Below are 60,000 nucleotides of genomic sequence, written 5' to 3'. Positions count from 1 at the left end.
AAGCAGAGTCGTTCTGACTGTTCAGACAAAGAACGTGCTATCTCTTGTTCCAGTGGCTTCCATCTTTTTGAAGGAAAAGAAATATTATGGTTCTTGTTGAAACACGACAAGTAAAACCCACAAAAAACGAACAGGAGACAGAAACAAAACTGCAAAGAGTTGCGAAGCTGAATTATAAACAGCAATCAGGTGAAAAACAACGTACCTTTTCTCGACTGAAGGATACAGCACTGAAACTGTTCCACGTCTGTGGGGATCTGCTATGAAGGGAGAGAGAGAGAGAGAGAGTTGTGTTTGATTGGCTCACATGGGCTGCGGCGTCACGACAGTATTAATATTCATGATTTGCAATGAGCTCGTGGGGATTTATATGCGCTTGTTCTGCCTGCACCTGTTTAGTGAAACAGTTCGATTATAAATAACGGGGCTTCGAGGATCTGATCTTCCTGTGCTTTTGACAAAAAGGATACAGCGCTTGCGCGAGAGATTCTGCTTCTGGAAAGAAGGAAACAGTTAATTAATAATTGATGTATATAATTGACGCGGATATTATGTTAATCAAAAAGCTTCTACACCAATAGATGATGAAAGCCAGTTTTCACTTCATCCCTCACCCCCTTCCCTGTTCATTATGTTTATCCTACCTCCCATCACACACACACACACACACACACACACACGTAAACACATGTATATATTAATCCAATCTCATTGTGAGAAAACAGACTTCAGAACTGAACAGATCTGATTAAAACAACTATGGCTGTGTGTATGTAAACGTCGGTGGCACCACTGATTAAAAAAAGTTAATATTGCCTTTATCGTTAATTTTCATCGGTTAATACTTCAATTTTCTTCATATCTTCAGACAGAACTGAAAAAAAACAACTGTGCATGGAAAAGAAAGGCGAAAGAAAAGGTGTTCAGTTTCACTTCCTTGCAGTTCTTAATAAAGAGAAGCACAGATGAGTGCAGCCAAATGCCGATCATGATCACAGATTTGCGCACAGCCATCAGTTTCTCACACACACATACGAGACACTCATACAGGTACACAGACCCAAACACGGACTGGGCATAAACACACACACACACACACACACACACACACACACGAGCGCAGCGCACACGCGCGTGTGCATACACACTGACACACACACACACACATGCGCGCGCGCACACACCGGCCGGCACACACACACACACACACACACACACACACACCAATCAGTCCAGTCGTCTGTCCAGTCATTGAATATAATTACTAGTGACTCGGAGGCTGGCGGTAGTCCATGTTTCAAAACCTTACTTAACTGATTCTCATCAGCTGAGCACGGATGTTGCTCAACAGTCCTTCACATTGATTCTGAGCACGGCTGTTATTCAACAGTCCTTCCTGAGCGCACTGATCCAGAGCAAATCTGAAACTGCACAGCCAGGCCAGTCAGAGAGAGAGAGAGAGAGAGAGCAATGTGATGTGTCTTTCAGACGTGCACTGTGACGTTTTAGATCACCGAACTATCAGTTCAACATGCACAACGACAGCCACGTCCACACAATAACGGCAAACGATCACACACACGTGGAGTCACTCCCACCGGCACATGCATTACTAGTAGCCGCGTGCGGCTAATAATGCACATCTGCACACATTCACGCATGCGAGTCAGTGCCGGAGAGCAACTAGTTACGCGCGTCAGTATGTATTGCCGTAAGTACGCGACTAGAAAGTTATGCACATGCATGTCTGAGCTGAATATCATGGAACACGTTCAGACAAATACCTACACCATAAACCTCACCGACGATTTCTCTGACAGGCTGTTTATTGTTCATATGCCTGCCGGAAGACGCTTAGTGCTACACAAACACTGGGCCACTGACGCGATCACACTCGCACGCATGCCTTAGCACACATACATACATAAGGAGACACAGACACATGCGCACGTCAGTGTGTGCATGCACGCGCGCGTGCGTGTGTGTGTATGTGTGTGTGTGTCACTGAGTGTGTGTTGACATTCATCAGTGCACACACGCACGGCACGCTCAGACAATGACACACACACACTCACACACACTAATACACACACACACACACACACACACACACACACACACACACACACACACACACACACACACACACACACACACACACACACACACACACACACACACACACACACACACACACACACACACACACACACACACACACACACACACGCAGAGAGATACAGACAGACAGAGACAGACAGACAGAGAGGGAGAGAGAGAGAGAGAGAGAGAGGGGGGGGGGTCTACAAAATTAGTTTTGTAACTCTGAGACTGACGGAAGCACCAGTTTCCGGCTGTGGTCAGCCGTGTGTCTGCTGCACGGACGCTCGCTAAAGCCTCAGTCGTGTAATAGTCCATGTAAAAATACCCTTCACATCGGCCCACACGTATTCATATTGTACATAATGTACGCGCACAACCACACAAAATTTAATACACACACACACACACTCACATGCGCACACGCAGCACACACACACACACACACACACACACACACACACACACACACACACACACACACACACACACACACACACACCGTCACACACACACACACACACACACACACACACACACACCGTCACACACACACACACACACACACACACACACACACACACACACAGACGGAAATTCCCTTTCAGTTTCAGTTTCTCAAGGAGGCGTCACAGCATTCGGACAAATCCATACACGCTGCACCAGATCTCCTTGGCACATTGCCTGACCATGCTGCAAGATAACCCCACGTGCTCAGTCAGGCCTTGAGTGCATGCATATATATTAGTGTACATATGCATTTATATATTTATGTACCTATCAGAGTGGATTTCTTCTGACATAATTTGTCCAGAGCACAACATTCCGTTCTTTGCCTTGCGTTCATTTTCAGTGCGCCAATTGCGTGCTGCGGCGTACTGCGGGACCTGGGGTTCATCGTCTCGTCTCATCCGAATGACTAAACTGACGCTCAGTTTGACTCTCAGTTTTCAGTCCTGAGACTTGGGAGAAAGGGCGCAGTGAGCGGGGTTCGAACCCAGACCCTCACGGACTCTCTGTAGTATTGGCAGCTGAGCGTCTCAGCTTGAGTTAACCTTCCTCCTCCTCCTGCTGCTGCTCAGAGAGAGAGACAGAGACAGAGACAGAGAGACAGAGAGAGAACAATGAACAAATGTTTTATTGAGGGTAAACTGGATAAGCTGGAAGCTTCTTTACACCATGCCCTCCCTCACACACAAACACACACACCCCCACAAAAGATGAAAAAGGAAAGAACAAAAAATCGGTACGGACACTCGGTGTACACAGTAACAACAACAACAACAACAACAACTACAACAACAACAAGAGTTAATCACGAAACAAAAAAAATAGCATGAATTATAACTCACACACACACACACACACACACACACACACACACACACACACACACACACACACACACACACACACACACACACACACACACACACACACACACGCACGCACGCACGCACCAGCTTACGCACGCATGCATACATTGACGGGCTGATACACACTAGAGAGAGAGAGTTAGAGAACACTGAACACTGAAATGTTTAATGTCATTAGCTGTAAAGCTCTAGTGACACGGTAGGTACAAATCAGAACAAAAATGGTGCAAAACAAATAAAATGGAACAGAAAGGAAAAACATAACCAAAGTAAACTAAACTAAGGGATAAGCGGCACTTTGGACCCATAGTAGACGTTTTACGAATATGTACTGCCTTGGATACATATTTTGCTAGTGAGAGTATCATATCTTCTTTTTTTTTGTCATCAGTGTGCCGAACAAATCTTTTCTCTGCACTGGAGCTGTATTGAAAAGGGTACAGTTTTTTTTTTGCGTAATTTAATGAGAGAGAGAGAGAGAGAGAGAGAGAGAGAGAGAGAGAGAGAGAGAGAGAGAGAAAGTGTTTTTGTGTGTGTGTGTGTGTGTGTGTGTGTGTGTGTGTGTATTTCCAGTCCAGGAAAGGAGAGACTCCTTCAAATGCATTGCGGGGCTGACCTACCCTAATCTAACCAACTCAGTGGCAAAAACCAAACAAATCAAACTGGACTGTGAGGCTGTGCTTGGTGTTGGAGACGAAAGGGCGAGGTTATACTGACCAGGCACATTGACCGTAGGCCTTGTGGTAACAGAAAGGCCTCTGCTGACCAGTCCATATAATTATATTTGTAAATCTCTGTGTGTGTGTGTGTGTGTGTGTGTGTGTGTGTGTGTGTGTGTGTGTGTGTGTGTGTGTGTGTGTGTGTGTGTATGCGTGTGTGTGTGTGTGTGTGTGTGTGTATGTGTGTATGACTTGCCAAAGGGGATGATGATAGGTCCGTCCCTGCCAATGCCGATATATCTGATGAGTCCACTAGCAGGAGACGAAATCGCCGTCATAGCAGGCATACAATACTCTCTCTTTCTCTCTGTCTGTCTGTCTGTCTCTCTCTCTCTCAGACAGGATTCAAATGGCTCCCACGTACACTTTGAAGGATTTCCATTTCACATTACCATTCCAGCACAAGGTCTGACCAACAAGTTGGGGCACTTCTGTGCTTGGGGTGAGTCCTGTCAATGTCGTCAGTGTCGGCGGATTCGTGGGGGGCTGTTGTTTGAGGGACGTGGTGGCGGTCTCCACTCTGGGAGGGACGCTCACTCAGTCTGGCTCCGCGACTAAGCCATTATTGTCGTTAGTAGGGGGCTTAGTAGGTGGTGTCCTAAGTACGTAAAATCAGAACAGGTACCACTGAAAACCACCGAAGTGACTCAGCAGCAGTGCAGGGTCTCCTCTGGTGTGTGGCCTCCTGGCGACCTAACATCGATGGTTCCCTGTGGACTTCCGACGCTGGTACTGCGACGGACGAACCCGGGTGTGGCCGTGTATGGGGGAATCTAAATGAGCGGTGTGGGAGTAATGCCACTGAAACGGTGCAGATGATGGGACAGCAAAAAAAAAAAAAAAAAAAAAAAAGTTGGGGCAATGCGTGGGTCAGGCATCTGCTGACCCCCCACCCCCACCCCCTGCCCTCTCTCCTCTCCACCTCTCCCCTTTTGTGTGTGTGTGTGTGGAGGGGGGGGGGTTGTTTTCTTTTTTGTTGTTGTTGTTTTTTGCCCATGGCTGGCTCCTAGTCCTACCCAGGGTTGAGCATGCTTTGGGCTCGAATTGGAAAACAGGGACCACACAGTACAGGGTCATCCACTGCACTTCAAGGATATGTCTTTGGGAGTGTTGCTCATATTTTCTGACCAACACTGCATACATCACTATGTCTCTATCAGGCCTTAACTTCCAATCTGATGGTCCTAGTAGTGTATTCGATTCCCGGTCACGGCATCTGCATGGTGGGTTAAGGGTGGAGATTTTTTCCGATCTTCCGGTAGCCTCGACGGACGTCAACAAGACTGATGTACAGACCATGGAGTGTATGAACCCTCTCTGTGTGCATTCACATGCAGAAGATCAAATTCGCGCGTTAAAAATCCCGTAATCCATGTTAGCTTCCGGTGGGACTGATTTGGAAACAAGATCATACATCCCTCGCCCCCCCCCCAATTTTTTTTTTTTTTTTTCTCAAGGCCTGACTAAGCGCGTTGGGTTACGCTGCTGGTCAGGCATCTGCTTGGCAGATGTGGTGTAGCGTATATGGATTTGACCGAACGCAGTGACGCCTCCTTGAGCTACTGATAGTGATACTACCCAGCATGCGCCCCACCGAAAATGGAGTACTGGTGCCTATACATGACAGTGTCGTAAAAACAGTAGCCTAATAATGCACGCAAAAGCCCGTTTGTACATGAAGTGAATGTGGGGAGTAGCAGCCCCTGTATGCATAACAGAGAAGACGAAGACGAAGAAGAATGTCTCTCAAGGATATTATCGTGCCACGATGCTTGTTTGAGATATTACCTGACGCTGGTTTGGGGTGGGAGAATAAGAACAACACTAAATCAAAACAATGACCGCTTCATTGCGTTGTCCCTCAGATCTAGTGAAACGTCCGTGGATGATTTCCGGTCACCACACACACACACATATATATATATATATTTTTTTTTTTTCTCCATGGCCCATCAAAGTGGATTTTTCTATTGAAAATAATTGTGAGCGACCATTCTACATGTTACCGTGAGTTCGTTTACGTGCATTAAGCGTGTGCTGCACTGGGTACCTCATCAATCGTCCCATTCATCCAGGTGACCTTGAAGGTCTAGTGAGGGGTGTGTGACTCGACGTTGCTGTTGCCATTGAACTAGCAAAGGACAGACTAGTACATTAAGCGCTGTTTATATCCTGAATCCAGGAGTGATAGAAGTTTATTTAGGTTCGTATAACTTATTATCTGTATTGTGAACAATAACATTTTACTCATTTATCAACTAATGTATCATTGACATTGTCATTGCATGATTACGAGTGTATTGTTATTCAAAGTGTTCGAGTTTTCTGAGTTTGATCCCTGGTACACCAGGTGGGTTGACGGTGGAGATTCCTCCGATCCTACATGTCAACATATATATAAATATGCAGACCTGCTAGTGCCTGAACCCCCTCCATGTGTATATGCATGCAGAAAATCAAATACACTGGTTAAAGATCCTGAAATCCATGTCAGCATTTGGTGGGGTATGGAAACAAAAACATCCAGTGTGCACACCTCTGAAAACGGAGTAAGGCTGCCTACATGGTGGGGTAATAAAGAAACAGTCAAACACGTGAAAAAATTACATGTCTTTGTGAGTGTTTCAGTCTAATATCATCTTAGATGAACAGACTATAAATGAATAAACAATCTTTTTGAGTGTGTGTGTGCATGACTGAAACCTGACTGAATGACACAGGAAACCAATGATAAGCACCTAAAAGCAGCTTTCATCCAGATTTTCCCATGTAGCCAGCCTGTTGAGCAAATGACTCCATTTTAGTAAAGCACTTACAGATTGGTCTCTGACCAAGGACAGGCGCTATACAAGACTCATACCATATCCTATCATAAAATTTTGGATTATATCTTGCTGAAACATCTGTCACTGTTTTATTTCCTTGTTGTACATACAAACACATCACACAGAGAAATTGACTTGAGAGAGAGAGAGAGAGAGAGAGAGAGAGAGAGAGGGAGGGAGAGAGAGAGGGAGAGAGAGAGAGAGAGTTCACATAAGTTGCTTTGTTGTTACTGGAGGGAACAGAGAAAAAACAGTAAATCAGACAGAGGGACAGAGAAAGACTAAGTAAGTGAGAGACCGATAATGAATTAAAGATAGAGACAGGAAAATAGACAAAGGAAGAGAGACAGAGGGGTGTAGGGGGGTGGGGGTGGGTGTGTGTGTGCAAGTGTGTGTGGGATGGGGGGTGGGAGGTGGGAGTGAAATATAAAACAAGGATACAAGTCACTGGATCAAAACCACTGCTTTTATTCATTCATTCAAGTTCCATCAGCATGCTTTTTTCTTTTTTTCTTTTATTTTATATCATTTCATTTTTTATGCTGCACTTTATCAACACACTGTTCCATACTATCACTAACCTGAGAAGACAGATATTCAATTTATCTTGATTTCTTGTCCCTTCACCTGACACATCGCTGAACACAGTTGATAATTCATAGATCATAGAATGATACCAAGATAAAATAGCATAAATAGCATTAGCAAGGCCAGATTATTACAATGATAGAAGATTGTCATACACAGTTTTCAAACATATATTTATTTCTAAGCAGCAGTCGCAGAAACGCTGCACACACACCATGGAATCAGCTCAGTGTTTAAAAAAAGGTAAAAAAACACAAAAAAAAAAACACAAGCAAACAAACAACATGAACTAATGCTGTGTCGGAAAACAATACTGAAGTCAAATACAGGCACTTTCCAACTGTAATCTTTTGTGTTCTTTTTATTCCCTATTAATACCATTCAAATCATGAACACCACCATAATATTATCTACTGTACCTCAAAGCTGCTTTTCGTTCTATGAAATATCAAGCCAGCATTAACAAGAGAGTTTTTGCTCTTTTCTTTAGATTTTGCCCTGTATTATCATCATCCAAATTCCAAACCAGTATTATTACTAAAGCCAAAATATGTCTACTGATTCTGAAAACTGCATTCACAGGTTTTTAATCACAAAAATTTAACTGGCGGGATAAGAGAGCTAATTAACATGAGTTACCTAAGCTATCCCTTCAGTTGAAAAATGCAAAAATCAAGACAGAACCATTTCCCGTTCTATTAGGTTTGCTGTCATTTCTCTACAAGAAATGATCCTCCTCCTGTTTTTCTCACATGTTTATCGCTTTCTCTCCATACTGCCTAAAGATACGAAAATATATCTCCCTTCCCTTTTCAGAGTATTCATCCATTCAGCCTAGAAGACACAAACCAGAATAATCATAATTATCATAATTTCTCTTTTATCCAGACATTTAAAAAAAAATCTTTTTTTGCATTGACAGAATATCTGTGAAAAGTGGTTGAATCAATGGTTGTTTTGTTTTTTTTTTTTTTTTTTTTTTAAAAAAAAATCAAACCTATGTATCTATCTGTCTGTATATATTTCTAACAGTTCTTGGGGACAAGTTTTTTGTTTGTTGTTGTTTGCTTAATTAGGCTTACTTTTATGGCTGATGTCAACATGGAACAGAAACTGGCTTTGTGCATCCAACGTAATTCATAAAACATAATAATGAGTAAATAAAATTTTTAAAATGATATTAATGCTCACGAACAACACTTTTTCTGAAAGCATATTACTAGCAAAGAAAACCAAAACAAATGCACACTGTTTACATGAAAAAACGCAATCAACTTGTAGTTGTACCAGTTGTAGTTTTGAAAATGCATCAAGATTAGATATAACTTAAGACCTGCTGCCACTAGTGCCAGTACCCAAGTGTGGCAAACAACTCTTTTCCAAGGGGAAACAGGAATAAAGCTGTGACATGTATGGTTCTAACAAGACCATCCACACACACACAGAGTACATACAGTGACATACACACACAGTGACACCCACACAGAGGCCCAAAAACCACAAAACGGTCAAGTATCAATACATGAATAATAAACAAAATACAAAATAAATGCAAAATATAAATGATGATCGTGGCTTCAACTGTAAAAATAGACAGAAGCAGTATGAAAATTGCTTGATACCACAGCCATACAATTTTCGCCAAGTGACAAAAGTAAAAGTATAATTCAAAACTTAAGAGAGTTATACACATGCATACTAACAAACCAAAGCCAATAATACCATTACTACCACTATTACTGCAACCACACACTAATGTTACTATAAACTTAGCATTCCAATATCCATAAAGGCAATCAAAATTACTGAAAAACTTTTCTTTTCTTTTTTTTAAAGAAAGAAATGAATACCTCAAATAGAAACAAATCTTGAAAAACACAGCACACAAGTGTTATAAATAAATTCATGTTGGCAATTCCTGTCTTCTGCCTGACACATAGCTCTCTGCCTCCCATAATGCTTACATTTATACATGTAATGATGTATACATAACACACATTTTGTAGCATTTCGAAGGAAGATTACACTGCCACAGAGCAGCATTCTCAATCATCTTTTCCCCATTCTTTTCTTTTTTTTTGTTTTTAATTAAATGTCTGCCTGATTAATCATTTTCTTATCATGATGAATTTTGTTGCAGAATAATTGCTGGGACAATTTCTCTTTTTTTTTTTCTTCTTGCAAAAAGTTATCTGTACCAAGATGATGCAGTGCTGTACACATGACTTTGGTTTATCAATGCATCTGAATCAAAATACTAGTATCAGTTGTAGTAGTAGTAGTAGTACCAGCGATAATATCCTGAACCATCTCCCATGGAGTTACAGGAGGAGGGAAGAAGAAAAAAAACTATCTGAAATATGTGTTTGCCATAAATCTGAGCCTCCCACTTCTTATGTGCATTTCCATTTCTATCCACTGAACCACTGTGGAGTTCACTGCAGCTTCTCTAAAATCTCTCAGTTATACAGCATGCTTTTTGCTGTATATGGTGCCTACAGCTGGTTTCTTTTTGTTTCTTGTGGCAAGCTTCTTTTTTTTTCTTTTTCTTAAAAAAAAATGTTCTGTTGCATTTTTACATTATTTTATCTACACTTAAACACCATTGCCAGCGCCTGGGTAAAAATCCCCAGTCTTATTCTTTCTTTTTTTAATCCCTTAAAGAAAGACTATCAATGGGTTTCCATACAAGACCTGTAAGAAATTATTGACTGGTGGACCTGCAATTATCTTCACTTATACTGGAGAGACAACAAAGATTTAAGAATGTCAGATTTGTAAGTCTTCTTCAGAGCTTCTGAAAACACAATAATACGCATTCCTGGTGCTTTAAATGTGGAAAGGATGCACAGAGTATTCACCAAGAATGAACACATAAGTGAAAATGGCATACAGGACCTTCGGTCTGATGCTGAGGTTGTCTGCTACAGAGTTGTTTCCCTTCACTAGTTTTTGGCCCAGAAACCAAGATGATTATGACTTGAAGATATTGATTACCCTTGTATGTGAGTAGCAATGTAGATTTTGATTAGAAATAGATTGTGTGGGATAAAAGTGACCCTCTGAAAATATCCCCTGGAATTATGGTAACAGACTTCCTGGAACTCCCCACAATTTTAACTACTTTCTGTTTCTTCTGACACTCCCATCAACTGGCACGAGTACGTTTCCATCTTAGATTTTAACTGGGAAAAGGTATGACTGTAATCATTCTTATCAAATTAACCCCCCAATCAATTTAAAGCCACGATGAGACTGGTTTAAAAAGATACATAATAATATGAAGAAACCAGCAGATTCAAGCAAAGGAATTGATTTCAAAAGAATAAGCTGAAAAAAGCTGCACTGACACTGTGTGAACTCACAATGAATTAATTCACATCCCATAGTGATCATAGAAGCATAAGTGTCCAGCTTAGCAAGGCAGTTAAAAAGTTGTGTACAAAGCACAATTGTTTCTCTCTTTCCCCAAAGAAAAACCAGGTGATCAAAAAATGTTTTGAAAACATAAATAATAAAGCAAGGAAAGGAAAAATAAGCCCAGAAAGGTTATAACAGTCTCAAAGAAAACTTAAAAATACACTATTCATATCATGGTTCATTTCACTCCCATTTCAGTGTTGGTTTTGCTTTAAATGTCTCCAACCTAATCCAGTTGTTAATATGATATTACTACCTGTGTGCGCTATATAAATGTTTTAGAATTATAATATACTATTCAATATTAGTTATATCATGTACTGGTGAAGAAAAAAAAATTGTTACTTAAATTAAAGCCTGTAAACTGCTGAGGCCTTAACATATTTCAACATAAAGAAGACATCACCAAATAAGAAAGCTGACACCACTTGAGACAAAAATCACAAGTTCCTTCAACATAAAAAATAAAATGTGTCACTTGATCACCGATACTGATACACGTGTTAAAGATGAAAACTGTGAAGAGTCCAGTTTTTATGGTCATCGGGTCAGTGAATTCATATTCTGTGTCTTGGTCTTGGCACAGGAAGGCGGGGTCCAATCCACTCCTTCCGACATTTGAATTAACTTGACCAACATCATGTACTTTGGTAATGTGAGGTAAATTTGAGTAATGTGTCTTCCCTAAAGACACACCATCATGCTACAGCTTTCAACACTGATCACTGATCATAGGTCAATGCCTTTTTCTGCCACAGCACCAAGTAAGTGTTATGTACAGCATATTACTGAATCCTTCAAAAACAGAGAAGACTACCGGTACATCACTAGACTATGTTGAATGCACCAACCATTTTCTTTCAATCATTCATCATCTCCAGATTACAAAAAATTGAAGATTACAAAATAAATAATACATGTCCAAACAAAAATATACACAAAAAGCATCACACTGGCAAACTGTTGCACAACAGGATGGACAGGTACTCGCCATCTATAGTAGAGTCCAATACAATTTCATGACATGGACATTTGGGCACATCAGTCTTTTATCATGGACTGCAAAAAGTACAAATGAAAGAACAGTATTTAAAAAAATTAAAAAAAAAAAAAAATCTGGAAACAGTAATTATCCACGGCTGGATCCTAGACAGCAAAAAGTACAAAAGGAAGAATACATGTAGTTGGAAAAAAAAACATAAAAATCTGGAAACAGTAATTGTCCAAGGCTGGGTTGCAGAAGTAATCTTGGCATAATAGATGTGGGTTTTGTTGTTTTTGTTTTTCTGCCCCAGAATAAGGAAGATTTTGTTTTCTATACACATAATTTCTGTGATGATGAAGGGGAATGACAATGCTGCTATGCCTATAGGGGTTCCTTTATGTTTGGGACTCCCTGACAAAGGCTGAATTCTCAAAATATAACCTCCCACACCAAGCAAGCCTGATAGAGACATGACGTATACAGTGTTGGTCAGAAAATATGAGCAACACTCCCAAAGACATATCCTTGAAGTGGATGACCCTGCACTGTGTGGTCCCTGTTTTCCAATTCGAACCCAAAGCATGCTCAACCCTGGGTAGGACTAGGAGCCAGCCATGGGCCAAAAACACCTTCCTCAGTTCAGACTTGAACTTGCAGCTGTCAGTATTCAATGTGTTAACCACTTCCGCCAATGCAGCTAGTAGCACTATGTCCGCTCATGTTAAGAAGTCTGTGTTAATTCCATAGACTTAGGAAAATTCTTCATGATATTTGTAAGCAAACTTAGCGCTATTAAGATTGCTTATGCAATACAGTCAAGGAAGGCAGAAAGGATATGGCAGACAGAGAAAACAAATGTAAATAATAAGATACAAAAAGAAAAAAATAAAGCAAAGAAAAAAAGCAATAAATCTATTAGAAAAAAATCAAAATTCTAGCACCAAGTCAACAAAAGACCAATACTAACTGGAAATCTCCCCTTCACTGCATCCATCACTGGGGGACCACTGAAAACACAACAAACAACAGGGGGAGAGAAGAAAAAATGGTGGCCTCCGTTTCAATGTCCCCTTTACTTCTGTGCTTGGGGTGAGTTCTGTCAAGGTCTTTGGTGTTGGCAGCTACATGGAGGACTGTTGCTGGAGGGACGTGGTGGCTGTCTCCACTCTGGTGGGGATGCTTACTCAGTCTGGCTCCGCGACTAAGCAATTATTGTTGTCAGCAGATGGCTTGCTTAGTAGGTGGTGGCCTACGTACATTTCATCAGAACACGCACTACTGAACACACCTAGCAGCACTGCAGGGTCTCCTCCGGTGTAGCCTCTTGGTGACCTGATATCAACTGTTCCCTGCAGACTGCCAATGCTAGGACTGTGACAGAAGAACCTGGTGTGGCTGTGAATGGGGGACTTGATGTGGGAGTAATGCCACTGATATTTGCAGATAATGGGACAGCAAAACAAAAAAACAAGGAGAGGAAAAACAAATTCACTATATGAGGATCACCTATCAGCAATTCACTGTGTCTGTGAATTATTGTGTTTCCAGAGTTATGTACAAAAACAAGTAGAAAAAAAAATGACTAGAAAAGTGAAAGGTCCAGAGCACAAATTATGAATCAGTATTATTGCAGGATTTGTGGAAGATGTGACATGATATTGATATATATATATATATATATATATATATATATATATATATATATATATATATATATATATATATATATATATATATATATGACACTGACAAAGTATGAACATGCCAGATTGCCTGTCATCACTCATTCTCCATACATAGGTTAGGAAGATAAACTATGGCCAGGGTAAACAAGAGTTGCAGAATCATAGAAGTTATCATGAGATAATTATTTCATTACACTGGAAAGAGGCAAACAAGTCTACCCATTGCATAGCACTAGTAGTCATTTTGATTTATTGCTAATTTCATTTTTGCTTGAACTACAGATTTTTTTTAATTGTTTTTCAACATTTCAACTGTTACTGTTATCAGTGTAGAAAAAAAAAAATAAATGGATACAAAGCTCTCATTATAAATTAGATGATCAAAGTGGACAACTTGGGGAAAAAAAAAGTAAAAAAGAATGTAAGGTCAGCAAAATTCACAAACATACTAAAGTACTAAAAGATGGTAAATTGATTTTTTTGTTCCCTTTTAAATGCAGATTTACGAACAGGGGCTCAATTCCATGAAACTCAGACTTTTACTAGTTTTAGGTAAGAAGTTTTAAGTTTGAATATTTTCAAAACGAGTCTGAAGGCAGCTCATAACTGATGACAGCAAGTTCTAGAAGTAGAACACTGCCATGTGAATTGTGATTCCAGTTCACAGCACAAGAATCCACACACACATTTATCAACTTGCCACACATTTTCATGTACACAATTCAAAGACAAACCTGAAAGAAAGACATGGGAAGGGCAGAGATAACAATGATGGAGGAGCACATGGGGAGGGGGTCAGGGGCGCATGGGGCTAGAGGGGGAACAACCGTTCACGTGTACATCATCTGAGCCATGGAAGACATCTCCTTGGGTATCATGAAGTAGTACTTGAAATATCCAATCATATCATTCACGCCTAGTTCTGTCTCATCCACCCGGGCCTCCTGGGAGCAGCTTCTCTCCAATGCCCGGTCCACCACGTGAGGGACAGCTGGGGGTGCGTCTCTCCTGACACCCTCAGTCTCCGCTGATGCCACAGGTGGATCTTTACCCACAGTGCACGACGCCCTGCTGCCCCTGCCACTGTCACGGAAGTTGTCAAAACTAGGCACATGTTCCCCACTGTCCTTGTTGGCAGCCTCACCATCCCCGGGCAGCAGAGAAGAAAAGTCTTGTAGATCCGCTGAAGCGGCTTCAGCGAACACTGTCTGAGGTTTTGCTGCAGCCGATTTATCACAAGCAGCTGATTCGGAAGCTTTGGATACGTTGGAAGGACTCAATTTGTTTGACACCCATGTTGGTTTATCCCACTTTTCACTCAACTTTGCACCTTTGAAGTTGAAACTGAAACGTGCGGATCGCATAAGCTGAGGGGGATTTTCAGAGTCTCTGACCTTGAGGTGACTTTCCTGCAATAAGGGTTTGTGATCTCGCACAGCATGCGCCAAATTGAACTTGTTTCGGCTGGTTCTGTCCTTACGCATGCCCAACTGATGAAATCGACACATTGAATTCCATTTCCGCCGACCTCTTTTGCGGAAAGCTTCTTCATCGCACAGGCAGATGCTTTTAAAGGACTCACTCCAGCTATCACAATCTCTGGTCTCGCCACTCTGGTCACGTTGACCTTGGTCCCCTGTAGCCGTGCAGTCTGACTTGTGCTTCAGGTTGGACTTACACTGGCTTTCCGTCTTCTTCACGCAACTCCTGAACACACACACACAATAATAATAATATGTGTTTATAATGCAATCGATTGCCCTAGCACAGGAGTCCAGAGCGCTAACAATTAATATCAAAATGGGCAAAAAAAAAGTCACAAAATTTAACCACAGGGCACTATAATCAAGACTTTAAATCCATGTTCTGTATCTGTCTGTGCCATGGAAATATAAATTACTTCATTTCATACAAGTTTGCCACAAGGTTTGTATCTGTCTGTGCCATGGAAATATAAATTACTTCATTCCATACAAGTTTGCCACAAGGTTCTGAACCCTATAAAAAAAAAATAAAAAAAGTATAGTGCAGTTCACTTTTAAGTTAAAAAAAAAAAGAAAAAAAAGACCACCTTCAATTAGTTCAACTCAGCTCAACTGATCACAAAATTATGATGTATATGGTGCTAGATCATATCATCACTGAGCTTGTTCATGTACATGTATGTTTCCACATGGGCAGATACAGGCCAGCCCATTTATGAATTCTGAATGGCATAGCCAGCGAGCCTGGAACTGTGCTGTACTGATTTTAGCTGCTGACAACATTTTGTGCTTTAGCTTGGACCATTCAACGTAGAAGTAAAGGCTTTACAAATTGTCTGGACAGATGAAAACCTGGACTCCTACGAGCAAAGATGCCATGGACAAAAGGACTGGTGCTATTGTATTACACCTAATAAACTAAAGACTTCAAACAGGGTTCCCACGAACCAAACCAAGGAAAATACCTACTGCTTTGTCCATTCCTTTTCCAGATCAGAATGAAATTTTCCTCACCAAACACAAAGCCAAACTGGATAAAAAATTATTTAAAAAAAATATTGTCTGCTAAAACCCTGATAGAGGCTGGCAGATATCCTGGTACTTCAATGTTAATTTTTTTTCTCCATTTTTCTTATATGGTTGCTTGTTTTTTAAATGCACTAACTAGATTAAGCTTTTTGTTGAAGGTACTGATCAAGAGTTTTATTACCAAACAGGGCAAAACATTTTTTCCAAGACTGTTCCAGCCCTGCAAATGGTTCTCTCATTTTTCCTAGACTTTTCCAGACTTCAATGACTTTGTACGGATCCTTTCCAATACCAATTCTGACAACACAGAGGCTTACCCTTCAGCATCCACTTTCAGTTTCTTGAATGCAGTACAGACTGCGAGATCTCTTGTTGGACTGGCAGGCTCTTCAGTTGTTCTTTTTTGATGACTTGGGGGCTTTTTAGGTTCGGAAGATGCCATAACAAACCTGCAAACCATATCATTAACTGATTAAGATTCAATAAATATGAAATCCTGATAAAGGCTTTAGTGGGCAGAATGTGAGAAACCAATTATTGTATTCCATTTCACAATTTTTTTCCTTCTTTGTCAATTGAAGTAGCTTATCCATGATTGTATATTAAACTCAAATTTTAAATCGACATAATACCAACAGAACCATGAAAAATGATACAAGAATCACTAACATCATACAAAATGCTAAATCACAGCATTACAACTGGGAACACTGAGGATAATGATATATGTGGCTCCTTGGTGTAAGAAAATAAATAACCAATTAACGCTTGGAAATATAATCAATGGAAAAAATTTTCAGTTTCAGTCTTAAGACACCTTAAGGTGTCAAAATATGCAGGCTGATCTATATTATTATAAATATCAGATCACATATGCTGTTTAAAAAAAAACCCACCTATTTTACCTATCAATTATACATAAACCCAAAGTGCTATCAAGCCGTGAGAGCCTACGCTAAATAATTTTTCTTGTTTGTTTTTTGTTGTTGTTGAATTAGCATTGCATCTGAACAAAGAATTAATCACATTTTTTTCTTCACAGAAGAAAGAGAGAAAGAATGAAAGTGCATCTGAAATTTAGACAAAAATACACAAATATTTTAATAAGAAAAACTTATTTCTTTGCTGTATCAGTGTATAATTACACACACACACACACACACACACACACACACAAATGATAGTTGATACACAGAGAAAAAAAAGAAAAGAGTAGACATAAAATGAGGTCATCATAACATACTAGTCTTGAGCCAGTTCAGGTTCCAAAATTTAATGAGCAAGACAATGACACACACACACACACACATACACAGAGAGAGAGAGAGAGAGAGAGAGAGAGGGAGAGAGAGAGGGAGTGAGAGAGAGAGAGAGAGTCACACATACACTGATACAAGCACAGATACATGCTGACATGAAACATGCAAACAGAAAGACAATTCATGAGCAAACGAGTTTGAGCAAGCACACATGTAAAAGAAAGTATACATCTGATCAGTACAGATGAATACACAAATTTATTAAACAAAAGTCACAAGTTTCCATTACTGCTTGGATTATTACTTATATTTAGTTTTGATACCCTGAATAAATAAATAATCCGTACCAGAACTTACTAAGTTACTTAAAATTTAATTAGGTGTTTAAATCAAATGCATTATTATCTATAACTACTGTCTGGTTTTTCAAATCGGATGTGCCAAAATGCATTATCTGATATTTATAAAGCCAGGTTTTTCAAATAGGATGTGACCAAAACTACACCCACGTGTTCAGTAGTAAACAGTCAACGCATACAGTCAACGCATACCACAACGATTTAGAGAAATCGAACATGAAAAACAAGTACGTTTTAGTAATAAATGTGAATCTATAAATGAAAACGAAGTGTGATTCATACCAATCCATTAAAATGAATGTAACGGTCAATCTCTCATTAAAACCAGCGTCCAAATTCCCGGGGATCCCTTTATCTTTAATTTTAACCAAAGACGTGAATCACCTTTCCCGATGTAAACTGAAGTTTGGGCCAAACACTGAATAGCATCGACAATGACTTTTTTTTTCTTCTCCTTTGGAAAACGAGTCACGAGTTCGTGTGCAACTCGATACGGACACTTACCTGATTGGTGATTAACGAGTAAAAGTGATTGGAATCGTTGCAGAGTCGCACTTGTCAAAATACACACTCGTTATCTGTGATTCAGCTGTTTCGATAGTCCTGCTCAGCTCCGCACTGTCAAATGGGACGCTGGCAACAACTGCGTCTTTTTACCGCAATGTTAAAAATAGGACTGATGACAAAAAATGTATGGAGTCGCATTTGCGCCAAAAACAAAAAAACAAAAAAACAAAAAAAAACAAAAAACAAAAAAAAATTATCTGTACGGGGTATTGGTAATGAATAAATAAAAATGATAGTGAATAATGAAAAATAGATAAATGAACAAATAAACGAAACAATCAAATGAATAAATAAATGAATGAATGGATAAATAATCCATGATGACGTTCTACCAAAATAACATAATTGAATGTTATCTGAAGAAATTCTTAAAAAGGGTCACAACTAACGATGAAGGATCCCATGATTCTTCATGTTGTACATTTTCATTCACCTGTTGATTTTGTCGTTGTGGGGAACATGCAAGTGATCGAAGAACCACAACTTGATACAACTTGGGACTGAAATTACCACAATTTTTCAGCCGGTTCCCCGGGCAATCTATTAAATTATTCTTTTAAAGTCATACTTCAGTGAGGCTGGTCGAGTACTCTTCTATGTCTTGTTAAACTTGGAGCGAAATTTGCATATGCAGTAATCAAGTGTTAAACGTTAGACGTTCCGAATATGCCTTGCTTTATTTCACATCAGAACTGTCAGTTGAAATTCTTAACTCTCTCTCTCTCTCTCTCTCTCTCTCTCTCTCTCTCTCTCTCTCTCTCTCTCTCTCTGTGTGTGTGTGTGTGTGTGTGTGTGTGAAGGCCAGATGTGTGATTCATTCTCATCACACAGCAAAGATAAAAACAAAACAGACGAAAGTTACATTTCAGTTGACAGTATATCATATTACTGTCTGTCGTATCATCTGATGGCGGACTGGACAATACGAGACTAGACAGCTAATATAATTTATAATGTTTGTAAACTTCTTTTTTTCCCCCCTGGTTTGCAGTGAGTTCTCATAAACATAAACAGCACCGGTAATTGATCTTAAAAAGAGCATGGCCACTAAAAATGCATCATATGCATCTACGCTCTCCCTCATCTATTTTTTTAGATCAGTGATAGAGCGCGTCGCCACAGGGCAGCGCCAGCCACTTTTTTCCTTTTTTTCTTGCTGTATGTATAAGCTTTTTTTCTTTTTTCTTTTTTTTTTTTTTTTTTTTTTTAACATTTAATCAAATAATTTTTCTACAGACAACCCTTTCGTTGCCGTGAGAGAATCGATATTCACGTGCATGTTTTAGTTGGTCCGAGCCATCAAGTTGTGCGTTTCTACGCAGATCAGTACGTCAACTGAGTCTTGCAGAAGAGTAATATAATAATAATACTAATAAATTATAATGGATATTTATTTATGTGTTTAAAGAAAAGGAAAAAAAGTAATCCCTTTCGGATTCGCGACTGGCATTTCTACTTTTTTTTTCAACATTATTTATTTTTATTTTATACAATTCACTCTTTTCTTCTCTTTCATTTTTCATCATTATTATTTCATGCTTAACCCCCTCGGATTTTTAAACTAAAGAAAAAAGTAGTAGTAGTAGCTGTTGTTGTTGTAGCAGTTTTCCATCGATAAAGTTGAGTTGACTTTATTGTTTTCTGCAAATTATTATTTTTGTTGGATACAGTCACAGGCTTACAATGTTGTACATGGTCTTTATGAAACAACAACAACATGTAACAACTGACAACAGCAACAACGATTGTTTGAAAATTCTACTTAGCAACAAAAGCATTTTTATTCAAAACATTCAGTAAAAATAAGCTTTTACTTACGATGTGGCGGCCTCTAAGCAGCCGGCAATGTTGATCTGATGGGGAAAAAAACAAACAAACCAAAAACCACACACACACCAAAAAACTGAGAGAGGAACTGAAAATTTAGATTAACTCTCTCCATACGAACGGCGAAAGAGACGACGTTAACAGCATTTCACCCCAATTACCACCATCAAAATATTGCAAGCGGAAGGCTCTTATACTGAAGAGGTGAATGTTGACAAAGAATACCACAATTCTGACGACGGAAGCTAAAGGTTGGGTCATTCAGACACCCACTGGACATCCGAGGGTCTGTGTTGAGGAGAAGAGAGGACTGGCCGTACTGAGTGAGTAAATGTGAATGGAAAATACACATACCAATAATTAATTTTTTCTCCTCACTACCAGATGTATGAGAATAATGTTGTCCGGCACAACACTGAAACCATAAAATGTGCCAAAGTGTGAAACATCGTAAATTTGTCAATGATGACTTGGGAGCGTCAGTTTAATGTTTTAATTGACGTAGGCTAAATCCTTCGGTAGGATGCACATGTTTGGACGAAGACTTGTAAGCACAGAGGAACATATAACTCAGTTATTCATCATAACATTATTATTATTATTGTTCAAGAATACACACACACACGCACAGGTCTCAAACCCTAGGTGAGTTAGGGCTTGTCTACCCAAGCATGTGAAGACTGGATCCGGCGGACTCTGCGGAAGAAACCTTCATGGTTCAACAGAGAGGAAGGCGGTTGCAGCAGAGCACTGTGGAGTGCTGAGGGCAGGATGAGGCACATAGGACATCCTGGTCATCCACTGCATCCGTTTCCATCTCCAGTCGTCTTGACTTCGTCTTGCCACTGGATACAGACGGTCTCGGACAAGAGAGTGAGGTCGACGGTGCGCAACTCCTCCTCACTATAAACAAAGTCATCGCGCAAGTCATCAGTCATCCTTCATCCCATACCATCATTTTCCCCAAGCCCTGTGGCGACAGGCGAGCGACGAAGCGACAGTTGTGGGTACACTGGCAGTCGTAGCCGCGGACCTGCACACAGGCGGCTCAGGCCATAGGGTCGTTTTTCACCGACTGGAGCAGCGGTGGAGATCGGCAGCCCCCTGAGCGACTGAGCAGCCCTCTTTAGGACAGCACTGTTCACCTCCATGGCATGAGGAAGGGGCTAGAAAAGGTGCCCTAAACACACCACCCTAGTCAGCATACCGCGGCTGACGGGTACCCTACTCAAGCGGTCGACACACAAAGGAAAGAAAGAAGAAAACAAGGAGCACCCCATTGACCATTGCCACATGGAACGTGCGTACGCTTCTGGACAGAGGCGACTCGGACAGACCACAGAGACGCACAGCACTCATTGCAAGTGAACTAGCCAGGTACAACATCGACATCGCTGCCTTAAGTGAGACCAGACTGGCAGAAGAAGGCGAACTCTGTGAGCGAGGCACAGGCTACACCTTCTTTTGGAGTGGTCGCGGACCTGAAGAGAGACGTGAGGCTGGAGTTGGCTTTGCAGTGAAGACAACCCTCGTTGGCAAGCTGGCTGGCCCCCCGAAAGGAGTGAACGATCGCCTGATGACGATGAAACTCCCTTTATGCAACGGGAAGAAGTTTACCACCATTGTCAGCGCCTACGCGCCCACCATGACCAACCCGGATGAGATCAAGGACAAGTTCTACGAGGACCTGAACGCTGTCATCACCACTGTTCCCAACGCAGACAAGCTCATCATTCTTGGTGACTTTCACGCGAGAGTTGGCTGTGACAGCACCTCCTGGGAAGGCGTGATTGGGAAGCATGCGGTTGGCAACTGTAAGAGCAATGGTCAACTACTTCTCCAGACATGTGCCGAGCACGACCTTCTTATCACAAACACGGTCTTCTGCCTTCCTACCCGTAACAGGACGTCATGGATGCATCCTCGCTCTGGGCATTGGCATCTCATCGACTTTGTCATCGTCAGGAAGAGGGACAGGCAGGACGTACGAGTCACGAGGGCCATGTGCGGCGCCGAGTGCTTGGGGCGCACTGCATGAGACGGTGTACAACACTGCCATGGAGTGCCTGGGGCCTTCTGCCAGGAAGCACAAAGACTGGTTTGATGAGAACTGCACTGAGATCAAGCAGCTGCTGGAAGACAAACGCCAGGCCTACAGAGCCCATATTGAAGACCCCAAGTCACAGTCAAAGAAAGACATACTGAAGAGCACACGCAGCACCATCAAGCTGAAGTTGCGGCAGATGCAGGATTCCTGGTTGAGCAACAAAGCTGATGAGATCCAGGGCTTTGCAGACAGGAACGACATGAAGAACTTCTATAACGGCCTGAAAGAAGTCTACGGTCCCACCACCTCCGGATCTGCTCCACTCCTCAGTGCTGATGGTTCTACCCTAATCACTGACAAGGACGGGATCCTTGAGAGATGGGCTGAACACTTTGACAGTGTACTGAACCGCCCTTCCACAATCAATTATGAAGCCATCGACCGACTCCCCCAGGTGCCAGTCAGTGAGTCGTTGGATGCCATTCCAACTTTGGAGGAGACCCAGAAAGCCATCCGTCTGCTATCCAATGGCAAAGCCCCTGGCTCAGACTCCATTCCAGCTGAGGTCTACAAAGAAGGTGGTATGGCGCTGACTGAGAAGCTTCATCAGCTATTCCAGCTCATCTGGCAGCATGAGACAGTTCCACAGGACTTCAAAGACGCTTCCATCATACACCTGTACAAGCGCAAAGGAAATCGTCAGGCCTGTGACAACCATCGTGGAATATCCCTGCTGTCCGTCGCAGGCAAGACTCTGGCCAGAGTGCTACTCAACCGTCTCATAGCGCACCTTGAGCAAGGTCTCCTACCAGAGAGCCAGTGTGGCTTCCGGAAAGAACGCGGGACTATCGACATGGTGTTTGCTGCCAGGCAGCTCCAGGAGTAGTGTCAGGAACAGAAAGCCGACCTTTACTCCACCTATATCGATCTGACCAAGGCCTTCGATACTGTTAGCAGAGATGGCCTTTGGAGAATTATGGCGAAGTACGGATGTCCCAGAAAGTCCATCACCATCATACGGAAACTACATGATGGGATGCTGGCCGGAGTCCAAGACAACGGAGAGACTTCAGAACCATTCCCTGTCTCCAAAGGAGTCAAGCAAGGGTGTGTTCTTGCCCCCACCCTGTTTAGTCTCATGTTTTCAGCCATGCTGACAGATGCCTTCAGAGACGCTGACGTAGGCACTGGCATCAGGTACCGCACAGATGGCTCAATCTTCAACCTCAGGAGGCTTCAAGCAAAAACCAAGGTGAGGACAGACACCGTCAACGACTTCCTGTTTGCTGATGACTGCGCTCTCAATGCTGCCTCCGAAGCTGACATGCAACACAGCGTCGACAAGTTCTCTGCTGCCTGTGACAACTTTGGCCTCACAATCAGCACAAAGAAGACTGAGGTGATGCACCACCCAGCTCCAGGAAAGCCTTACGTTGAACCAAGCATCTTCATCAACGGGCAACGACTGAATGCGGTGGACAAGTTCACATACCTGGGCAGTACACTCTCTCGCACAGTTGTCATCGACGACGAGGTGAATGCCAGACTCGCCAAAGCCAGCGCTGCCTTCGGCAGACTCCATAAGAACGTTTGGAACAGGAGAGGCATCACCCTGGAGACGAAGTTCAAAGTATACAAGGCCATAGTTCTCACCACACTGCTGTATGGATGTGAATCATGGACGGTCTACAAACGCCACGCCAAAAGGCTGAACCACTTCCACACCACCAGCCTCAGAAAACTTTTCGGCATGAAGTGGCAAGAGAAGATCCCTGACACAGAGGTGCTCACTCGTGCAAACTTGCCCAGCATCTACACCATCTTGATGCAGGCCCAGCTGCGCTGGGCAGGCCATGTAGTTCGCATGCCAGACCACTGGCTCCCCAAAGAAGCGCTTCAAAGGCACTCTGAAAGCTTCTCTGAAGGCCTTCAACATCAGCCACGACACATAGGAGCTGAATGCAATGGACAGACCAAAGTGGCGTTCAGCTGTCCACAAAGGCGCCAAATCCTGTGAGGCCAACAGAATCGCTGCAGCAGAGCAACGCAGACAGGCCAGGAAAAGCAGTGCCAGCAAGTCCCCGACACTGCCGCCACCATCCCCTGTCCACACTGCGTCAGAACCTTCCAGGCGCGGATTGGCCTGACCAGTCATCTGCGCACCCACAGAGCCCAACCCACCCACCCCGGCAGGATGACTAGATGGTCCTCGTCGATCCCGACGGACGAACCACACACGTGTATTCGTAACTGATACATTGGTTTGTGACTTCCAGTTCCGCTGAGGTTCCCAAAGAGTGAAGCGTCGCTGTGTTCGGCCGTTCGGACAAATCCATATGCGCTACACCACACTCTACTGAAAATGATTCCTCACAGCAGCAAGTTACCATATATATATGTCAGTCAGTCCTTCACTGCCGGACTTTGTGTCACGGTGTGTGTGTGTGTGTGTGTGTGTGTGTGTGTGTGTGTGTGTGTGTGTGAGGTGTGTGTGTGAGGTGTGTGTGTGTGTGTGTGTGTGTGTGTGTGTGTGTGTGTGTGTGTGTGTGTGTCAGTGTGTGCCAGTGTGTATGTGTGTGTGTGTGTGTGTGTGTGTGTGTGTGTGTGTGTGTGTGTGTGTGTGTGTGTGTGTGTGTGTGTGTGTGAGAGAGAGAGAGAGAGAGAGAGAGAGAGAGAGTGAGTGTGTGTATCAGAGTGGAATTATTCTTAAGAATTTTGCCAGAGAACCGGCTAAACTTTTGTCATCGTCATGGTCGGGCTCTTTTTCAGCGCGCCAAAGACGCGGTCAGTGCGTGTTGCACACCTGATCCACGGTTTATCGTCTCATCCAAATGACCGGATGCTTAGCCCGATATTCCAGTTAAACATGACTGGGAGAGAGACTGAGACCGGGATTCGAACCCAAAACATCACGGACACTGTTATGGCGGAAAAGTGTTATATTTATAGCTTTTCAGGTCTGTCACTTGGCCGTGGTTGTTCGAACTGTGACTGTTTAAAACCGGCCTTCGAATCACCACAGAATACAGCCCCCTGCCCTCTAGTCATGTTTTGGAAGATAATATTTACCTTGCTGGATAGAATTCCGGCATACGACGATATGGATAATTTGGGGCCATGGATATATGTTTAACAAGATTCGGTTGTTTTTGTCCATGTTTTACTGAGATCCATTGAATTGGAGCATTTATTCTGGTGTAAAAACATGTAAATTCACCCCTCCCCTCTGTAGTACACACACACACACACACACACACACACACACACACACACACACACACCGCAAAACTTCTGTTACTCAATGTTGAATCATTTGGTAACCGAAAACGTTGTTTCATAATACAGATTTCATGAGGTTGTGGCAAAAAGTTATTTTTTTGGGTGTGATCACAATATCAACGAGATCTTCGTGTTTTAGTAAATGTTCACAAAAGAAATAAAAGAAAGCAGGGATATATCGTTAATTTTTGTTCCACACGCTTATTAGTTATTTTTATTGATCTCCACACAAATATCCATCTTGGTTATAAACACAAAATCTGATGACGTACACAGCATTCTACGTCAGCAAGAAATCTCCGAAGATTAGGCTCATGATTTGTCGAGCTATGAGGCACCTGTAACCCATATTTTACTTTCCTTTTCAGTTATTTGAGTTAAACTTTTATTGCTCTGCTATGGAATTCACAGAGATAGCGTCACCACATGTGGCTTTGCCAGTGGTTGGTGTTCTATTTTGTGCATTACTTGTTTTTATCTTCGGTTTCAAGTCGCCAGCGCAGCCGCCCAGCTTCAGCTTTGATGAAGATCGGAAACAGAGTCAGAAGAAGGCAAAGAAAGTTAAGGTTTGTAAGTTTGTGGACTGTATTTGTATACCAGTTGTTTCTTTAAAGTATTAATAACAATAAAAACGGACGACACGGTGTCACCGTGTGGGTAACAAAATTTATTATAGTCATACTGGAACTGGTTATTGGATTTTGGGAATAAGTTTTGGGAAAAGTCGCAGAAAACTGAAAGTTCTCAACACCTCAGACTCAGAGTCAAAATGGCCAAATTGACAGGTCTGTGAGTGTTTGATTTAGAACTGTCAAATGGCCCAGGAAAATGCCAATTGTCGCAAGGAAGAGTGCTATTGTCGCAAGGAAGAGTGCATGTAACCGACAAATTTGTTTCAACTCGAGGTGTCAAAGCCTGCGGACTGCACTATACTAATAAAATCATGAGTGAAATATTGTTGATTAATTAAGAAAGTTATTGATTTACTAAGTCACTAAGTATCATTTACAAATTGTAAAGAGTGGTAAATCTCCATTCACAAGGTACACAACTTTAAGTCGGTGCTGCTCATGCTACTGATTTAGCTAGCACACAGGTAAATAAAAGGTACATTGGATCTCAAAAAAGGAAGCCCTGGGTGTGCCCTTATACCAATCATTTGACATGTACACACAGCAGCAAAGACAGAAGAAATGTGCAAACACAAATTAGCTTTTGTTCAAGACTGGCATAGTCTCTTTGATCCTGAACAAGCCACACAGAATACATGGACAATAGAGAACAAACACATGGTTGTCTTGTTGGTTTTTCGACTTGAAATTGATAAACAACGAGACCAGGAGCTCAAATGATTAACAAATAGTAAAGAGTGGTACTCCATTCACAAGGTACACAACTTCAAGACAGTGCTGCTTACGCTACTGATTCAGCTAGCACACGGTAAATAAAAGGTACATTGGAACAAACCCAGACACTTCCTTAAAAGATAAGTACCACAGTCACATGCAAATAATACAGATAATAAGATTGTAAAAATGTAAAATAACCATTCACTGGATTGGACCACTTCATCCAGTGTAACATTCTGGCTTTTTTCTTTTGGTTATTGTCATATCAGAACTTTTCAACCCATAATCACTTCACCACAGTGGTTGAATACATTGATCTGATTTTATTTGTTGTTTTTAATTCATGCCTTTGTAATCCTTTTGAAAAGTTTCTCACAGGACATTATAAATATAATCTAACATATATGATGGTGTTGAGCATCAAAATGGTTCAATTTATACATAAGCAACAATCTACAGACTTAAGTTCTATATAGTTGATTCCGTGATATAGATGAAAAAGATACTTATCTCCAATCCTTGGTCAGAGACCACGCTCAAAGAACTTTACAAAATCTTGTTTCCATAACCCACCTAGCCCTCACATGGAATGATGGATTATAGTATCTTTAAGTTTAACGTGCATACTTGATCTTCTGTGTATATACACACATAAGACGTCAGGCACTAGCACTGTAGCAGGTTGAAGTCTGCACATAGTGTTGACCTGGGAAAAATGTCTACCTCTAACCCAACAGGTGTGCCCAAACCAGGAACCATACGAATTAAACCTAGGCGATAAACCAACACTCGAACCATTTGGCCACTGCACCAGTCAAAGTTCATGTGTCACAGTGTCAAGTATAAAGTTCTGATTGATCTACAGGGGATGAGGTGACCATCTATTTCTTTGCTTGCAGGCAGATGCTTTGCCAAGGAGGAGGCTGAGCAGCTATTGGGGGTTTCAGATTTGAATGTTTTCATTGTTTTGTTTTGCCCCCTTCTGTTGGACTTCATTTTAGTTCCACAAATTATGCATTTTCTTTTCCCAATGTCTTTTCACTTTAGTTCCTTGGTTCAGGCTGTTTTGGGTTACTGATCTGGACACTGAAGTAAAGTTTTACAAATCAGAGGAAATGTTATTCATACCATTAAAAATTATGTGTTATTAGAGCCCCCAAAGCAGTCTAATGGCTTATGGACTTATGGCTGTCACTAAAATCACCTAATTGATAATATATTGAAATTTTGATAATCTGTTAGCCAGTAGAACGCCAGAGAATTTTGTAAAAAAAAAAAAAAAAGTGTTCTCCCCTTGCCATGGAATTTTGAGGATTCGGGGGTAATAAATCACAAAAAATTCTAGCACAAAAGCTATGGTCGATAGAGAAAGAAAGTAAATGTTTTTGTGAAGGAAAATGAGTGTAGATTCTGCTTCTGGGCTTCCCCCCCCCCCCCCCCCCCCCCTCAATTAGGTTGATTGTAGATAACTGTTCAGGCATGTAAAGTCAAGATGACAATTTTTGTGCAACAAAAAAGTCTATTTCCACCTCTACAAAGTGACGTCCATAAAGAAAAGAAACAAAATACAGCTAGAAATAGCATGTCTATTGTCAGATTATACCTGTAGAAGAAATTAAAACTTGCTTTAAGTTTATGAAACCAAATCACAGCTTGTGCAGACCTGTCAGTAAATCACTGTCCCAGCAATGACAAAGGTGGGTATAGTCAACGTAAAAGTTCAATCACTGTTTCAGAAACTGAGCTGGCAAGCTTTTTGGCTGCTAAGAGCTTTTGCAAGTGAGAGGATGAAGTTCTTTGATGACATTCACTCCTTTCAAGTTGCACATGGGCCGATTAAAGTGTCTGCTGTGTGCATCCAGCTTGCCACCTCTTCAAACAAGTCATCCATCTGATTCAGTGAAAAGGAGTGTTAAAAACAAAATTGAAAAAGCACATGTTTCATGTCCAGTGCAGGTTCATCCCTGCATTTTGTGAAAATCGTGGAGCATTGGCAGTTGTCGATTTCGTGTAGTCTGCATTGAAATGTGAGCATACTCATCCCCAACAGCCACACCCCCTTCATGACCTCTGGCTGGCATTCGACCTATCATCTTGCATCACTCCTCTCCCTCTCCTCCCCTTCTTCCAATGCTTACTGCACGTGTTCTGTCAGTCATAGCCACTTGTTCAAAAACGCTGTCTGATTGGATAGACGGACTGAATTACCATCAAATAGGCTGTCAGTTTTATCACCGTCGTTGTCAGTCACCTTCGTTTTTAAACCAATCATTAGACTATTTTCAATGCCTTTTTTGCACATGATGCAACCCCCTTTTTCACGCGTGTATCATGTGGTCTGTTAGCAAATTACTATTGAGCAGAAAGGGGTCTTCTGCCTGATGTATGTTGATTTGAATAGTATCTTCATTAGATCTGCTACTGGTAACCTGTAATCCAGTACAACCTGTTCAGGGTCGGGTTGCCGACGACTAAACCGGCACTTCCACCGCTCCCTTCTGGGACTGGTGAGGCGGGTGGCTAGACACCCTTATGGAGATCCATAAAAGGGCGTCGGCTCAGGAGAGCCACTGACGGCCATCTAGCTCCACTGTGCTGTGTGCATGCCACACGCAGTTGGCCTCCGGGGTGTGTCTACCCATGTATGCGAAGTCTGGATCCGGCAGAATCTGCGGAAGAAACCTATCGGTTCAGCGGAGAGGAAGGCGATTACAGCAACGCACTGTGGAGTGCAGAGAGCAAGATGAGACACTGAAAGGATATCTTGGTCATCCACTGCATCCGTGCTCATCCTCCAGTCGTCTCGACTTAGTCTTGCCACTGGAAATTGGTGGACCCGGACGAGAGAGTGAGGTCGACGTTGCGCAGCTCCTCTTCACTTTAAACAAACTCATCGCGCAAGTCATCAGTCATCCTATGCCTGTCTTTGTCTGCCCCAACTGTCAGCGAACATTTCGTGCGCAGATTGGACTATTCAGCCATCTGCGCACTCACAGATAGATTCATGAGCATCCTTCCCCCCACCACACCACCACCCTCCCCCCATCCCCCATCCCCCATCTGGATGACAATGATGGTCATCATCGATCTCGATGGACACACCACCACCACCATCTTTATTATCCAGACACATCAAACTAACCATTCAGAGTCTGTGTGTGAATTTAACCAAACTCCATTGAAGGAAAAATCGAAACATATGCAGACATCAGTGGATGCCTTACAGGCACTGTGGCAATACTTTTTGTAGGACATCAGCTGATGTCTAAATTTAGTAATAGGCACTCAGCTGGTTAAGTGACAGCATTTACATCCCAAGAATAATTCTAATGGAATGAAATCACCAAATGAATAATGGATTGAATTGTCTGTTAAATGATGGCAGCCCAAGAATCAATCCTGTGGATATGTTGTGGTTGTTTAAACCATGTTTATCGTTTTAATTATCATGTATCGAGTTATCTTTTATTGATAACTGATCACAGCCCAAGAATGTCCAATGGACATGTGGTGGTTGTTAAATCATCTAATATTAGTAATTATCTAAATTAATAATGTCCCACTAACTGATCAGAGCCCAAGAATAAGTCCAGCAGACATGTGGTGGTCATGAGAATAATGTGATTAATAATGTATTGAATAATATTCTGTTAACTGATGATGGCCTAAGACTCAGTCCAACAGACATGTGATGTTTGTTAAAATCACGTGATTGATAATGTATTAATAATTCTTTTTTTAACTTATAATATTTCAGAGCCCAGGAATCAGTTTATAACACTTCATTTCCCAAGGAACAGCCCAACGGACATGTAGTTATTGTTAAAATCACTTAATTGAATAATGCACTCGGCTTATATCACAGATTGACATAAGTTTACATTTGGGCCAACAGCAAAGTGAGAGGACTATGACTCACAAACTAGGAGGCAAAATTGCACTGGCTCTTAGTGCTGCAGCCTTGTGGGCTAGTTGGCCTTTGGGAACCATCCCAACGCTGACTGTCCTAAAACCCTCTTGGCCGAGAGAGTGGGGATGTACTTGGGCAAGGCACTCTCCACTATAATCAAATTCTAGCCCAAATAGTCGGAACAGCAGTTGCCTCCTCTGCCGTTCTGATGGTCATAGTCGGACACGACTGACTATCATATATATATATATAATAATGTATTGAACATTCTCCTCGTAACTGATATTACTTCACAGCCCAAGAATCAGTTTATAACACTTTATTTCCCAAGAATCAGCCCAACAGACATGTGGTGGTCATGAAAATCACCTAATTAATAATCATATAATGTGTTGAATAATATCACCTAATTAATAATCATATAATGTGTTGAATAATATTCTGTCTTCTGATGACAGCCCAAGAGTCAGACCAACGGACATGTGGTGGCTGTGCCTGCTCCTGCAGAGGACTCCTCCTCCTCCAAACCCAACTCCCCCAAACCCAGCAAGCAGCCGTCCCCACCCAAGTCTGCCCGCAGTGAAACCAAAGCTGCCACCCCCAAGGCTGAGGGGAAAAAGGACAAAGCGGTAAATGCTGGTGCCTTGTTCTACTTGTTGTCATGATTGTCAATTTGAACTGCCATGCAGCCAATACTTGCTGTTTTTAAAGCTGTGCCATGACAGTCTAAAGTATTGTGCACATAACAAACACGCATATGTACCAGTGTGTTTATGAATATATTGTTAATTGTATAATGCATTTTTTTAAAATTTTTATATATATATTCTAATGTAAGTATATAGCAGTTTTTAACACAGTAAAGCACCACATGTCCATTACATGTTTACAGTAACATATGCACCACATGCACACATAAATACACAAATGCGTTAACACACAAAAGCTTTTCCCACATAGGTTTAGTTACAAAGCATACATCTTTTCAGACAGAAAATGAGAAATATAATTACACCGTTTGGCATAAATAATGATGCCTGAAGATGGATGCTGTGATTTTTTTTCTCTTGATTTTAAGAATACATTATGTGTGTGTGTGTTAGGATATGTTCGTGTTTGTGTGTGTGTGAGTGTGTATGTGCGAGCGTGTGTGTGTTTGTGAATTTTACAAGAAAATAGCCACATTTCAGTTTCATCATGCCCTTCATAATATCATCCATTTGGTCTTACTGCCATCACCCTCGTAGCTAAAATTTCATGTAACTGATCTTTTTCAGGGGAAGAAGGGGAACAAGGATGTGGGGAAAGCCAAGGCTGCCAAGTTTTCACCGGAAGAAGAAAGTAAGATTCCGAGAGACTTTGGTGGAACTAGTATTTGTATTGGTATGCTGGGAGTAAAACATAGTTGTAAGATTTATTTTGTAGATGTGTTAGATTATCTTTCTCCATTTCACATCTGCATTGCCTCATTTCTGGACTGTTTATTGGTTGTGTCATTTTTTTTTTGGAGGGGGGTGGGGTGTGTGTGTGTGTGTGTGTGTGTGTGTGTGTGTGAAGAAGAAAACAGCACAAAATTTAAAGTAAAAAATTTAAAAGTTCCGTAGTCTTTTATGGCCACTGGGGCAATGAATTCATATCCACTGTGTGTAGTAGCTCAGCAAAGGAAAGTGGAGCTGGGTCCTCTCCTTCAAATTTTTTTTTTTTTTTTTTTTTTTTTTTTGTGCTGCCCCATCATCTGCACCGTTTCAGTGGCATTACTCCCACGCCGCTCATTTAGATTCCCCCATACACGGCCACACCCAGGTTCGTCCGTCGCAGTTCCAGCATCGGCAGTCCACAGGGAACCATCGATGTTAGGTCGCCAGGAGGCCACACACCAGAGGAGACTCTGCACTGCTGCTGAGTCACTTCGGTGGTGTTCAGTGGTGCCTGTTCTGATTTTACGTACTTAGGACACCACCTACTAAGCCCCCTACTAACGACAATAATGGCTTAGTCGCGGAGCCAGACTGACTGAGTGTCCCTCCCAGAGTGGAGACCGCCACCACGTCCCTCAAACAACATCCCCCCACGAATCCGCCGATACTGACGACATTGACAGGACTCCCCCCAAGCACAGAAGTGGAGGGGTATTGAAACTGAGGTCACCATGAGAGCAGGGCATGAACCTTCAAATGTTTTAACCTTCCCCAACCAAGTCATGTACCCATTCACACTTCGGTGGAGTGAAGAAATTCTAGGTAAAGGACCTGGCAGAAATGGGTGAATTGTAGATGGATCAGATTTCTGGTGAATGTTGCTTGTCTTAAGGTGGATGAATGTGACATGAAGTTGGAAACATTTGTTCAGGCTTCTCATTGTTACATTAGTGTACTGTGTTTTAGTTTTTGTTTTGATACAAATTGCACTGAAATGAATGGATAATAGTAGTAATAGTGATGATAATAATGATGTTGATTATACTAAAGTTAACAACAGTAATGATACTGCTAAATTTAACAACCGTCAGGGTAGCATCGAACAACAGTAAAATAATCATGAGTGGCAAACACAGTGAGTGTAGAATTTCACCCATTTTTCCACTCATGAATTTCCACTTTTTCTACCATCCTTCCTCTTTTTACGTTTGTCAGTTCCTTCTTTCTCAGTTTGTTATTTGTATAACATTATTTCTTTTTTGCTTGTTCATTTAAAGTTAACACTGTAGAGAAAACTCCACAGACTTTGCAGACGGTTGGGAGGTGCAGAAGTCGCGCAAGGACAAGAAAGTGAAGCCCAAGAAGGAGGACGCGGCGGCTGCTGCTGTGGTGGTGGAGGAGGAAGCGGTGAAGAAGAGCGAAGCAATGCCGGAAGAATGCAGCAAGCCTGCTGAAGAGCTGGAGGTGGCCAGTGCTGCTGCTGGTGATGCTTCTTCCACCCCAAAGTCCAAGAAGAAGAAGAAGGCATCCAAGGTGAGATGGAAAAGCTGCCTGCCAGGCATTTTGTTTTAATGAAACTTGACAGAATACAGAGTTAAGTGTACAAATTCTTGCATGAAAAAAAAAAAAAAAAAAAAGAAGAAGAAAAAAGAGCAACAGCAAGCCTGAGTTTATGTTCAGAATGATAATACCCTCCATACCCAGCCCCCTTTTCCATCTGCCACACCCCATTTATCCATCAAGAGAAAAGGAGAAAAAAATATGAAATGTGCCTGTGGCTAACAACAAAAGCAAACCTTAAAAAAAAACAACCCAACTTCCCACACTCTTAAAAAAACCCCAACCAACAACAAAAAAACCCACACATCACCACCCACTCTACCCTCATTGTACACATCAATAGCCATGTCTGATTTGTCTCCAGGCCAAGCAGGCAGAGGACCAGAAGGCAGAAGTAGCCGGTGATGATAACAGCAACAACAGTGTCGATGTTGCTACAGCTGCTGCTGCAGCTGCTTCTTCCATTGTGTCTGCCGCTGCCGCTCCTGCACCTGTTGTTAAGATGGAGGTCAAGGCTGCACCTGCACAGGATGAGGTCAGATGATTTTCCTGGTGATGGAAATCTTTAATTTAAGAGGGGCTGTTCTCTTTACTGTCATTTGTTTCAGGTTTCTTAGATTTAAATACTTTTCTTGCCTGAAAACATACAAGAGGAACATAAAGAAAACAAAAAAAATACGTACAGAAATGAACTTGTGAGAAGTTTAAAGGTAATCATGACTACTTTACTGTCACTAGTTTTCAGGTGCCTAGGTTTTTAAGGTAATCATGATCTCATTCTTCAGGTTTCTAGTTTGAAAAGCTAAGTCTGTTCTCTAAACTCGGGTGTCTAGGGTTTAAAGGTAATCGTGTTCTATTTACTGCCACTAGTTTAGGATGTCTAGGTTTTAAAGGTGATTGTTTCCTTTACTGCCATTACTTTCAGGTGTCCAAGTTGTAAAGGTAATCCTGTTCTCTTTACTAGTAAGCCACTAGTTTCAGGCGTCCAAGTTGTGAAGGTAATCCTGTTCTCTTTACTGCCACTAGTTTCAGGTGTCTAGCTTTTAAAGGTAATCCTGTTCTCTTTATTGTACTAGTTGCAGGTGTGTAGGTTGTAATGGTAATCCTCTTATCTTTACTGCCACTAGTTTCAGGTGTCCAGGTTGTAAAGGTAATCCTGTTCTCTTTACTGTCAACAGTTTCATGTATTAGGTTTTAGAGGTAATTATCTTTATTGCCACTCCTTTCTGTGTACTTTTATTTTCTAGGTTTGAAAGATAATCTGCTGTCTGTGCTGGCAGTAGTTTCAGGTCTCTAGGGTATAAAGGTAATCTTGTCCTCTAAACTGTCATGTAATCCAGTTCTCTTTACTGTTACTCATTTCAGGTGTCTAGGTTTGAAAGGTAATCCTGTTCTCTTTACTGACACTGGTTGCAGGTTTTAGGTTTAAAAGAAATCCTGTTCTTTTTATTGTCACGAGTTTCAGATGTCTTGGTTTAAAAGTTAAGCTTGGTAGTAGTGTTCCTCAAACTCCTAGGGGGTTGGCTTGTCCATACGAAAAAGATGAAACAAAACCTGACCTGAAGTAGTTGAACTGCAGAGAGCAAAAATTTGATTTAATGCTCCAGAGAGAGAGAGTGTGTGTTCGCATGTGTGTGAGTGTGTGTGTGTGTGTGTTCTTTGTAGTTGAAAGTATTCAGATGCCAACTGTTAAGATTTTGCGGTATTTTGTTACACTCAATTGCACTTTGTTCCGACGTTAAGGCACCGTCAGATTGTTCTGATGAGTTCATTTTTTCTTGTCATAACATTACCCAGACGCTCTTGACCTATTGATCATGAGGCCAGGGCAGTCACTACTAACCTTGGATTCGCGTGATGATGCTCAGCAAATCGCGAGCGTGTTTATCTCGAAACAACATTGAGTGAACCTATCAGCTTAATAGTTTGACCGAACAGGAGAGAATGTGGCTGAATCAAGTGGTGTCTCAGTCAGACAGCATCTGTGCCCTGTGAATTAAGCTAAAATGTGCGTTTGCTCATGTAACTCGGAGTTCCAGTGTTCTTACAAAATTCAGAATGTTCCTTCCAAATTTCTTGATTGTTCCTACAAACACTTGACAGGTGTTGGCATCTTTGAGTATTTAAACAACAACAACAACGAAAAAAAAGAAAGAAAATAAAAGAAAAGCTCTACAGTTTTCTACAAACCTGCTTGTTTTTGTCACATGGGACTTGAACAGCCGCAGTTCGAGGTGGCCCAGACGAAGAAGAACAAGAAGAAGAAAGAGAAGAAAGCAGCTGCAGAGGCTCCTCCAGAGGAGGCAGCCCCTGCCGCCCCTGCCCCTACTCCCATTCCCACTCCGGCTGCCCCAGTCAAGGAACCCACCCCGCCACCTCCCACCGAACCCACCCCTGTCCCTGTGGCGGCGGCAGCCCTGACCAAGGAGAGCAGCCCTGGTGCCGAGGCCAAACCTGCCAGGAGCCCCAAGAAGAAGAAGGGCAAAGAGTCTGGTGCCACAAGCACCTCAGCACCGTCGCAGGTAAGGAAGGGTGGTGGGAGTGGGGGGTCTGGTACGAATGTGTATGGTTGAGTTTTGGGGTTTCTCTTACTACTACGGCTACTGCTACTAATAATGGGTGTTTATAATGCACCCTACCTCCTCAGCACGTGGATTTTGAGTGCTAACAGTTTTCATCAAAATGGGAAGTGGGGGGAGGGTGGGTGGGGTGGAATGGTTTTGAAAAAATAACACCACCACAGGGCACTATAATCAGGGCTTAAAAAAACAACACTGTGTGGGTGTTTTTTGTTTTATTTGTTTTATCTTGTGTTTGTTTTTGTCAGTTGAGGAGATTGAGGAAGCATAGCATGTTTCAGTTATGATTTTTTTAAAATGATGAGTTATGAGAATCTCATTGGCAGATTTCTTTGATTACTTTAAATATATTTTTAGCTCTTTTTTGTGTGTAAACTATGCAGTTTACCTTGACCAAAAATGTAATATACACACTAGGTTTGTTTCAGTGTCTTGGATTACTTGAATTTAGCAGTGCCTTTATTCAGTTTTGAGAGGTGCAATAAAGTGTCTACAATGTTTTTAATTTTTTTGTTTGTTATGTTTTTTGTGTGCAAGTAAAGCAGTCCCTGTGGAATGGACAAAACTGTACCAAGCTTTGTAGTGAATATAATCTATTACTAAGAAAAGCTATTTATCTGTAAGTGTAAGATATGTATTTGTCAGTGAAGTACTTTTGTCTATCTGTAATTGATATCATTTGTCTGGAAGTTTGCCACCATTCTTCATTTAGATTTCCTACTTTGGAGATGGCACTGTTTTGTACAGCTGGATCGTGTACAAGCAGTAGTTCTTACACTAAAAATTCATGCCACACTGAATTTCGTTAAGGTTCCATAGTCAGGCGGATAATTAATCAATACTTTTGATATGAATTGTTGCACCTAATGTGTCCAGCCAACCAATAAGGCAGCTAAGGAGGATGGCCAGGCAGAGGCAGCCAAACCAGCAGAAGAGCCCAAGAAGGAGGAAGCTAAGAAACCTTCAAAGTCTAAAAAAGCGGCTGCCGAGAAAACGAAACCGGTGGCTGAACCAGGTATATACAGAGAAAGAGAGAGATGCCCCATCATGGGTGGAGGGTTAGTGGGAGGGGATGGGGTCTGGGGGGAGGGGGTTGCGGGGGGTGGGGGATGCAGAGAAAAGAAAGTGTGTTCATTGTATCTCTGTCGTGATGTTTTTTCTTTCACATATTCATAGTTTATCAGAACAGTGAACCACTTGCTAGTATTATCATTCAACGTTTGACTGCATGGCAAACATTTCTCACGCGACATTTGACCTTATGTTCATGTTATTATTCATCAATCATCCACATGTTCACATTATTGTTCAGCTAACACATTACTTGCAGTGATCCAGAAGTTCTGACTCAATTGAAAGCTATATGCGGTGTTTGATTTTGGTTATGCTTTTATGAAGGAGAATTATATCACAGGTAGTGCAGTACTTCGTCAAGCAGAGCCAGGTATTTAATGCAGTAATTTGCGTTGATAACAGCACCAGAGCCAGCACCAATGGCAGAAGCAACGGCACCAGCAGCCCCAGAGATTCCAAAAGTAGAAGCTGCAGCAGCCACCCCTGTCACCTTTGATGAACTGGGTGGATCATCGGGTATGTACCCTGCAGTCACTTTGAAAACAACAACAGTATTTATCAAGTTTGAAATATTGTTTGTCAGTGTAAGAGATTTAAGGGTGGATTTGTACAGGTTTCATTTTGAATGTACACTGTGTGCAGGTGTAGTCCACAGATCATATGGACAGATTTTGATTAGGAAGTGAAACGCTTGTGACATGCTGTGCAACAGACCTACCAACAGTAATGTTTAGGGGGAAGCATGCTGTGCTGAACTCCAGAAAACTAGGCTTTTACATTCACAATAAAATGAAAAAGTTATGCTGAATAGCCAAAAATTCAGCAGTGGTTTAAAAATGGTAAAACAATAAAAATAATGATACCAAGAGTGGATGGTGGAAGGAGATAATTAGCCGATGGCGTTCGTGGTATGCAATTGTCAGCCAGTGGGCCTGAGCCAACCAGTGTGCAGTTAACATTTTTCTCCTCTTCTGTTCTTGAGGATACTGAAACTCTGCACAGTCTTGTCAAATTTATAGACGAAAAACAGTAATAAAGTGGTATGAGCAGTGATGAAACAACCAGACAAACAGCATCACCTCAAAACTAACAGCAAAAAACTTTAATCTGTGAGCTGAAACCATGTGTTCTTTGTTGGGTCAACAAGGCTTTCAAAACAGAGTGGTCTCTTAAGTCTTAACTTGTCTGCCTGTTGGTTTCTATGTGGTGTGTTTGGCAAGTGATTGGGATTTTGTTATGTAATATCCAAGTGGGAAAGTTGTGATGAAAGTCAGGAAAAAGTCGAAACATTGATCGACTTGATTGTAACTGCTGCCTGCACATTGTGTGATTTGTTTCACTTTTGATTTTGATTTATTAGTCATGGTTCAGCAATGGAGGATTGTTCCCCCAAATAGTTCTGTACATTATGTCAGTAAGCGAGATTGCCCAGAAACTGTCCAAAACTATTTCTGTACATTATGTCAATAAGCAAGATTGCCCAGAAACTGTCCAAAACTATTTGTGTACATTATGTCAATAAGCGAGATTGCCCAGAAACTGTCCAAAACTATTTCTGTACATTATGTCAATAAGCAAGATTGCCCAGAAACTGTCCAAAACTATTTCTGTACATTATGTCAATAAGCAAGATTGCCCAGAAACTGTCCAAAACTATTTCTGTACATTATGTCAATAAGCGAGATTGCCCAGAAACTGTCCAAAACTATTTCTGTACATTATGTCAATAATAAGGAAGATTGCCCAGAAACTGTCGAAAACTATTTCTGTACATTATCATCAACAAGGAAGATTGCCCATAAATTGTCCAAAACTAATTCTGTACGTTATCATCAACAAGACTTCCCCATAAACTGTCCAAAACTATTTCTGTACGTTATCATCAACAAGGAAGATTGCCCATAAACAGTCCAAAACTGTTTTTGTATGTTATCATCAAGGAAGATTGCCCATAAACTGTCCAAAAAATATTTGTGTACGTTATCATCAACCAGGAAGATGGCCCAGAAACTGTCTAAATCTATTTCTGCACATTATCATCAGTTAGGACTACTGCTCGGATACTGTTTAAAAGTTTATCATTCATGTCATTTAAAAGATCTTCAAACTCACTTTTTGTTTTATGTTTCAGACTCCTGGACGGCAGCTCCCAAAACCAAGAAGAAAAAAGCAAGACGGGAGAACTGAATCTGTCAGGTTTTTTTCTTCTCTGTTTTTTTTTTCTGTTGTCTGTTAGTGTTTGCCTGACTTTACTGAGAGATAGATACATTTTTGTTTTTGTGAAGTGTATATTGATTATGGTTTGTATTTTGACTGATACAATCAGATTGCTTGATTTCATGATCTCGAGACTACTGTTTTCAGTTGAGGCTACCAATGCAATATAAACAATAAACTTATGTAATTATCTGTCATATTTTATTATTATTTTTTTTAAAAATAATGCAAGGAAAAAACATTTTAAGATATGATTGAATAAGAATTTTAACAGAAGTGAACATGCTCAAAGAGTCATCTGATTGATAGATTTGGTTAGAAAAAGACTCTTTATTTTGGTTCTCAGATAAGTGGAACAAAACTTCAGTCACACAGAAAGAGGTATATTTATCATTTATATGAAGTTTATTTAAAAAAAAAAAAAAACATTAAAAAAAAAAAAGATAAAAAGACTGGTTTCTGCATTGTATTCTAAAGGTTCAGGAGTTTGGCTTAATTTTTTAAAATCTTATTTTAAAACTTAAATTTTTTAAATATTTTTTTTTATTATAGATATTCAGGTTCTGGAACTTGTAGAGTTTGATGAACTGGTGGTAGAAACTGGAATTGTGTGTGAGCTTTAGTAGTTTTTGATCGGACAAACTGTTTGCTCTTTTTCTTTCCGCTTTGCTCGCCCCAAATTTCAAATTCTGTGAATATAAGTGTAGTTGATACATACTCTTATTTTTCCTAAATTAGTTCATAATGTAGTGACAATGATAATGAAAACAGAAACAACAGCAGTTTTTTTTTTGAAAACTGAAAACTGCACAAATAACCAGACCAGAACACCCTGTGCTCAAAATATCTAGGAACAATACGCTTTCTTAGGATCTGTAGTAGCCAGTTCAGTCTGGTGCATAAGTTTTTATTTATCCAGGTGAAAGAGAGGGTGAAGATAGAAGAGGAAGTGGAATCGTCAAAAAACTCTGTCTCTTTAGCTGTTGGTCTTCATTCCCTGGCCCACCTGTCTTTCCTTGAGTTGTTGCATTGGACTGCCATGGTTTCCAGACTTAACCCTTTTGTATTCATATATTTTACAGAGAAACACTTCATAGTTTTCGGCTGTGGCCATAATGAATGCAAGAGGGTTTTAAAGAAGCTTGCAGTGATATGATAGTGGAAGTCTTATTTTTAAACTTGGAGGAGGTAGGAGAGAGAAGGAAGAACATTGTTAACCTTCAGACTGGAAGACAGGAGAGAAAACTGAATAATATGGATAAAAATGACTGGAGTTATGTTTAATGTATTCAGGGTTTCAATCAGCAACAAAAACCCATCTTGTTTTTGAAAATAGAACCATGAATAAAAAGAGACAAAGCACCAGAAAAAGGGGGCCATTTACCCTCCCCCCCACACCCCCCCTCACCCAACCACCACACCCTGACCACAAACCCCCCCCAAAAAAAAACCTTAAGGAAATGATATGATAAATAGTTTTAGAGAAACCAAATACCATTCCAAATAACAATTGCTGTGAGATATCGAGATATCATTGCCTCACATTAACTTTGATAATGCATCACCGTGTAAGGCTGTCACTTTTATGTTCAGTTGTATGTACCAGTGGGCTTTTCTGTGCATGATAGTTTTCACCCATCCATGCAGGCAGCCATTTTTCCGTTTTGGGGGTTGTGCATGTTTGGTATGTTCTTGTTTCCAAACCCACCGAAAGCCGGCATGGTACATTTGATCTTCTGTATGTGTAGACACATGAAGGCGGTTCAAGCACATGTGGGTCTTTACATCTGTGGACCTGGGAGATAGGAAGTATCGCCACTCTTGACCCACTGTGAAGGTGTCGTGATCAGGACTTGATCCCAGTACTCTCAGATTGAAAGTCATAATGTTTTAATTGCTTGGTTGTCGCACCTGATTTCTTCATGTCAAGTTCCACTGAGTCATAGCACACAACTGAGTTGCACCAGTGAATGAGTAGGTGTGCCTCACTTTGCAAGATATGAATTTGCTGTTCACAGTAGTTCTGGATCAGGGCTTTACAAATTTAAGAGAGAAGGAAACATTTACTTGTAGTCTGGAAATGGTGGTGTGGCTGCTGCTTATTGCCTTTCTCCCACCTTCTGCTGGTATATACTTTACAATGACGTGCTTCATTCTTTCTGCGCTCTGTGTTGTTGTATTTTGTTGTCCACCTTTTGCGTCAGTGCCACGCTGCCTTTTAACCCTTTGCTTCAGTTCTAAGCTGCTTTTAATTGACTGGAGGGGAGAGGAAGGAGGGTGAAAAGTGTGGGTGTGTATGACTGTGTGTGTACAATGTGTGACTGTGTGTGTGTGTGTGACAGTGTGTGTGTTTGACTGCATTTGTGTGTTTGTGACTGGTGTGTGTGTGTGTGACTGTGTGTGTTGTGTGTGTACATGCATGCATGTGTGTGCGTGAGTGTGTGTGTTGGCTTTTCATTCTTCATTGTCACTTCTGTTGACATGAAATGCTCATAAACTTATAGCAGTAGCAGGTGGCTTCTCAAAATATCAGCTCGCCTGTCCTGTTAAGTTTCTATCTACTGGTCAGGGTGATTTCTCCTTTTCTTCTATATTTCTTGGTTTCTCTCTATCAGTCTTATGTCCTCGGTTATCTTTTTTCTCTACTTTTTTTAAAAACAAAATTGAGTGCTAATTTCTCCACAGAATTTTCTATTTTGTAGGCTAAACACGCCTGAGAGTTTATTTTGATAGGATGGAGTTAAATATTATGGGGGTCTGGGGTGGATACCTTAGTTTCATTCCTTTGTAAGATCTTTTTAAAAAAAAATTTATAATTTTTTTTTTTTTTTAGCAGAGGAAAGTGGTGATTGGAATGGGAGCCAAACAGCAGCAAGAGTAGACAATTCTTTATTTTAAAAGAAAAGAAACCCTTTTATAATAAAGACCAGGGAGTCTTGTAAAGTTCTGTTTTCTTAAAAAAAAGAATTAACATTAAATGGAAATTAACAAATGATGAGGCCAGGAGATGAAATGATTAACAAATAGTAAAGAGTGGTATCCACTCTTTACTATTTGTTTAAGAATTAACATTAACTAAAAGAATTTAAAAAAAAAAAAAATCATAGTTTCTGAACCAAAGAAATTGTTACTGGGCCATATCTAATTTGTTGCCTCTTACACTGAAAACTGTGGCTGTGTGTAAATAGGTAAACAACGAAATGTTCAGGTAACAGATTTGTGGTTTCTGAAGTGATAATCCGGTGGATTATCAAGTTAAATGTCTCCTTTCTGTGTATATTTCCCCCCTTAGTAATAATAAGATTCAGTGTATAGTTTTTTGGATATTGTTTATATTTGACAATTATGATGCTATGTATGTTATGTTTCTCTCAATTGCTTGTGTGTACAACTGATATTAGTTCCAGAATGAGAAGAGAAGAGACATGTCTGTCGATGATGCCAGCAGGCATTAATTATAATGTTTTGGAGTGTTTGAATGCTTTCGTGTTTTCAACATTCCATGATCAGGCAGTCAGTTCAGATCATTTCGCTGCCGTTTTAATTTTCATTCTTTTTATAAAAAAAAGATTTTTTTTTTCTACATTTATCAGCCTTCTGAATCGTCTCTTTAACTTTTGTTTCCTTTTTTGTTTTTTTCTTCTTGTGTATGCATAGTTATACTTGGTTTCAATCATGTTCCAGTCATTTTGTTGCAGTTTTTATTTTCATTCTCTTTTTTTCTTTCATTTGTCTGATATATTTAGCAGTTCTTTATGTTTAGTTTTATTCTTTCATTTTTGTATGTGCTTATTTTAATTAGCTTCAATCATGTCAAGATGTTTTTTTGATCAGATTTGTCGGTTTCAACTCAAAATTCAAGCATCAAGTTTTGCTGTCATTGAAAGAAAGTATATTAATAAAGAAAAATGACATATTCTAAGAGTTCGATAAAGAAAAAAAGATGTATTTTAAGAGTTTTGGATTATTTTTTATTTATTTATTTTGTTATATTTTTTTTTAGTGATGTTTGGGGTACAGATGCTTCTGTTTGGTATGTTTGCCTTTCCCAGTCACTATGTGTGCCAAACGTTTCTCGAAGCAAAATGATTGATGTGTAAAAGGGTTGATGTGAATGCCTGGACGAAAGAAACCAGTGACACATCTCCTGTTTTGTTGCATTGATGTGACATGTGAAACCAAAATTAATTACGCAGCAGTATTTGCTCTTTGTCTCAAAAACATGAACTGTACAATGAAGGGATTCACGGTGCCAGGGTGTTTGAGGCTGCAGATGCAAGTGGCTGTGTGTGTGCACTGTACATTCTGCTTAGCATAGGAGTGCGTTGTGGATTGCTGACAGAGCATTATCATAAACTAAAGACTGTGTGTATATGTGCTGTTGCATCAGTGCTGAGAATGTAGAACATGTAATTTTGCTTTGATTGTGGTTCGGACTTGTGGACTTGTCACACAAGACTTTTGTCATGAGTGAAAGTGGGTATGATTCTTGCCTGAACATTACAGAGTGACATGATCAGATTTGTATTAATTGAACATTTAGTAATGATGATCCGATTTGCATGAATATTAAGTTTGACAGCGGTAGATTTGCATGAAGATTTAGATTGAGAGCGAACAGATTTGCATGAACTTTAAGAGTGAAAGGGATAAGATTTTTGCATGACTATTTGCACATATGTAAAAAGAAAACCTTCGCAGCATCATGGTTGTTTCTCTATCTTGACATCAGGCGTGCTTCCTACTGTCGTGCTTGTGTTGTCGGAAAGAATGTACATGTCCTGTGTCACTGACTTGGGGAGTGGCTTATTTTGCTCTTGTCTGTGTCATTAGAAAATGCAGAATGATTGTTTTCCATGTATGTTCCAACACATTGGTTTGCTTATAACATTTTTGTGACGTGCTATACATATATCCTACGCAGATGTATTCTCAAAGTCTGTGTGTCAACATGGAGCACATTTGCTGTGATTCTGAATGAGGGCATACAAACAGAAATAATGTGTGTATGGTTCTTAAAGTTTTCTTTTTTGTTTTTCTTGATAGATTGATATCTTTGAATCTGCTTCTTGGGTAATTGGGTTTGAAGTCCTAATTATCCTGATTATGAGATTGAAGGAGAGGCATTGGTCTCAAAAGAGTCATCTGTATATTTGTAGTGAAGTATAAAAAGGTGATGAGTTGTATCATTTACACATAAACTCTGTAGTCCTCCTCTTGATAGATAAAGCCCAAGACCATGTGAACAGAGCAGCATGTTAAATGTGTTGATAGCAGTCAAATATATAAATTTGTTCAAAATATTTTTCACTTAAAAATTTTTTTTACAAGTGGTCAATATTATCATCAGACCCCAGCAGCAGTGTTTGTGCCCATTGGAAAGTGAGCAGTGGGGAGGAAGGCTGGTGTCATTTGCTCATCTCCTGTAAAAGTTGAAGGTGATGAGGTTGCCTTTGGTTGACAGCATAGCGACAAAAGAGTGCAATACATTTGGACTGAACAGCGTAGCCTTTTGGAACAATTGTGATAAAAACTCACCGAATCCCTGACGACTTCATCTTGTGGGTTGCATCACTGACTGAAATTTGGGAAAATTCTGTACAAGGTTGATCTAAAAAAAAAGAATGGGACAAAATTTTAGCAGGAATGTTTTTGTGGCAGAGGAATGAGATTTTTGTTGTTGGCATTGCAGGTGTGTAATGAAGGCAGTGGTGTAAGCTATACTGTGCCTTCGTGGGCAGACAGTGTGCACTGTATGGTGGTTTGTCACTTGCGGAGTTTGTACAGTGTGTGTGATCTATAACCCCGTATGTACTAAACTGTGGTGGTGTTTTTATAGAGCTTGGATTCGGCTGTGTCTGTGCTTTTTTGGCACCGGGGGTATACTGGTATTCGGCTCCTGAAGCTGAGGATGCTGCTGCTGCTGTTGAAAGTCTCTCCATGTCTGTCTCTTAGCAGTTCAGGCTGGTGTTGTTTTGTTGTCTGTCATCAAGGTTCACACTTGTCGTTTCACAGAACGCTGTTTTCTTTAGGGTTTGTTGGGGTCTGGTCGTGTAAAGGGTGTATTGCAGCTTGCTGGTTTCCTGTTGAGGTTTTTTTTTTTGTGGGTCTGTCATTTGAGACGTGGAGATTCGTTGTGGGTCTGGTGGGCTGTTGTTTGAAGCTGTTTGCATTTACTTGGATGTCTGTTGAAGGAGAGGTTAGATTCAGTATGGGTCTGAGAGGTTTAGATGTGGTTGGTCAGGGCCTGCCATTTGAGATGTTCATGTTTGTTGTGGGTCTGCTGTTAAAAGACTTTCAGGTTTTTCCAGGATCAGGGGTGGGTTGCATAAGCAATCTTTGCAGCACTAAGTTTGCTTTAGGTCAAGAAGGTTCCTTAGTCTGGATTTAACATTGACTTTGGAAAATTCTTAACACTAAGTAGTCTTGGTGCCACAAAGATCTTTTAGGAAAGTGCTTAACACAAACCTAGCACTGCTCAGATTGTTTAGGAAAATACTTAAACGCAAAGCAAACTCAGCGCTGCTAAGATCGCTCTTGCAACCCAGCCCAGCTGTCTCTGTTGTAGAGGTTAAGGTTTGTTGATCTCCTGTTTGTTGTTGGGTAAAGGGTGGTATGATCATTTTGGTCATGTTTTGCTGTGGCTCAGGTTGGTGGTTGGGCTTTTTCCATGACGTTCGTATCATTCAGACTGTGGTGTTTTCTCTGTGTGCTGCTCAGTTGTTTGTTTTTTTTTGGTTTTTTTTTTGATGGCGCATGAGTCCAGGTTTGGGTCGCCTGAGCCAATCTTTGCAGCAGTAAGTTTGCTGTGTGTTAATGTTCCAAAGTCGTGGAATTAGCTTAGAATTAGGAACATTCTTTACACTTGCCTTGTGTTAAGAATGTTCCATTATCAGTATCAGTATCAGTAGCTCAAGGAGGTGTCACTGCGTTCGGACAAATCCGTATATGCTACACCACATCTGCCAAGCAGATGCCTGACCAGCAGCGTAACCCAACGCGCTAAGTCAGGCCTTGAGAAAAAAAAAAGTCAGTGGAATTAGTGCAGAGTTTTACTTGGGTTGGTCTTTGAGAAATGACATGACTCCACCAGAGAAATAACATGCCTCCACCCCGCCTCTTGTCCCCCTTCTATTCCTTGCCAAAAAAAGTTTGTCTGACTTTTGTCTTAGAGGGTGTACTGAGTGATGATGTCAGTGAGTATTATGAAAACTACAGAGGCTAGGTAGCTTTCAGTGAGTATCTTGTTAAATTGTTGGGTGCATATCATGTCTCAAAAGTGTAAACAGAGTTTCTTCCCCATTCTGCCGTCTCCTCTTCTCATTTCCTCTCTCTCTCCCTCCCCCCCCGTCCCCTCCTCAACCCTCCCTTTCCGCCGGCCCCCTTAGCAAAGGGTTAAAGGGGAGAAACTCCAGCAGTGAAGACTGTGCTATTACATTTGTTGTGCAGAAAAGAGGAGATAGCCTTTAGTTGAGCAGTCTGGATAGGCCCTGAGTGGTTGGCTAGAGAATATGGAACAGTATCAAAGGAGCCTGTTTGAAAATTAGTGTGAGGGAAAAAGCAGAAGGATTTTTTTGTTTTTGGTCATTATTTAATAGAAGTTATCTGGTAAAGTCATGCGACATGGATAGTTTTATAAACTGAATTCCATCAGTTTATTTTCATTGTGTTTCACTGGTCATTTAAGGTTTGTCAGTCAGAAGCATATGTGACTAAAAAGGTGATTTACATGTGCTCACACTCAGTCATACACTTATGTTATCGTTTGGGTTTTGGACACACTTGTTCCTCAGGTATGAATAGCATTATTGCCCAGCCCGAGGTTTGCAGTGGAATGCATTCTAGTCTTGTCATTCCTTTTCTTTGCAAAGTTTCAGATTAAAAGATTTGTATCTATATTCCGAGTGCCATCTATTTCATTGATGGTTTTGTGGTTCAGGACTAGTTTGTTTTTGTTTTATTTGTTTCACATGTTTTATGCTTCAGGACTGGTTTGTTTTTGTTTTATTTGTTTCACATGACGTCTTTGGTTTTGACTGGTAATGAAATCTGCATTCATGTGCTTGAGGCTGGTGAATGGTTTATCTCACGATCACTTGAATATATACATTTTTTCAATTTATAAATTGTGCTCTTTGTTGGTTTGATATCTCTGTATTATCTCAAATTAAAAAAAAAAATTTAAAAAATATTGTTTTGCTCAAGCTGCAGTTGTATCTTCTATATTTTAGTTTTTTTTTTATGACTATACAATTTTAACTTAATCACCTCTTTTAAAAAAAAAAAAAATTCTTTTCTTTTTTTGGACAATCATTCATTGCTCATTCAGTTCTGTATCAATTATTCAAGAAAACAACAACACAGTATCATGATAATAACAAGTCTTCCACTCCAACTGCTTGCCGACTGGGATGGTACTATTGGCTGTTGCAGCAGTCTGTTACTGAAAGACGCTGTTTCAGTTTCCTGTCTACCTCCCCTTCCCTCTCCTCATGTCTCATCCCTTCAGTGATGGTGGTGGTCCCATTTTTGCTTGATTTGGATCTTCCATCGATAAAGAGACTCCATTAACAGATAAGAGCGCTGTCTGTCGTCAGTTAAATGTTTGTCAGCATTGTAAAAACAGTCATCCTAAGTTGCTTGTGTGTGTGTGTGTGTGTGTGCATGAGCATACCTTTAAACACCATGCCCATCACTGCAAAAAAAAAAACAACAACAAAAAAAACAAGGCAAGTTTTCACTGTTGTATTTCGCTTTAAAAAAAGAAAAAAGTTTTTAAAGGTATGAATGCTTACTTGAATAATGTGATCTGTATGTTTTCCTTTGTGTTCTGTTGTACAATTCTCCCTTCTAAAGCCATTAACTTTGAGCTCTTAGTCCATGTATATTTGTTTGATATGGATCAGGCTTTAGATTTTTGGATTTTTGTTTTGTTTTATGTTTGTTGAAGCATAGAAGTGAAATTACAGTCCAAAAGAAGTGTTAAATGCAGTCAGTGAGGAAGTGCTGAGTTGAGCACATTTGATCAGTGTATTGTGCACAAGGTGGGCCTGTGTCTTTGGCTTTTTTGGTCTTTTTTGAAATGTTTATGTTGTGCATGTTTAGTCATGGAGATTCATGCGAGTTCATACTAAGTTTGGACAGAAGCATCATGTTTGAATGTGTATGCAAGATGACTTTGTGCCTGAATACAGTTTCTTTGTATTAATACATACCTTATTTTTTGCTTTTACTTTTCTTGAGGTTTTTTTTTCTTTTTAAAATTTTCTTTCTGTCAGGCTTTTGGAGGTTGATAGGTCGACTGGCTTTCTTAGTCTCCGTTTTGCAGATAGCAGCAGCAACGACAAGAAAACTGCTTGTATTAAAGAGAAAGATAGGTCTGCTGTTCTCGTTTGTTATGTATAATATTTTGGGGTGCTGTGACAGATGGATGACTTGGTGTTGGAGTTAGGATCCAATGTTAACCAGTGATGAGAGTTTGAGGCCCTGTTTTGACATGGTGTTGTTTCCTTGGGGGGGGGTGGTGGGGGGGGGGGACGTACTTCACTCTGATTTTCCTCACTCCACTCAGGTGTGAATCCAGTACCTGGCTTTGGTTGGGGAGGTGAAAGTGACAGGAGGAGAGGAATGGGCATCGCCGTACTGTGCCAAGCCCTAGACACAGAGGATATTATTTCTTTGCCCCGATGGCCATAAACGGCTGTGGGACCTTCGACCTTTTGTAGCGACTGCATTCAGTCGGTGTGATATATAGCTTGTACATAATTTTATCACCGTCATGTTCTTACAAGGTTACTTAGTAAAGTTCAGTATGTTGTTTCTTTCTTTCTCTTTCTTTTTTCATCTTTGTTTTAATTTTTTCGGGTCTCTTTCTTCTGTATATCAGTAAGCTTGTGCTGGGTTTTTTCTTTTTTCTTTAACTTTCCTTTTTGTAATCTTTCAGTTAAAATTTGTTGGTCTCCTTTATATCAGTATCTGTGTCAGTGTACGTGCATGTTTTATGTTGTGTGGAACTGGGGATAAAAGGTGGTCAATCTGACCGGACATCCATTGTCGATTAAGTTTTGCTTCATAAGAGAATTTGCAGAAATGTGTTTCATGTTGAATGTGCATGTAGGAGTATAGCACATGTGTTTTGTTTTTTCAATTGCAGTTTAGCACAAAGGACTTAAGATGAGGTTTCCAGAAAGCTGGCAGCAGAAGGTTATTTTTGGTGTTGGGCTTTTTTGGTTTGCTTTTTTCTTTGTACTTAAGGGAATTTAGAGGCATTGACAGCATTGCACGAGTGTCCACATATTGATATCGTTTTGTACTTTGTGTTGTGTTACAATCAAGAGCACTCATCAAACATCTCTTTAAAAAAACAACAACACATTACGGTTCTGTTTTGATAAGCCCATGGTACTGGCAAAGTATGTACTTGCATGCATGCTTTTGCACAAAGACAGCATCATTTTTCTGACTAAGGCACATACTTTCCAGTTTCAGAATTGATATTCACTATTCAGACTCCACTTCCCCCTCACCTTTCTCCTTCCTCACCTTTTCATGTCTTAAAAAATCTCAGGGTCCTCTCTCTGTCTTCTTCTCTGTGTGTGTGTGTGTTAGTTTTAGTCTCTTATTTCTGTGTGTTTGTGTCTTTGTCTTTCTGTCTCTCCCTCCCTTTCTCTTTTCTTCGTCTTCCTCTCTCCCATCCTCCTACTCTATCCTCCTACTCTCTCTTTTCTCTTTCTCTCTCTCACTTCCTCCCACCCCTCTCTCTCAGTTCTCTTAAAAGTGTGTATAGTATACCTGACCTTTTCCGTGGTTTATGTTTCCTAATTGCAGTCCTGGGTATTTTCTGTCCCATGGAAAATTTCAATATTCTGCGGTCTTCTGTGTGTTGACTGGGTGTGTTGAGTGTGCATACCTTTTGGCTGTTGCTTTCATTGAAACGTGTCACTGGATTGTTTGTTTATGGAGAGGGGGGATGATGGAAGAGGGATGTAACAGAGGGATTTGGAGGTGGTGTGTATGGATTGGAAGATGTTGACAAAAGTATTGATTTTGTGGCCAAAATCACAGCTTTAAAAGTTTTGATTTTAGCGTGGATAAAATGCCGAAATGGAGATTTTTAGTGACATTGTAAGCTTAAATATTTTTCTTTAAACTGGTCATTAAGGATAATTCTGGAAAATGTATTCTCAGCACATCCCCCTCCCCCCAAGCCCCTTCCCACACACACCCACTCATCCAGTTTCAAGATTCATTATCTTTTTTTTTCTTTCTACAATTCAATTTTATTTTTGATGAATTCTATAGTGTATTTGCGTAAGATTCTGGAAGACGTATTTATCTTTTTCTTAGGGTTGATCAGAAGGAATTCTTCTGATAAGTGTTGTCTGCTTTTCTTTCATCGTTTGCATGATATTGATAAATAGACAGCACTGGATTTTCATTTGGTGGTGTGCTCATGAAGAATTGTGTTTGGTTTGGTTTCAGAGAGAAAAACCGTGTGTGAGGAAAAAAACAAAACAAACAAACAAAAAACCCCCAACAAACCCCCCCCAAAAAACAAAACAAGTACATGCTGTTTGTTCTGCTGTTCATAAAACTGTATTTTGTCTAACTTGTGTTTCTTTTCTTCAGGAGTGTTATCACATTGATATTGAGGAGAGAGAAGAAAAAAAAAGTGTGCTTATGATTGATTGATGTTGACTTGACATTGTCTGTTCAGAGAGCACACTGACTGAAGATAGTTTGGTCCATCTGATGTCATATCACCTGTCAAAAAATCTTGGGACAATTCAGTGTGTACATATTTCTCAGGTGATTGGCCGAATCGTGTTTGAATAATAAAATCAGCTTGGCATTGACCGGGGCCATTCATTGTGTTCTTTGGTTGTTTTTTTTTTTTTTTTTTAAATTTAAAAATTTTTTTAATGAAATAATTTTCATTTTTTTCATTGGATGAGGTGGTCACATGTGTCTTTTTGTGCTTTAAGACATGACGGCTGTTATGTCATATACACAGAATGTACATAAATCTTGTGCTTTTCTCGGGAGAAGGGTTTTTAAACTGTTGCCACCCCCGCCCCCTGTCATTCTTACATGTATCTACACACACCCCACCCCACCCAAAAGTTCCACATTAGAAATAACAAGAGGAGAGGTTGATTCAGATAAACTAGTGCTGTTTGTGTGTGTGTGTGTGTGTGTGTTTGGTGTGTTTGTATGGTGTATGTGTTGTTGTTTGTATGTGTGTTTTGTGCATGTTTGTGTTTCGTGTGTGCACGTTGTGTGTGTGTGTGTGTGTGCATGTGCGCGCGTGTGTGTGGGCATATGTGTATGTGATCAGTTGGTTGTTTTGATGCTTCAGAAAAGATTTCTTGGTTGTGTTCAGGGGGATTTTCACCAAGATATGGGCAACATGTCAGTCTAGTAAGCAGCATGATTCAAATTTGATCCCAGTTTAATGAATAAGACTATTGAGTGTGAGTTGGACTGAGCATGACCCATTGTTACTGAAAAATAGGAAGCAAGTTTTTCTTCTATGGCATAAAATTGTTAGCAATTATTGTTCCACACAAATAAAGACATCAAATGTGAGTCGTGTGCACATTTGGTGTCCATGGGATCATGAACATCAATTTAGGTCATACATGTAGCTTAATGGGTTGTGTCATGAACTGATTTGATGTGAGCATGAATAGGTGTCAGATCAAATCTCTTTTTATTTGGGTCGCATACCACATGATACAGAGGATTAAGTGAGTATTGAGGAACAACTTGTTCAACAGAAGTCACAGGATTAAGGTAAACCAAGTTTTGAGAACACTGGTCAGTTCACTTAAAACTCTTGGAATGGATGATATATATATATATATATATATATATATATATATATATATATATATATATATATAAAGTATCCTTCATTAAAACTGAAGAGTTAGGCAAAATGAGCTCAGAAGTGAACGAAAAACTGGGTGATGCTTGTATGGTTTGTCACGCCCCCCTTCCCTCTCCACTCTGTCCCCCACCCCACCCTTCTCCTTCTTCTCCCATAGTTTGCATGGTGAAAGTAAAGAAAAAAGGAGAAGCGTGACTGTATTTGGGTAATGGTAATGAGATCAAATAACAATGATACTAACAAGAATTTGATGGCCATGATTATGTGTAGAGATATGACATGTGACATGTTGACGTGATGTGTGCATGTTGGAAGAGACATGATAGTGTGCAATGTGTATAAATCATTTTACTGCCAAGCTGACAGTCTCATGCTGTTCTGTTGTGCTTGTAATGGGGGGATGTGTGACAACTTTCATCATCAATAAAGCTATATATATTTTTGAGCACAAATGTTTCTCTTGTCAGTGTTGAATCAGAATGTGTGTGTGTGTGTGTGTATGTGTGTTTCTGTCACTCTTTGTTTCTGCCTTTTTTCTTTCTTCGCTGTTGTCTCCTTTTTCTGCCTTCCCAATCCATTCCCCTTTCTTTTTTCAAGCAAGCCTTGACACTTTTTTTCTCTTTTCCACAGTCCATGATGTATTATTTGTGCTGTTTTGCTCTGGTGAATAGGTTGTGAGATGTAAATACTGGGATGGGCGCTAGCTGCCCATTCTGCAGTGTTATTTGCCAAGATTGCCTTTTTTAAGTATTTTTATTTGGCTTTGAAGTAGTTTTTTTTTCCTTTTTTTGCGATTTTTTTTGTAATTTGAGGATGATGAATTAAGCGGAATGGCTGGCATCCTCAGCATGGCCTAGTCTTATTTGCCATAAGAAGCTAAATGGTTGGGATACTGTGTCATGAACTGTGTTTTGTGGGTTTGTATTAGTTGGGTTTTTTTAATAATTGTAGATGTAACAGTTTTGTGTTGATGTGGTTGAGCATCTTTATGGTTTGACAGTCCTCATACGGCCCTGTGTGGTCGCTGGACTAAAAGCAACAAGAAGAAGAATAATTTTCAAGCTCCAGATTTGTGTCACATATTGTGCTGTAAAGTGGAAGAGCTGAAAGACCCGAAGAGAGATACAATTATTTACTTGAAAGGTCAGAAATACAACAGAGGTGCAGTTCCATAAATTTAATCACAAGAAAGCAGAGACATGAAATCCTGTACTTTATTTTCTACCAGTTGTTAAAAAAAAAAAAAGTGCTTAAAGCAATAACAACAACTAAAAAAGCTGAGACTTGTGTGCCTTAAAAATGAGTTTGACAGCAGAATTCTGAATTTGTTTGAGTGGTTTTAGGTGCTTCCCTGGATAACCAGCAAGAAGAGAATTGCAATGGTGTAGTCTTGAAAAATTACTTGAACAATTTAATGTTGGTTGCTTCCATTGCAAATAATAAAAGAAGACACCTGAAATACTGCTATCGATAGAAAGAACTATTTGCAGCCCATAGTAGCCAGAGCTACAGAAATAAAAATTCCTATTTTGTGATGTAAATATGGGAAGTTCAGAAAGCCAGGATTGACATGGAACTGTTCGCTAGTTCAGACCACTGGCGGGATTACCATAAACCAGCCAGGAAAAAAATGTAGGAAAATTGTCTTGAGTGTCCAGACTCCAGATTACAATCCAAATCAACCATAAATCAAATATTGAAGAAATCTCTATTATTATTCTCCAACCATAAGAATAGTTTGGTGTTTTTTTTCTCCACTGATTTTTTTCTCAGCAGCCAGAACACCATAACAATTGCAAAAGACAGACAGTTTTTTGGTGTTAAAAAAGAAAAAGAAAAAGAAAAAAAGAACTGAGGACAGTTTTGGGGAAAAATGGGTGACACGTATTGGGTTTTTATTTTTTATTTTTTTATTTTTTTTAATTTGCAACAAGTTGTGTGTGGACATTGTACACTATAACATTTATTTATTTATTCATTTATCTATTTATCTAATCTAAAAATATGTTATTCTCATTTTCAGCACATTTGTTTTTTCATATCATTATGCAGATTTTTCTTCACAATTTTTTCCCCACATGATTCTTCACAGTTTTGCTTCTTCACATCTTGGCGTGTGCCCTTAGACTCAAACTCACAACCTTCTGATTGCGCGCTCCGCACTCAACCGAGTGAGCCAAGCAGACACCCCAAAAGGTACAACCAAAAGGGATTTATATCATCATGATCTGTGCTTGACAGTTAAAAAAAAAAACCATCAAGCGGAGTGGTGAGAAGGAGGATAAGGAGGAAGAAGAAGAAGAAGAGAGAGAGAGGAGAGAGAATGAAAGAAAGAAGAACAATTGGGAAATAAAGAAAAAAGAGAGCAATTCTTGGCGATTTGTCGACACGTGCAATCCCACCTTTGCATTTAAAGGGAACAAACCCAAAAACTGTTGCGAAAGCAGGTGGATTGTTTTTCTCTCTCGATAGCCTCCCATACATGGACTTGAAATTGACCTCCTGTTAACTCACCCTCTCTCTCTCTCCCCCTCCCTCCCTGCACTCCCTCCCACTCTCTCCTTTTCCTTCCTGCCCTACCACATATGTTTTGCGTGGATATTATATATTATAACATGTTTTTGTCACTTTTTTATCCGGAAAAAAACCCCTTCAAAAATGTCTTCATATTTTCCAGCACATTTTCTTATTGATGTGTGTGTGTGTGTGTGTGTGTGTGTGTGTGACATGTGCAATCGTTTAAGAGAGATTCAAATTTGTTTTAGTGCATCCATTTATTTCTTTTATTATATTGATATGGTTGATGAATTTTGCGATTGTGTGTGTGTGTGGTATGGAGGTGAGAGAGCATGCGTGAGCTGCCATTGTTACTTGTGTGTGATTTACACACACACACACACACACACACACACACACACACATATATATATATTCCATTTCGACAAAAACAGCATCAGTATTCGGACATAGCCGACTGTTCCGCTGGCATTTGGACACTTGACTTTCCGTCAGTGACTCCCAACACAGTGTCGGCCTCAGTAATCACTTAATGGGTCAGTGCATTGTTCCGAGTGTCCACTGAGCTAATACCGTGTGCACACTGACCGAAGCTATTTCAACTGGCAGGACCATCACCTTTTTTCTTTCTTTCTATTCTGTGAAAACAGTAGTTCTCAGCGGCCTTGAGGGAGGGGTGGTGGTGGTGGTGGTGTGTGTGTGGGTGGACGTTTTCAATGTTACTCAGTGAGCTAACGGTAACTGCTTCTGCAAACACTTCCTTGGAAACACTTCCGGTTGCCGTTTCTGCAAAGTGTGTGTGTGTGTGTGTATGTGTATGTGTGTATGTGTGTGTGTGTGTGTGTGTGTGTGTGTGTGTGTGTGTGTGAGTGAGTGAGTGAGTGAGTGTGTGTGTGTGTGTGTGTGTGTGTGTGTGAGAGAGCGAGAGCGAGAGAGCTAACCGTCACAGTCAATGGAACGCATGCAGTTAACGAGTGGTCGCAGGCTTACCCAGTCAGGACCACACGCGCGCACGCACACACACAGAGACAGAGACAGACACAGAAACACACGCGCGCTTGCTTGCTTTCGCACAGAGACAGAGACCGAGACACGCACACACACACACACACACACGCGCGCGCGCGCGCACACACACACACACACACACACACACACACACACACACAGGAAGATGAGAGCTACTGGAGCTGTATGCAGTGATACACATTCTCCGCTGGAGTGGCCGAAGGAGCCAGGTAAGAGTGGTTTGAACTGTTTTGTATGTGTCTGTCTTTTTCTGTCTGTCTTTCGCTGTCTGTCTGTCTCTCTGTCTTTCGCTGTCTGTCTGTCTGTCTCCTACTGCCACTCTCAGTCTCTTTCTGCGTTTCAGTATATCTCTGTGTGTATGTGTCACTCTCTCTCTCTCTCTCTCTCTCTCTCATAACATAACAAAACAGGTGAACAACAAGCTGGGTTTAAAAGAGGATATTCAAAAATCGATCATATGTTTACTCTTATGGCTTTAATTCAGAAACAGTTTTCCCTTAATTGTAAACTTTATGTAGCGTTTATTGATTTTGAAAAGGCGTTTGATTCTGTTAATTGAAATTTACTATGGCCGATTCTGACAAAACATGGCATAACAGGGAAGCTTTTCAAATGTTTTAAGAACATATATAGCGTTGTGAAAACAAGAATTAGGTGTGGTAACAAACTTACTGATTACATAAATTTTACAAGGGGGGTAAGACAGGGAGATGTTTGTAGTCCTGTTTTGTCTTCATTGTTCATTAATGAATTAGCATGAGAAGTAATTCACCGGGGGGAGACATGGTGCGATATTTACAATTGATTTTTTTAGAACTATTTATATTATTACTTGCTGATGATATTGTCTTGCTCTCAGAAACAGCTATTGGTCTAAAGACGCAACTAAATAACCTGAAAAATTCAGCTACTAACTTGCAATTAAAAGTTAATTTGGATAAAAGTAATATAATTGTTTTCAGGAAAGGTGGTTCTTTGGCAGCAATGGAAAGGTGGGTGTATGATGGTGCTGCTATGCCAGTTGTTAATGCTTACAAATATCTTGGAATTGTTTTTTCTACACGTTTGAGTTTTGTAGCTGCATGTAGGGATCTTTCAAGCAGGGCAAAAAATACATTTTTACATGTTATGAAGAAATTATTTGTACTGAGCAACAATTCTCTGGATATCTTTATATAAGATTATCGATACCCAGATACAACCCATCGTACAATATGACTCAGAATTATGGGGCTTAGATAAGAGTGCTACTTTACAATGTGAATCTGTTCACTTATTTGGACTTAAAAGGTTTCTAGGAGTTGAAATGAGAACACCAAACGATTTAGTATATGGTGAGACGGAAAGATATCCAATAAATATAAATTCTGCTGTGAGATGTGCTCGATACTGATTGAAACTATTAAAAATGAACGAAGATAGACTTCCACGGAAATCCTATAATATGTTGTATGATTTAGATTTTAGAGGAAAAAGAAACTGGGCTTCAAATATACGAACTTGTCTATGTGAATTGAGATTTGAATATGTATGGGAATATCAAGAAGTCAGAAATGAGAATGTGTTTTTGAAATCTTTTCGTCAACGTTTAATAGACTGTAGATGGCAAAACTGGGAAAGTCATGTCCAATCCAGTGATCGATTCTGTTTCTATAGAGCTTATACTTCTACACATTTATTTTAAAATTATCTTTTGCTTAATATTGACAGACACTTACAATTAACATTAACACGATTTAGATTTGGCATTTCTGAAATCAATTTGCACAGGTATCGCTATAAAAATGTTAATCATTTAGAGAGCCTGTGCCATTTGTGCAAAGAGCCAGCTGAAGATGAAGTTCATTTTGTTCTGAAGAGTCCTGTATTGCATGATATTCGTGTAAAATTTATTTCAAAGAAATATTTATGAACGCCCTTCTTTACGTTAAGAGAAATAGTATTGTCCTAATTTCAATAGATTGTTTTACGTGTCATTTTCGTTCTAGATTATATATATATATATATATATATATATATATATATATATATATATATATATATATATATATATATATATATATTCTTGGCTTTGATTCATTGACTGAAGCTTCTATCTATTTTGATTATTGAAATTCCATCACATCATTAATCTTTTTTATTTTTATTTTTAAGTTAACTGTTTCGAAACCGGTCCTTGTTTTATGATTGATTGTATTGTGTTGTGCCAAGATGTGCTGTATTGTATTGTGCTGTGTTGTATTTTGTTATGTTGTGTTGTTTTGTTTTGTTGTGTTGTGTTGTGTTGTGTTGTGTTGTGCTGTGTTGTGTTGAGTTGTGTTGTGCTGTGCTGTGTTGTATTGTGTAGTGTTGTAACTTTCTTTTCGAAACAAGTTTCTCAATGTAAAATTCGTGTTGTTAGCATTAAACTGTTTTGTGTTGTGTTGTGTAGTGCTGTTTTGTGTTGTTTTGTGCTGTATAGTGCTGTGTTGTGTTGTTACTTTCTTATCCAAACAAGTTTCTTTTGTGCAAAAGTCGGGTTGTTTGCATCAAACTGTTCTGTATTGTATTGTGTTGTGCTGTGTCGTATTGTATTGTGTAAACAATTTCTCTGTGTGAAGTTCGGGTTGTTTTCCCCAGGGAGAAACCGTCGCCAAAGTTCAGCGCCATCCCCCCCCGCCCCCATTCTTAACACACACACACACACACATCTATCTATCTGTATCTATATATATTTGTGTGTGTGTGTGTGTGTGTGTGTGTGTGTGTGTGTGTGTGTGTGTGTGTGTGTGTGTGTGTGTGTGTGTGTGTGTGTTTGATTGTCGAAATAGGACAGAATTCGACAGGGCTAACTGGATTAACTGGATCTCTTCTTGCCGTGGGTTCTTTTACGTGGTATTAGTTTGTTATTGGGCCTAACCTGTTAAGCTTTATTCTGCTGCTAGCCTAATGCTGTAGGTTTTTTTCGTGTTTTTTTTTTTCTTTCCTTTCCTTCTTCTTTCTCATCCTCCTGCACTTATTCTTTTCTTATCCATTACTTTTTCTTCTGCCTCAAACCGTTCTCTTTTTTTTTTGCTTCTTTTTCCTCGTCCTGTTTAAAAAAAAAACTCCATTAGGCCTACTATTCCTTCTCTGCTTCTTACAATTTTCCTTTTCATCATCTTCTTTTTCCTCTTCCTGTAAAAAAAACTCCATAGGCCTATCATTTCTTTTTTGCTTCTTACTGCTTTCCATTTCTTCTCCTTCTTTTTCCTCTTTATATTAACTCTCTCCATACGAACGGCGAAAGAGACGACGTTAACAGCGTTTCATCCCAATTACCATCATCAAAATATTGCAAGCGGAACGCTCTTATACTGAAGAGGTGAATGTTGACAAAGAATACCACAGTTCTGACGACGGAAGCTAAAGGTTGGGTCATTCAGACACCCACTGGACATCCGAAGGGTCTGTGTAGAGAAGAGAGGACTGGCCGTACTGAGTGAGTTAAAAACAATCCGTTAGGTCTATAAAGTCTTCTGCGTTTTAACGTTTTCCCTTTCTTCTTCTTCTTTTTCATCTTCTTGTTAAAAAAAAATTCGTTAGATCTATTATTTTATTTTCTGCTTCTTACTGTTTTCATCTTTTCCTTCTTTTTCCTCTTCATGTTAAAAAGAGATCCGTTAGGTCTATCAAGTCGTCTGCTTTTTAACCTTTTCTCCTTTTTCTCCTTCTTTTTCATTTTCCTGTGAAAAAAATTCGTTAGGTCTATTATTTTATTTTCTGCTTCTTACCGTTTTCATCTTTTCCTTCTTTTTCCTCTTCCTGTCAAACAAAGATCCGTTAGGTCTATCAAGTCTTCTGCTTTTTACCGTTTTCCATTTCTTCTTCTTTCTCCTCTTCCTGTCAAACAAAGATCCGTTAGGTCTATCAAGTCTTCTGCTTTTT

At 40.2% G+C, this 60,000-nt stretch overlaps 3 protein-coding genes across 3 annotated transcripts in view; 1 reads left to right on the top strand and 2 right to left on the bottom strand.

Moving 5' to 3' along the window:
• Nucleotides 1-288, bottom strand: part of LOC143295460 (uncharacterized) — a 14,129-nt gene extending 13,841 nt beyond the window's left edge. Inside the window, exon 1 of the mRNA XM_076607175.1 lies at nt 206-288. The gene's annotated coding sequence lies outside the window, so the exon portion shown is untranslated. The remainder of the gene's footprint in view (nt 1-205) is intronic.
• Nucleotides 289-13,769: 13,481 nt separating this feature from the next.
• On the bottom strand, nt 13,770-18,447 carry LOC143294938 (uncharacterized). The gene is made up of 3 exons (XM_076606457.1): nt 18,334-18,447; nt 16,529-16,660; nt 13,770-15,405 (listed from the first exon to the last, which is right to left on the bottom strand). Exons 2-3 carry the CDS (start codon nt 16,651-16,653, stop codon nt 14,529-14,531), a joined length of 1,002 nt encoding a protein of 333 aa, XP_076462572.1. The 5' UTR covers nt 16,654-16,660; nt 18,334-18,447; the 3' UTR covers nt 13,770-14,528.
• Nucleotides 18,448-25,855: 7,408 nt separating this feature from the next.
• On the top strand, nt 25,856-53,000 carry LOC143295459 (uncharacterized). The gene is made up of 9 exons (XM_076607174.1): nt 25,856-26,115; nt 31,267-31,437; nt 32,086-32,149; nt 33,530-33,759; nt 34,151-34,321; nt 36,009-36,308; nt 37,242-37,380; nt 37,842-37,955; nt 39,571-53,000. Exons 1-9 carry the CDS (start codon nt 25,948-25,950, stop codon nt 39,624-39,626), a joined length of 1,413 nt encoding a protein of 470 aa, XP_076463289.1. The 5' UTR covers nt 25,856-25,947; the 3' UTR covers nt 39,627-53,000.
• The last annotated feature ends 7,000 nt before the right edge of the window (nt 53,001-60,000 follow it).

This window comes from Babylonia areolata, chromosome 20 (genome assembly GCF_041734735.1).
Source record: "Babylonia areolata isolate BAREFJ2019XMU chromosome 20, ASM4173473v1, whole genome shotgun sequence".
NCBI lineage: Eukaryota > Metazoa > Mollusca > Gastropoda > Neogastropoda > Buccinidae > Babylonia > Babylonia areolata.
This window is presented reverse-complemented; position numbering and strand designations above follow the sequence as displayed.

Excerpts from the sequence above, each read along its gene's own strand:
- LOC143294938 (XM_076606457.1), bottom strand. The coding sequence starts at position 16,653 with ATGGCATCTTCCGAACCTAAAAAGCCCCCAAGTCATCAAAAAAGAACA. Across the intron at positions 15,406-16,528 it reads CTGAAAGTGGATGCTGAAGG|GAGTTGCGTGAAGAAGACGG; the intron begins GTAAGCCTCTGT and ends GTGTGTGTTCAG.
- LOC143295459 (XM_076607174.1), top strand. The coding sequence starts at position 25,948 with ATGGAATTCACAGAGATAGCGTCACCACATGTGGCTTTGCCAGTGGTT. Across the intron at positions 26,116-31,266 it reads AGAAGGCAAAGAAAGTTAAG|CCCAAGAGTCAGACCAACGG; the intron begins GTTTGTAAGTTT and ends TTCTGATGACAG. Across the intron at positions 32,150-33,529 it reads GTTTTCACCGGAAGAAGAAA|ACTTTGCAGACGGTTGGGAG; the intron begins GTAAGATTCCGA and ends AAAACTCCACAG.